This window comes from Notolepis coatsorum, assembly GCF_963971535.1.
Source record: "Notolepis coatsorum genome assembly, chromosome: 1".
Taxonomy (NCBI): domain Eukaryota; kingdom Metazoa; phylum Chordata; class Actinopteri; order Aulopiformes; family Paralepididae; genus Notolepis; species Notolepis coatsorum.
In genome coordinates this window covers 43658939-43731027 of record NC_140165.1, presented here as the reverse complement: position 1 = coordinate 43731027, position 72089 = coordinate 43658939, and positions in this window count along the sequence as shown.

Genomic DNA, 72089 nt, shown 5'->3' with positions numbered 1-72089 from the left:
GTAGCTTGTACCATGGTCTTGACCCTCTCTTAAACGTATGTGTTTTTTCTTAAAACATGAAACACGTGTGTCGCAGTGGAGGCTGCTGACCAAATTCTTAGGTGAAGCACAAATTATTATATTATATTATATATTAAATAATATTTTTAAAACATCCCCCACTGTGTGTCAGTGGTCAGTGGACACAGATTAAAACATATTAACATTAGGTGACAGCGGACCTGACCAGATGAAAACATATTAGGTGACAGCGCACCTGACCAGATGAAATCATATTAGGTGACAGCGCACCTGACCAGATCAAAACATATTAGGTGACAGCGCACCTGACCAGATCAAAACATATTAGGTGACAGCGCACCTGATCAGATCAAAACATTTTAGGTGACAGCGCACCTGACCAGATCAAAACATATTAGGTGAAGGTGACAAGGAAGCCACAGACTCATACCCCCCCGACACTCTAACAACTAACCGCCTCGGACAGTCCTTCATACCAGTGGCCATCAGGCTCCACAACAGTGGGCAGCGACTGCTGCCAGACATCGACCTAGAACTAATAGGAACCCAAGTAGGACAATAACACTACCTTATGCATACTGCACCTTATGTGGATACTGTGATACTGTGAATAATGAATAATGTATATTTCAGTTAGTTAGATAGTAAATTATATTATGTTTACACTGCTTGTGTTGTTTTCACTACCTGTACCCCCCCCCCCCCCCCCCTTCCCCCATGCTGCTATGATGCCTGAATTTCCCCAAGGGGATCAATAAAGGAATATCTTATCTTATCTTAAAAGGAAAGATGAAATTACCTACCTGGGTTCCATCCTATAGAAGCAAATCTTTCCTCTGACAAAATGGGATCCAATGTAATAAAACGAAGTCAACCAACGAACTAGATTCCTGTACCGGATCTCCTCTCTGGTAAACAAGAATACCTTGAAGACTCTAACAGGAGCACTCATTCAAGGGTACTACGACTATGCTTGCACCTCATGGTACCAAAGCACCTCAAAGGCACTAAAAACAAGATTACAAACATCACAAAACAAACTGGTCAGACTACTGCTTGACCTTACTCCTAAAACCCACCTCACCCCTGTCCACTTTGACAACCTAGGATGGCTTAGAGTAGATGACAAGAGTACAGCAACTTGCAATGGGCCTGGTCTACAAGATACACTACACCACTAAGATACCCATGTGCATGTCGAAATACTTCCCAAAGGTCAGTGAATACCACGACCACAACACCAGAGGGTGTTCCACAAATCATGTTCAACCCAGATAAAATAATTTAAAAAGTAAAAAAGAAAAAAAAAAAAAATGTATAAAAGAAAATAGTCATAACTTAGAAATGAGATTGCATAGGTCTATGAATCGATATCGTGATTCTGTTTCGATTAATTGCCCAGCCCTACAGTGTGTACAGTAAGTTAGCTTGGTGATTATCATTGTGATGTAAGCTAAGCTGGCTAGCTACTGTTAGCATACAAGCACTGTAGCCTACTTACTTTTTCATCCACAAAGTTTTTTCTGATCCAGATGCATAAGTCCACTTCTTCATGTTGCTCAGTTGCTGGTTTATACGTCGGTCCTAATGTTGGCGCAAAGTTTAATTTAGCCTGACTTGACTTGTTATAGCTGTACATCTTACTAACTACTAAACAACAACTTTCTCATAGTCTCAACTTTCACATAGTCAAAACGGGTTCAGCTGCATGTCCGGAGGATAGGTTTAGCTCGGGCCAATCTCAAGTTTCTCAAGTTTCTTTATTAGTTGTCATACAGAAGTACAGAATACTTTTATACAAAATGCTTCTTTATGTTACATTTTGTATAAAAGTATTCTGTACTTCTGTATGACAACTAATAAAGAAACTTGAGAAACTTGAGATTGGCCCGAGCTAAACTTATCCTCCGGACATGCAGCTGGCCCCGTTTTGACTTTGCAATGCAGCAATCTCTGATTGGATTTGCAAGGCTGCCAATCATATTCAACCTCTGTGTATTGGATGTCAAGGGCTGTCAATCAATCAATCCTCCATTCAATGGCAAGAGTTTAACTGCACAGACCGTGCTTAGATGAAGTTAATAGCCTATTTTGATTCGCTGTTATTTATTATTTATTTAACAATGGGTCACACCTGTGAAGTTTTCTTCACAAATAATTACTGCAGGCAATACTGCAGTGCAGGCCTGCTCAGAGCTGTAAATGTTGGCCATTTTTAAAGAAAAAAAAATTCACTGGCATTTTGTTTACAGAGGAAAACATTTATAATAAAAAAATAACAATAATAATAATTAAAAAAAAAATATATATATATATATATTTTTTTTTTTTTTTTTTTTTTTTATATATATAGGTATATGTAAATTAATAATAATTATGAATTATGAGTGAATTTGTGTTTCACGTGTTGTCATAGAGAAACCTCCACTGGTGTGTCGTGTTCGCACATGAGCCTACAGCCTTGTATAAAACCTGTTCGCAGACGAGTTATCGTCTGTGATTGGCGTGCATTGGTTTAGCTTATCCTTGTGGATATACGCTTTTCATATAGCATGCTGGTTACGCGGGTATCATCGCTGCTGGTTGTTTTTCATCGTATCCGGGGTGTGGGGTCATGAGGGGGTGAACTGATAAACCCCTCCTTCCCTCTTTGCTGATTGGTCAGGGGGTTGGGCCTTCTGTCCTTCGGGCTTCCTGTCGCACTCTTTGGTCAGCGCGTCACAGGGTAGGGAGAGGGGGGGGGGTAGGGAGTTCCCTGGTCGCACGCCTTTTTTGGCCAGGTGGGTCACGGAATTCCCCCCGCCATAGAGTACGTCACTGGGCGCGTTTCTATTTGTTGTGAGACTTCCGTGAGTTCTTTTCAGGCTCCATGTTGTGGACCTCTGTTGTTGTCAAGATGGGTTTTGCGGTGCATGTGAACTTAAACAAACGTTTTCTGCTCTGCGCTCTGTTGCATATGTCTTGAGCTTTTGGTCACGTAGCTCAATGTTATATATCTTTTAAAATTGTTACTCACGTGGGAAGTCTCTCTGGGGGTTCCCTGTCTCCTCTCTTTTATACAGAGCGGGTTATACAGGGGTGTTTTTCCCTCAGACGCGTCATATGGGACCCATATCCGTGTCTTTTGGCCGGCTTCCTACCGCTCTCCCAGGCAGCTTGGAGGGAACATTATCTGGGTTCTTGTTAGAATTACCATTGATATGTTTTGGGTCTCGACGTGTACATAGTGCTGGCCCTGGGTGCTTCTGTGTGGAATCACGCGTGGGCTTGCGCACCTTGGTTGCTCATTCATTGTAACGGCGTTTTCATGGGGCAACTGGGATGGAGTTTGTCTCTTCCGAGCGCCTGTGTACTGGGTTAGTCTCGATGAATTCTCGTTCATCTCTGGGGGGAGATAAGGGAATAGATCAGAGCATTGGCAGAGGGGTCTCACGCTTTTGGGGTCGACCACCGGGCGCGGTACTTTTATGTTCTGACCGTCTTGGTGGCGCCCTCTGTGATGTTTTAGATCGACATGTGTACCTACCCCCCTCTTAGGACTGGGGATGGTGGCGTGATTAGGACACGGGACTGGTTCTGGTCACGCCGGACCAGGTCAGTTAACCCGTTGTCCGCCGGGGCGCAGATCTGCTGTTCTGGTACCCTGTAGGACTTGTGCTTTTTCGGGGGGAAAATGCCGGGTAGGCCCGGGGGTTGATGTTATGGAGGTGTGGTTATATCACTGTGTGTTATCCTTCACTATTGCTTGGTCCGTTTTGTGTTGTACCTTGCGCTGTGCTAAAGGAGCCTGGTCCTTCTCCATTCTTTTTTTTGCCCCTCTCTTCTCCTGCTTGGCGGGGCTGGGAGGGGGCTGTCCAGGTGGGTTTCGTGCCCCTCTGGTATCCCTGTATACATCCCGGTCCACCAGGCCCAGGTCCGGACTTGTTCTCGTCGACCTGTTGGCCTGGGTTAACCCCTTCTTTAGAACTGAGACACTCGTACTGCTGTATAGCCGGTGTATACCCGCAGTTGTGTTTGAGTTTTTTCTTGGCGGGGTTATAGGAACAACCGCCTCCTGTTAGGTGGTGGTTGGTTTCCAGGTGTGTTGGTAGCGGAGTCGACTCTCGGGTTAGGCCGGGCTTGACCCCGTCTGCCTGCGAGTGTGCCCCCGCACCTTTCATGACGTCTGCCAATCGTGTCAGCCTTCTCTGCCTCGGCCCCTCTAGGGTCGATTTTTTTTTGTGGAGGCTGCGACATGGTGCACAGCATACCGTACGCCCCTTCCGCTGGGGTGCTGTTTTCAGCAGACCCCTTAGGCGCCTGTCTAGTCCGCAGTGCTCCAGGCACAGGTCGAGTTTTTTTTACCTGTTGCCTGGATTGAGGGATCGACCTCTTTGGGGGTTGTCTCACCGGCGCGCTGCCTGGTCCCCCTGGGGGGTCTAGCCTCTTGAGGGCTTCAGGCCGGCGTGCTGTAGGGGGGAAGGGCCTGCTCTTGGATGGGCCCTGTCCGATACGCTGGCGATGTGGGGGGTGGTGTCACTAGTGACCGCCTGGTGGGGTCTCGATGCTGCGGCGTCGTCCGGGGGGTCCTGTCCCTTCCTGGGGCTGGGTCCTCCTTCGCGCTCCGCTGCTATGGCCTTGCCACAGGGTTGGGTTCTTGACCTTGACCCCATGATATTAGGGATTGTAACAGTTTTTTTTCTCTTCCCATTCGTTCCCTAGTGGCACGTGGGTTGCGCGCCTGTGTAGTCATGGGTTCTTCTGTGGGAAGGTAAGTCCCACGGACTGCTCACCGTGTGTGTTGAGTTGCTAAACCCTCTTCACACAGTCGGATCCGATACCCTTCCATCCTCCACTAGGGGGGTCCGGGGGCTCGGGTCCTCCCCGGTTCTGATGGTTGTGGGGTGCCTCAGTGGGTACATTTGTCGAGCTTCCGCTCTCCTCAGCTCCTGTGTTCCACATGAGCGCAGAAAGTAAGCTAATACGAAATATAACATACGGTTATCCTATAACCATAGTTATATGAGTATAGCGAACGCTCTGCGCTGGACTCACTGAGGACCCCGTGTTCTTCGCCTTCGGTGGTGAAATACTTGGGAAGGAGCTGTTAGTATGGCCACACCCAGGGCCGCCTCAGGGGGTGTGCGAGCAGTGCGGTCGCACAGGGCCTCGCGGGAAGGGGGGCCTCGCAAAATAAAAAAATAAAAAATATTTTTTATTTATTATTTTTTTTATTTTTATTTTTATTTATTTTTTATTTTTTGTGAGGCCCCCCTTCCCGCGAGGCCCTTTTTCATCACAGACCTAAAATCTAGTTTTGCTTATATGCTTATATATTTCACATTAGACACGTTTGTAGAATGTGTCTGACTTGTTCCTGGGTCTGCAGACATCACTCACTATTGGAGCTCAGCCTCTGGGGTTCTGCAGCAGACATACTATTGGTTTCAACGAAGGGAGTGGTTTTACTTACATCATGTGTAGTACGCCGGCGTGAGTCAGCTGCGTTCGACTATTTTGCGCGTGCAGCTTTTGACTATTATGCTTAGTTATGCCAGCCAAGACGAAGAAAGAGGTTGGTCATTATCAGTCGGTCGGTCACCAAGGAACGTTGACGAAAGGCCTCTCGCTAGCGGGACAAATGGCCGGAGCCTTGTCATGGTATAGCCATGATGATGTCGGCTAGTAGCTAGCTTAGCTAAAGGCTAACTAGCGTTAGCTAACCTAGAGACAGCGCATACAGCCAAGATGAAGAGGATGGTCGTTTGGCAGATGAACTTCGTCAACTCCACGCGGTTGTCTCCATCCTCTTGGACGTTTGGTGAGTTTTTAACCTATTCTATTAACTATATTCTATTCCCGCCGTGGACATCTCTCTCTCTCTCTCTCTGGAGCTAAACTGGCCGACTAGCTGTTGTAGTACTACTAGTAGCTAACGGTGTGTGGCCTGTCAGCACCTGTATGTAGCCGCATAGCTTGCTTATGCGTTAGCTAATGGTTAGCGATAGCCTGGTTGAGCTAACTGTTAGTCAGTTAGCTGTTTAGCTATGACGTTAGCTTCTTCTTCTTTCGTGTAACGTCAGAGATCCAACTCTGTATCTTGTAGCCATGCCCTTAACTCTGGTCCCACATCAAAGAGGCTGGCTTCCGAGGGTGGTTTGTATAGGGGGCAGATGGTCAGGATGTGGTCAACAGTCTGCTCAGGGTCTCCACACTCACATGCAGCGCTGTCTGCCAGGCCCCACTTCTTTAATGATGCTTTAAAGCGACCAACCCCAGATCTTAAACGGTTCAGCAGAACCCATTGCCGGCGTGGAAGATCGTCTCCTGTGGCGCCATCTCCTGGATCCCAGATGTAGTGGTGGATACGGGTTGGCCCAGCACTCTCCCACTCTCTCTTCCAGGCTGCCGCCAGCCATCCATTTCTGGATAGGTCCTCAGTGGTGGAACGGAGCATCTCTTGTGCCACCTTGTTGCGCTCGGCTGGGAACGTTCGTTTGATGCTATCAGTTAGCCTTGAGTTAGCTGTTAGCTTGTGCTACGACCATTGACATTAGCCGTGAGAATAGCAGGGGGTTATTTTTGTCCCGCCAGCGAGAGGCCTTTCGTCAACGTGGAGACCTGTGTTGCGGCCTTTCGCCCTGCGTTCCTTGGTGCAGGTAAAAAAAAAATTTAACTTTGGTGGGGGGGGGGGGGGGGGGGGGGGGGGGGGGCCTCGTGTTTAAATCTCGCACAGATTAGCAAGATTGTGTAAATTAGGAAGTGCTGTGTTTGGGTGAAACAAATGTTTGGCAAACCATTTAGGTGGAAAAAGAGAAAAAGTTGGCATGGGGGAAGACATGCGGGGGACGGGGCGTTCATACAGTAGATACTTGCATTCTCAATGAGGGCAACGGTGTTAGGGCAACGGTGTTAGTGATGCTCCTAAGCCATTTTCAGTAGTTTATTGAAATGTATTGGTGGGAAAACCACAAAAAACGAATTGTCAATATACAACATATAAGTCTTAAAAACACATGTGGAAGAGATCTTTAATCGGAGAGAGAACGTGCCATGGGGAGTGAAAAGGCTTCACACCTCCCGATAAAGGCTTTGTGTGGTAGAACATCTATGTTTCAGTAGGGAGCAAGCCAGTTAATAAAGTCTTTTTGATTTTCCACATTGAGTAATTGGCCCGGTCCATTTTCATTTTATGTATTCCCCCAACGGGAGACAACTCTCTTCTTGTGCGAGTGCCCAAGCGGCTATGCTATTGTATTTCCTTTTCTTTCAGAGGATTTAGAGCCTGACTGTTGGCTTGTCGACAGGTAACTGCCAGAGTAGTGGTGGTGGGGGGGGGGGGGGGGGGCGGCGGGTATAACGTATTAAAACAGAGGAGGGGGGGGGCTGCGTTTTGCTGGCATGGGTTAATTCCACCCAACCCCTTGGAGGGGAAAGTAAATGACAAAGCCCTCCTGGGGGGGGGGGGGGGGGGGGGGGGTCGGCAATATAACCCCCTCTAGGAATTGGCAGGGGTCACTGAGTAGTACGCAAGTACTGTTCTTTTTATTACCACCAGCTCAAGTAACTGAAATTCACATATTGCTTTTGGTTCGTCCGGAAACTGAACACAGTGCTGTTATGACCCTTGGTCATTTATTGTTTGGTTCCAGTATTAGTAGCTCTCCTCCCCAGTGTGTGTGTGTGTCTGTGTGTGTGTGTGTTTGTGTGATGAGCTGCATGTGGCATTCACCCTGATTGGCTCAGGTGATGGGATTGCTGTTGGCTGATTGGCTAACACGGATGATTTAAACACCAGCTGATGCCAGCCTTATTTCCCCTCTCTCCCACTTTCAACAGTGGAGTCCATACTGCTGGATTGTGAAGATTTGCGTTTAGAGAGACATTGTGAGTTATTTAGAAGAAGAAGTCTACACACACATGCATTGGGCAACCCACAGGAACACACACACACATGCACTGAGTCACTGATGAAATGTTCTCTGCACTTGCCATCCCGCCGCCATCCTTCCCCCCCAAGGGCAGCCGAGAGCAGACAAGGGCTGCAGTTACACAGAAAGACCCGGGAGATACCCCACCTGGGTAACTGGCAACAGGGCAACCTGGTCCCCAAGCGGGAATCGAACCCAGGACCTTCTAGCTGTGAGGCGACCACACCACCGTGCCGCACACTAACCATCTAGTGACTAGTGCACATAGTATTGTAGTAGAGTATGGTCTGATGATGTGCTTTTGCTCAGATAACCTTTGAGTAGCTGTCTTACTATGTGTCTGTATGTTTTATTTTACTTATTATTAGTGATGTCAGGCGATTAAAAAAATGTATCTAATTAATTACAGGATGTGTTATTAATTAATCTAATTAATCGCATTTTAATCGCATAACCATTTTATGCCTGATATTCTATATTATATAATCATATTTAAAATTGCATGTGTCCGGATGGCAGAATTCAGTACTGTATCTACAAAACCTTCTGTTTAATCATCTTCCATCTATTAATTTGCTTAGATTTTTTTCAGGTCTGGTCAATTTGAGCATGGTGTTCACAGTAAAAAATGTATTGATATTCTCATTTGGTTCATTACAATTTACTCAAAATAAAATTTTCATTCAATCAATCACCACGCAGATTGATTGATTGAATGAAAATGTTATTAACAAATTGCAGAATGGGTACAATACAGTACGGCTCAATACACACAATTGTTAAGGGTATGCAGACCAGAGAATGATTTTCATCTTGTTTACATCAGGGTCCCCCATTTTCAAATCATAATGAATTGTAAGTAAGGGTGCAACTTGCTCCGTGCAATCCATTCTTTGTGGATCTAGCCCACAGTATTTCTGACACTGGGAATACATTCCCTGAGATTCATAGATGTCCCTAGAATCAGATACCAAGAACATGCAAATGGACCATATTAAAAAAAAAATCTGTAAATGTGTATTCTACATTCTTATGGAATTAATGAGGTAAAAAAAAAATTAAATGTTTTTTTATTTTAATTTTTTTTGTAATTAATTTTGAGTAAATTTTCATAACGCGATAATTTGCTGTGTAATTAATTAATCTAATTAACGCGATAAACTGACAGCCCTACTTATTATGTCATTCTTCCATTGATATAGAGAGGTGAGGAGGGCTCTAGAGGGAGGCGAGGAGGGCCGTAGAGGGAGGCGAGGAGGGCCCTAGAGAGAGGCGAGGAGGGCCGTAGAGGGAGGTGAGGAGGGAGGCGAGGAGGGCCGTAGAGAGAGGCGAGGAGGGAGGCGAGGAGGGCCGTAGAGGGAGGTGAGGAGGGAGGCGAGGAGGGCCGTAGAGGGGGGAGAGGGGGGCCGTAGAGGGAGGTGAGGAGGGAGGCGAGGAGGGCCGTAGAGGGAGGTGAGGAGGGAGGCGAGGAGGGCCGTAGAGGGGGAGAGGAGGGCCATATAGGGAGGTGAGGAGGGAGGCGAGGAGGGCCATAGAGGGGGGAGAGGGGGGCCGTAGAGGGAGGTGAGGAGGGAGGCGAGGAGGGCCGTAGAGGGAGGTGAGGAGGGAGGCGAGGAGGGCCATAGAGGGAGGCGAGGAGGGCCGTAGAGGGAGGCGAGGAGGGCCGTAGAGGGAGGCGAGGAGGGCCGTAGAGGGAGGCAAGAAGGGCTCTAGAGGGGGGAGAGGAGGGCCGTAGAGAGAAACTAGGAGGGCCCTAGAGAGAGGCGAGGGCCCTAGAGAGAGGCGAGGAGGGCCGTAGAGAGAGGCAAGGAGGGCTCTAGAGAGAGGCGAGGGCCCTAGAGAGAGGCGAGGGCCCTAGAGGGAGGTGAGGAGGGCCGTAGAGAGAGGCAAGGAGGGCTCTAGAGGGAGGCGAGGGCCCTAAAGGTAGGCGAGGGCCCTAGAGGGGGTAGAGGAGGGCCCTAGAGGGAGGCGAGGAGGGCCCTAGAGGGAGGCGAGGAGGCCCTAGAGCCTAGAGGGGGGTGAGGAGGGCCCTAGAGGGGGGAGAGGAGGGCCCTAGAGGGAGGCGAGGAGGGCCCTAGAGGGAGGTGAGGAGGGCCCTATATGGAGGCATTGGGCATTGCTCTACTCTGAAGCTGATATACTGTAATACACTGCTATTTTGAACACCATCCTTGGGACTAAGGTAAGGAGAAATCCCACACCTGCATCTTGCATGTTACAATTGAATAAATATGCTTTGACCTTTTTTGAAACATTTGATTACTTGAAATACCCCCCCCCACGCACGCACGCATGCACACACACACACACACACACACACACACACACACACACACACACACACACACACACACACACACACACACACACACACACACACACACACACACACACACACACACACACACACACACACACACACACACACACACACACACACACACACACACACACACACACACACACACAGGGCGTGAGTCATCATTGAATGGTTTGACCAGCATGAATCCGATGTGAACAAAATGTCACAGCTTCTCTCAGTCACCTTATCTCAACGCAACAACCGGACGAGAGATCTTGGAGTGTTGCCTGAGGCCCTGTTTAGACGGAAACGCTAGCAGGTGAATCCGCAAAAATATTTTTTCGGATGTGCCTTTCGTTTATACGGAAATGGCGTTTTTACAGGGAGAAACCGCAAAAAAGTGAGACCACCTTCCTGGGTGGAATCCTAGAAACGATAAACCTTTGCGCTATCATCTAAACCAGTGGTTCCCAAAGTCGGGGGTCGCGACCCAAAGGTGGGCCGCGAGCAGCCACGGATGGGCCGCGAGATGATTAAAAAAAATAAAAAAAAGTTTTTTTTATTTTTTATTTTTTTATTTTTTTTATTACATTTTTTTTTGTCAGGCCACTGAACTTAGAAGCAGGCCAGGACAGTGTTTCTAGTTGTATTCTAAAATCAGTGTTTCTAGTTGTATTCTAAAATTCTATTCTATTCTAAAATGTGACTATATGGTTTTATATTAACTTAATGAATAAACAAAAACGAAAAATCTACTTATTTCAACGAACATTTCAAACAAAATAACAGATTATGCACATAAAACGCTGAAAACAACCGAAGCAACAATAGTATTTTAATGAGGCTATTATTATCATTATTATTTTGCAACAAGTTATCCCTCTCATAAATAGCACATATAAATGAATAACTAACTTGAACTAACTTAATAGGATTGAAGTGATATTTGGCATAAAAAATCGGTCGCCTGGCAAAATGGCAAAAAAAAAAAAAAAAAAAAAAGCCAGACGATGTGCATTGGGCCGCGGCTCTCTGACGCCTTATTTTCTGGGCCCCGGCCTGAAAAGTTTGGGAACCCCTGATCTAAACTGTCAAACCGCATAAAACGATGACGAAAGGGTTCTCAAGGCGCTCGTCGCGCGTACTGCTTACATCACAGGCATGCGCCAGTAGCCTAGAAGCGTAAACAAAGCATGTCTGATTCTATCCATGGCGATCACCTGAAGGCTACATTGGCAGTACTTTTAAATACACAAGAATCTGTCCCGCGGCTATCACAACTATTAGTGACTGGACCCACTGTCTGTGAGTGACTCTGCTTTGGTCCAATCACATTCCCAACCCACAGTCTGCGAATCAGAGGCAGAGTAGGGCGGGTCTTCACAGCACGTCATGTGACATATGCGCCAATCGTGTGACAGCGGGGCTCCGTGGTCTCAAGTCGTTACAGCCTCGTCTGCACGGAGAATTCCATCCCAAAACACTAGTCTAAACGCAAAATGAAAAGTGAGACCGCAAGATGACTTTTGCGGTTTCTGTTCAGACTCTCTCCGTCTAAACGTAGCCTGAGACAGCATGTCCCACCTGCCTCAATGGAACACCTTAATGAAGACATTTCTCATGGATAACTGGCGCCACTGCATTTCCACAAGAGCTCCAGGCCCTCGCACTGAAACAATATCACACAAAAGGGAGCACTTTATTTAGTGATGGCCGTGAGTCAAATTTAATTAGATTACATGATGATATTTTTAGACACGAAGCACCTCACGGACCAGCAGTTCATATAGAAGTAGACTAAAAGAGTCAATTAGTAGAAGACTATATCAGGGTATTTGCTGTAAGTATTAAATTCATAATTATCAATTTATGGCCTATAAGCCCTAGTCATATTTTCAGCAAATTTGCCTAAAAATACATATCTAAGTAAATGGAAGATTTCTCCACTTCTACAAGGTCAATTTGCATGTTCATCTATGGATATCAGGGAATGTATTCCCAGTGATCAGAAATATTGTGTTTGTTACTATAGGCTTGAGTAAATTGTAATGAACCAAAGGAGAATATAAATTATTATTAATATTAGATTTTTTTTTTATTTGACATTGTTGTTCACTTTGACGGTGAATAACACCATGCTAACATTGACCAGACGTGAACATTTTTATAAAGGGCAGATGATTTACAGGTTTTTTTGTAGATACAGTACTGAATTTTGCCATCCGGACACATGCAATTTTAAATATGAATATAGAATATCAGGCCTATAAATTACCTTATTATGGCCATACATATATGGATCGGGCCAAATCTCCTCTTTCCAATGGCGAGTTCAATCTGGATTTAGTGCCACCAGGTGCCCGTAACAGGGGAGCAAAGACTGTGAATGAAATCTACTGTAAGTAAAGTTTTTATTGAGAAATTTTTTTCTCTAGATGTTCACAGAAAGTTAAAGAAACAAACTACGTTCTATTTATTGCAATAACGTTCAGGTTTTTCGATCTGTGATAATGTTAAAAAAAATTATTTCACACCAGACAGCTCCAAGTTTGACAGGGGCTGGCATGGGCTGGGTAGTGTAGTTCGTTTTATGAAAAAAAGTCTCCTCTGTTTTAGGACTACAGCGCTTTCATGGCGCGTTACTTCCTTGTGTCTATTTTCTTTTTTTTAACAAATGGTTTTTATTTTCCCTTTTTTAACATAAAACTAGACACACAATACATTAACAGTAGAAATCCACAATAAATCACAGGACTATGACCGACATAATAATAACAATAATGACTGTCCAGTACTTAAGTCAAAATAAATGTAGATTAAAAGATATACACATAATGAATACAATACAATACAATACATATGCTCTTGCTTGCTCTTCACTCTTTCCTTCTCCTCCCCCCCCCCCCCCCCCTCAGGACCAACTCTTGGACTATCCATCCATTATTCTGTTTAACGCCAGGGATTACAAGTTCATATGCTATCCTTTATCTTCTCCACCACATCTAACCAGATTGCTATGCTGGCTTCATTAACACCTAAAATTTGTGCGGTAGATATCTCTAGATAAATCACATCGAGATAGGTAAGAACCCTATACCTTCCGGCATATTTTATCCGGTTGAATCCAGCATGATGCTATCAGCTTTTTGGCAGCCGTGAGACCGGACAAAATTAGTCTCTTTACATGTACAGAGGTTGATAACGTTAGGTTATGACTATAACCAAGTTCTGTTAGTTAGGGGCGACGCTTGGCATCACCTTCTGCACTATCTCGCGTACGTGCACGCGTACTGAATAAATTCCACAAATGTACCTCTAATACCAGTATTAGTCTGACCACACCCCTCATCAGCTTACCTTCATAAGCAGGTGTGTGGTCACCTGCTCTCCTCCTTCCCAAGCTTTCACCACAAGGTGAGGTCAAGGGCTGCAGCGGCCGTCTGATGCCAAGCGTCGCCCCTAACTAACAGAACTTGGTTATAGTCATAACCTAACGTTCTGTATCGTTAAGGGGCTTAGCTTGGCATCACCTTCTGCACAAGGGAGGCCAAGCGGAGCCGCTGGCTGACAAATACACCCCGCTGACAGCCCCCCACAACCATCAGAACAGGGAGGGCCGAGCCCCCCCGACCCCCCCTAATGGCGGGTAGCCCCCCTATTAGGGGCTTCACGGGAAGGCGACGGACCCGACCGTGCGAAGAGGCACTCAAGCAACTCAACGCACAGGGTGAGCAGACCGTGGCTTGACCCCATGACTACACACACGCACAACCCGCATGCCACCCGGGAACGAACGGAGGAACAACCTCGTTACTGCCCCCCAGAATCACGGGGTCAAGAGCAAACCCAACCCTGTGGCAAGGCCGTAGCAGCGGAGCGCGAAGGAAGACCCAGATCCACCAAAGGACCGGGCTCCCTGGAATGGGGGCCCGGAGAAGTCCATGATGCCAGCATCAAGACCCCACCAGGGGGGCACCTAGTGACCCCGCCCCCCACATCGCCAGCGTATCCGGACAAGGGGCCCCTCAGCCGAGCGGGCCCTGTCCTCCCCAACAGCACACCGCCTGGAACACAAGCCCAGCAACAGGCAGACAGCACGGTTAACACACAAGAGGTAACCAACGGAAGCAGGCAGCGCACCGGGGAAAGACCAGGCAACAGGCTGTCAACCCAAGCCTGGAAAAACTGCGGACGAGGCAGGCGCCAGAAAGGACAGCTGAACAGCCGTCCCGGCGGAAGGGGCGTATGCTGGCGTTGTCGCATAACCAAGCTTTCAAACAGCACGTCAGAAGTGGGATCCGTAGACCACTCGACCCCTGACAGCTGCCCACAGAAAAGCCCATACGATCGGCAGACGTCATGAACGTGCAGGGGCACCCTCAACCGGAGAACCGGGAGTTGACACTGCAGCAACACACCAGAGAACCAACCACCCAGGCATCACCCCATGCAATGGTTGGTCCCATAACCCCTCAGGAAAGAACCCCGAAACACACCTGCGGCACCGCCGCAGCCCGCGTTCGGTTCCCAACAGGGCTATCCCGGGCCTACAGGTCAACGAGCATCACCCCGGACCGGGCCCGGTGATACGGGGAGCACAGGATCCCAAAGGAGGTTAACCCCACCCAACAGGCTCCTCAGCGCCAAAAACGCAAGAGAAGAGCGTAATATGGAAGACCAGCCCCAGCACCCCGCACTCGGTATTCCCAGGAGGTCACCCAACCAAGTACCAACCAAGACCAACCCGTACAGCGGCCGAGATCCGACGAGATCGGACGCGTACAGGTCGGCACGGCCGTAAGCCATTACGACAGTGCAGAATACAACGCACCCAACAAGGGTCCCATAACGCTCAACCCTGTGACACCCGGATCGACCTAGCATTTTTCCCCCTGAAAAAACCCCAAGTCCCTCAGGGTACCAGAACAGCAGATCTGCATCCCCAGCGGACAACGGGTGCACTGATCTGGACCAGCGCGACCAGAACCAGTCCCGTGCCCTAATCACGCCGACCCGCCAACCCCAGGAGAAGGGGCAGATATGCGTGTTTGATCCCGACATAAAAAAGAAGGCGCCACCCAGACGTGTCGGTATGAACCGCGTCCGGCGGCCCACCCCTAGGGCGTGAGACCCTTCCCATATGTCCAGACCCATTCCGTCATCATCCCCTGACATGAACGGGAACCCATCGACAACACACAGGATGTCGGAAGAGGAAAAAACCCCCATCCCAATTGCTCCATAAAAACGCTGTTTTACCAAAGCAAACGAGGCGCGCCAGTCAGCAACGGCCCAAAGCACATCCTGAGCCAGCACTATGTGTGCGTTCTGACATACCCACATCAACAATAGGTCGTTTAGACCACCATATTGAATCCCCAAGACGCCCAGGGAACGACAAGAGGGGCGAGATGCAATCAACTCCATGAATGAATGAATGAAAACATTTACCCAACAGACTGCAGTACAGGAATACATACAAAAAGATAAGGGGAGGCAGACCTGAGAAAGACGTTAGTCTTGTTTCCATCAGGGACCCTCATTTCATATCCATCAAGACACATTCAACTCTTTATAAAATAAAGAAAAGGCATCACCCGTATGACCCAACTGCACAGCTGGGAGTAAAAACCCTGTTTTTCACATGATTTTAATCCAGTCACTCCTTTTAATCAGAGTGTAAGACCAGACTCCCCCAGAAAACACCTTCCACATGAGACCACGGTCAAGAAAAAGATATGCAACTGTGAGACGCGTGACCAACAGACTCAAGTTGACACATAAACGGGCGCAGCAGGCTGTAAGTCCTGCGCCCAACCTCGACATCTTTAAGACACCAGCTCATGGAAGGCGTCGCCATAGCAACAACGCTACAACGGGCGGGGAAACCCACCGGATCCTGTCATAACAGGAGTCGGTAGAATACCCCCCCCCCCCCCCCCCCCCCCCCCCCCCCCCCCTGTCAAGCACTGGCTTGGCCCCGACTGGCTCAGCAGAAAAGATCAACAAATCCTCTAAACCAATCAAGTGGGAAAAAGGAGGGGTTTATTCGACACCCCCTCCGAAAACACACCTTTTATCCCTACACACAGAAAACAACCGTAGCCATCTTGAAAACCTCCGGTAGAACAAAGCATAGCATAAGCTAATACAATGCCTGCTACCCACAAAATGTAAAAAAGGGTTTACAACCAAACACAAGTCGCCTGTGCGTGAATCCCATACCCGTTGCCTATGTCATACATAGGAAGAACGCTGAACGAGAGTAATGGCTAGGCCATGAAAAATGTGCGTACGAGCATTACTGCAACTAACAACACAGCGTTGTGAAAACACATATACTTAGTTAAGCAATGGAATAACACCAGTTCTAATTGCATGTGGAGCATCAAGCTAATAGAACCGAGTGTACCGAGTGTAAGTTGCAGACCTTGCTTAAAACCCGTAACACAACACAACTCACCCCCCAACGTAACAGGGTAGATTCATATATACACAACCCCACCATATGATTTGTATGAAGAAACACACAGTTTGTTCGGCCAAACACAGTCCCCCTTATATCGGGGAACTTTTTTTATTAATTAAAAAAGTGTAAGGCACAAAATCACAGAGGGGCCGGGAAGGGTGTAGAGGAGGGGACACAAAGGGGAAAAAGTCACTCCTAACGGCGTCTGCCACCTCGCGCCGCTCGAGTCTTGCCACCCCGGGGAGCCCCGGAGGGACGATAGGTTACAGTCTGCTGGACACGACGTTCCCTACCGTCTCCTCCGGTCTGGGATGGGCCGGCGGTGGCCGAAGCGCCGTTTCGTCCCCTGGCCCTCTTGGCAGGGCCAGCAGCGGCGGTGGAGGTAGTGGTAGCGGCGACGGAGACAGCTCGACGTCGCGGAAGCCTTCTGCCCCCACCGGCAAGGACGGGAGGCGGAAAATGGGGTTGAAGGACGGATCTCTCCTCTGCCATTTCTCTGCATGTTGAGGTCATCAATTGCAGGGCCTTCCCGAACAGGCCAGCGTCGGAGAGGGCGGCCGTCAGAAGAGGGGCTCTCTTCTTCTCTGGCACACGGGCCTGCTCCAGCCAAAGGTGACGCTGGCCCAGGGTGGCCAGGGCGCGCACTTTCCCCATGGCTATGGCCAGCACCTGGGAAAGGTGCAGAACAGCTCCCGCAGCCTGGGTGATCTGATCGCATTTTACCTCGTTCAGATCCGTGCCGCCCGTCATTATCCCCGATACAAATCTAGCCAGGTGGGCGATGTTAGACGCCGCAGCCAGCGACTGTGTTCCAGCGATGAATGACTGGTCACCCCAATAAGCCAATCGCCTAGCCGACTTCCCCTGGAGGACCGGCTTGCATAGGGGTTCCCACACCATATCCGGACAGAGGAGCGCGGCCATCGGATTGTCAAGCCGAGGTACGCCCTCCCCCATACCTTTGAATAACCCCGACACCCGCGTAACTGGTACGTAGGCGGGAGTTAGTCCCATGATGTTGGACACCGCCTGACCCCGACGAACATAGGCCCCCATCGATGGGAAAAATGGGTAGACAACGTCCACCCCTCTCACTGGGGGACGCTGCCAGGGATGGCCTATGAGGTCATCAGGGACAGGTGCAGGCAATGGCAGCGGCAGCGGCACACCGTTTGCGGTGGCGGCTACCGCCATGAGCTCGGGAAACAAGGCCCGCAGTTCCCCCTGCGAACCCTCCTCCACCGACCCCGCATCCCTCGCATACAGCAGGCTGCGACTGGTCAAGGAGCCACAATCCGATGCGGCTGACAGTAGGGCATCCTGCTGATGAGGCCAAGGTGGTTCCTCGACATCCTCAAACAAGGCGCCCCATGGAGCCATTTCTCCCCCCTCCGGGGTCTCCGGAGGAGGGATACTCCCCTCCACGGGACCATCATACAAGAACCCGTCCGCCTCCTCCATGAAGTCTTCAGTTTCCATCAGAAATCCAGAGTCGGACGCGTCCTCGCTGGTCTCCAGCAATTCCCCAAACCCAGGCCATTCGCGTCTGCACGCCACCATCTTGCGACGCGAGCGAGCAGACGCAAAAAGTTTTCGTCGCAAATCCTCCGGCTCCAAGACAATCCCCCGTTCATCAACGGGCGATTCCCCAGAACCAGAGGAACCAGAGTCGAGATCAGGCCATCGCCGGAGCGACGGCACCGAACCCTCGGCTCGTCGGTGAGGAAAACTATCCACCGGCAGTCTCCCGGGCTGGGTCGGCAACCACGAGAGTGGCAACAGCCCAGCACCGAGGCGCACGACGGAGGCGGGAATGGAGAACCGGTGGTGAAGAGTAGGTCTAGCGGGTCTACTCTCCGCGGAATACATTATGACCCAAACCTTTTCTTATACAACAAGTGAGAGAAGAAAAGGTTAAGCACAATGTAAACCAGTCACAACTCTTTTCAACTAACAACACGTCAAGTGGGGTACTACCGAGGCACTTTCCTTGTGGTGAAAGCGAGAAGGAGGAGAGCAGGTGACCACACACCTGCTTATGAAGGTAAGCTGATGAGGGGTGTGGTCAGACTAATACTGGTATTAGAGGTACATTTGTGGAATTTATTCAGTACGCGTGCACGTACGCGAGATAGTGCAGAAGGTGATGCCAAGCTAAGCCCCTTAACGATACAGAACTGAGAAACATCATTCAACAACAATACAGAAGGCAGTACAGGTATGGTCAGAAATAAAAATTCTGATAATTGAGTGGTTACTTCTTCCCAGAATATCTTAACAGTGTACCAATATCACCGTTTAAACACAAGGAGCATTGAGGGTCTTGTTTAAGCCCCATTAGGTGCAAACGTCTAGGAGTTCCTCGTGTCTAATTTGTCCGGTTTCCGCCAGGATGCGCCGAGATATTTATGAATGAATATTTCACTAATACCACTTAAAATCATTGGTAAACAAACGCAGTGCTGAAAATATACACTTTGACTGCTGTTTTGATAGGGTTAGGCTACATTTGAAAAGAGAATGATACATTAATCTATTCATGACGTGAAATAAATCAGGCTTTAAAAGGTATTAAAAACTCTTAAATTAAAATTTGGGGGGGGGGGGGGGGGGGCAGCCCGGCTGTCGAGAGATGAAATAATATTATATAGATTAGATTGTAAAATGCATTTGTTTGCCAACTAATTCAGTTACAATTTTTTATTTTTTTTTCAGTGTGTTCAAACCTCTGTAACTCTATTACACTCAGAATGTTTCCTTTCAAAAGAGACCAGACTCATGCTCTAAGTGGTTCAAGAATAGTGACCAATTTACTTTGGGTATTGTGGTGGAAGAATAAGTGAGCAGATAAGTGAGCGGCAGTAAACTATTTCTGAGTCCAAAGTTGAATAAAAATTATCATAGATTTATTCCCTGAATGGCATACAAGGAAATGGTCAGTTCATAATCAGAGACAGTGTAACACAAATGTCTGACCCAGAAGTGAGAACGAGCTCTGGTCAGACATACAATTAAATACATGAAATGACGTAGAAGAAGGAAAATAACAAGATGGCTGGTTAGAATAATCAATAATACGACTATGTTATGGGTCTAGCCTCGAAGGAAAAACAACTTTGTCTAACAGTTCCCATAACCTTGGGTTATGGCTCTGAAGAAACACAATCCTGTGACCTATAGTCTGGGCCTCTATACAGACACACACAGATGTAACACAGATGTATACTGACATGATAATTTCTACGACAGTATGCTGATTGATTGATTGATTAAAAACTTTATTAACAGATTGCAGAATGGGTACAATACAGTACAGCTCAATACATACAATTGTTAAGGGGATGCAGACCAGAGAAAGACTTTCGTCTTGTTTACATCAGGGTCCCCCATTTTCAATTCATCATAACATATATGACATACACGGCATACAGATAGACAGTACTGCTACATTATATATTATTACTTGTATTATGCACATCATTGCGGGTGAGATTTTGGGCATTTTCATGTCCCTGGGATATATTTGAAAGAAAAAAAAATTCCAGATTCTTTATGCTATCATTGATTAGTATAATTAATTACTTACCTAGACTTAATTATTCAATTTAAAACATAGATTTTTTTATCTTATTTTTTGTTGTTTAATGTTGGAATTTGACCATTGTCACCTTGTCCCAATCCAGAGTTTTAACGTTTGGTCTTGTATTTCTCTAGAAAAAACTATTAAAAAACAATACTTTTAGGTATATATTACTATAACTACATTTGAATCAATGATTCTCTGCCAAATATTTAACTTAAGTACAATATGTGAAAAAAATAAATATCAAAATAGGTTTGTCCCTTAATATCTGTGTCATTACCATCACGTTGAACTATTTGCAATACAATGAAGTGTTGGCTACGCCCCTTGCTTTGGTACCCATTACAACGTGTAGTGACAGTGGAGCACATGGCTGTCAGAGTGGAAGACTGACATTTTGATCACCAGGAATGTAAGATATTTTCACATTTACTTACTCATACTACAGAATATGTTTATTGTGTGTCATTACCAAACACACTATAATTTGATAATGCTTTTGAATCTTAGTCAAACTTCTTCATATTTGTAGGTACATTGAGTACATTGCTAGCTAGCTAAGAATTGAATATAAGCAAGTTTGATGTTATGCTAGCTGTTAGCTTAAAAGTAAGAAAATGTCATTACCATCACGGTCATTACCGCCACACAATGAAGTGTGGCGGTAATGACAACGTGTGGTGGTAATGACAAAGATATCTGTTTATAGCTTTTTTTTTTGATAACATTACTTGTATGTATATGTATATGTAAATATATGTTGTGTCTCATTTATAACTGATATTTATTGTTATTTATTTATTTATTGGTTTTTGTATTTGTTTATGCTAGTGTCTTCACCATGGCACCTAAATCAACAGGCCAAAGGTCAAAATCATACAGAGACAAACTTAAAGATGATCCAGAACAATATCAAAGATACTTTCAAAAAGAAAAAGAGCGGTATAAAAAGAGAAAAGAGACAGGTAAGCTGCAATGCATATCTCAGCTGCCCAAATGCACACAAAGATATAAAAGGCATCAATTAAAGAAACAAAAGAACAAACGATAAGCAAATATGAAATATGGATGACTACCTAACAGTGAATAGGCCACCAGTGTCACCAACACAACAACCTGAGCAACACAATGCTGTACCTGTCCCTATTGCCAGATGTGAAAGTCCCAATGAGCCTACACCACAAGAAACTCCACAACAAAGAGGACGAAAAAATGTGAACAGAAACAGAAGTAAAGTCTACAGAGATCTGTGTGAAGCCAACCTGATGTTGGAGAGAGCAAAACGAAATATGGATAAATATAAAAAACGATATGAAAGACTGTCAAATAAGCTCAAACCACAAGAATCGCCACGATCAAAATCAAAACAACAAATGAAGTCAAAGAAATGTGATCTCAGGAAGACACTATATTGTTCCACAATACTCTAGTGTCAGAGCTGCGAGACACCAACACTAAAGAGAAGCAAGTAATTTCAAAGATTCTAAGGGGGGGAATTCTGAAAAAGTACAAGTTGGTGTATCTGGCTCAAAAGGAACATGGATTCTCTGCAAAGATGATGCGGAAATACAAAAGAGGAACTCGACTTCAGAAGAAACATGCAAATGCATTGCCTCTCTCTACCAGGACAAAAGTCAAAGAGTTTCTGGAACGTGATGATAACTCACGGGCAACAACAGGGAAGAGAGACACATTGACGCAGAAGAAAGTGAAAATGCAAAAGCACTTTCTGAATGAAACGTACAGTCTTTGGCGGAAATTCAAGAATGAACATCCACAGCTCAAGATTTCCTATAGTAAGTTATGGAAAACCTGCCCATTTTGGATAGTGAGACCAACCGTCCGTGATAGGGACACATGCTTGTGTAAAACACATGCAAACACTCAACTGATGGCTGACAAACTAGCAACAAACCCTTAGGGGTCACGCTGGAGCTGTGAACCCGTCGGCGGACAACAAAAGAAATTAGAATCCCTCTTAAATGCTCAAAAAGGACATCTTTTCAGAAATCGATAAAAATAGAAAAATTGCCATTTCTAGTGCTTTGACATGTAAGGTATACGTCCCCCAACTTGCTAAACCTAATACGAATTGTAAATACGTTTAATTCTTGCTAGATGGCATGATTGTAATAATCTCCATTTGCGATAAGAACTACAATCGCGTCACGAAACGCACATACATGGACGCGCGCACACACACAATAGCGGCGTGTGCGCTGTGAATAGGTGTTACACCCCCGCAGAGGCATGAGACTGGTATCAGAGCCTACCCCCCCATCCAAATTCTAAACATAATAATGTATGAATTATCTGTTGCAATAATATCCACGGGACTCGACTTTTTGCAGTCGTTTCTCCTCTCCTGCGTGAGGAGTCTGAGGACATTCGCGGACATTCTCTCAGATAAAAAAAAAAAAAGCTTACATACACATACACACACTCTCGCTCTCTCTCAATTCAAATGGGCTTTATTTAACATTAACTACTGTATGGCAGAGTGCGTCTGTGTATACGAGGTATGAATGATCACTGGCTGCTGTGTGACGAGTTTGCTCACCCGCGCTGTCGCGCTATATAAATCCAAGTCATTATTATTATTATTATTAAACACGGACCGCTTTAGTTGACAAGCTTACATACATTTCGGGTCATTTCATAATAGCAGTGTGGACCAGCTCTGTAACAAGTACAACGCATCTCGCTAGTTGACAGCTTACGCATGATGTAAAAATTGCAACGTTTCAACTAGAAAGGTAGGCTCAGTAGAGCCCAAATCTCTACCAGACGGGAGCTTTCTCTCTCTCTCTCTCTCTGTCTGAGAACCCAGGTTCTGGCTACTGTGTGACGCGTTTGGTGTTTTGGTCACCCGCGCTGTAGTAAACACGGTGCTTTAGTTGACAGCGTTCGATGCGCTTTGTGAAGGAAAGATGACGTCGCCTCTCTCTCTCTCTCTCTCTCTCTCTCTCTCTCTCTCTCTCTGTCTGTCTGTCTGTCTGTCTGTCTGTCTGTCTGTCTGTCTGTCTGTCTGTCTGTCTGTCTGTCTGTCTGTCTGTCTGTCTGTCTGTCTGTCTGTCTGTCTGTCTGTCTGTCTGTCTGTCTGTCTGTCTGTCTGTCTGTCTGTCTGTCTGTCTGTCTGTCTGTCTGTCTGTCTGTCTGTCTGTCTGTCTCTCTGTCTGTCTGTCTGTCTGTCTGTCTGTCTGTCTGTCTGTCTGTCTGTCTGTCTGTCTGTCTGTCTGTCTGTCTGTCTGTCTGTCTGTCTGTCTGTCTGAGAACCCAGGTTGCTTTCTAACCTATATATATCTCTCTCCCTCTATCTCTCCCTCTCTCTCTCCCTCTCTCTATCTATATCTCCCTATCTCCCTCTCTCTCCCTCCATCTCTCCTCTGTATCTCCCTCTCTGAGACTACTCCCGGTCTGAGACTACTTCTGTGTGTGTGTGTGTAACCAAATGCATACCTACATGTATGACCTATATCTATCTAATACTTTTGGATATGAGCATTCTTTTCAATAAGTATGGAAGCCTGAACACAGAATGACACCAGTATCACTGACTACCACGGCAAGCCTATAGAAAATTATTCTATTTAATAATAATAATAATAATAATAATAATAATTATTATTATTATAAATGTCTCTCTCTCTGTTTCTTTCTTTCTTTCTTTCTTTCTTTCTTTCTTTCTTTCTTTCTTTCTTTCTTTCTTTCTTTCTTTCTTTCTTTCTTTCTTTCTTTCTTTCTTTCTTTCTCTCTCTCTCTCTCTCTCTCTCTCTCTCTCTCTCTTTCTATTATATTACTATTATATATCTATCTAAATATCTAAACCTCTGTCTATCTAGTGTGTGTATATGCATGGCATCAAATCAAAGTGTGTGTTGCCTGTATTGATCAGTCACACTATACCCCCATTCAGCTGTAATTGTTCCCTGCTGGGCCTTTGTTTCATGGTGTGAATTAGTCATTGAAATTAACATTGACATCACATTGAATTCTGGGAAGGAGTGTAGTTCCCTTATCATTAGCTGAATTCACTGAATTCTCTTCAGAGGCTCCTGCTGCAAATTTGTAATGACTGTACCAGAATGTTTGATAGGACATTGATTGAAAACTATCGTCTCAAATTTGACAATTGATGGCTTATTTTGAAGGTATGAATCTGTAATTTTATATTATGTAACAAAAAAAAGGGGGAAATTCTCAGAAGGAGGAGCTATTTAGGTTAGACTTCTAAGGGTTAAGGGCTAGATCCACAAAGAATGGATTGCACAGTGCTAGTTGCACCCTACTTACAATTCATTATAAATAGAAAATGGGGGACCTGGTGTAAACAAGACGAAAGTCTTTCTCTGGTCTGCATCCCCTTAACAATTGTGTGTATTGAGCCTTACTGTATTGTACCCATTCTGCAATCTGTTAATAACATTTTCAATCAGTTAAGACTGAGGAGATGGTGTTTGACCCCAGAGGTGTTGGGGACCACAGGCCTGTGGTCATCCACACACAGTCCATCTCGCCGGTCTCTTCATATAAATATCTTGTGATTTTTGTCGATAACACACTAACCTGGAACACCCATGTAGATAGCCTGTGTAGCAGACTACAACAACGACTGCACTTTCTACGTCGCCTTAGAGTTCATGGTGTAGATAAAAAAAAAATTACTTTTCTACCAATCTGTATTAGAGAGTCTCATCAGATACGGTATTACAACTTGGTTTGGTAACCTGTCTGTACAATTAAAGTCCAAACTGGTCCGTCTGATGCAGACTGCATGGAAGATCATAGGGGTGAAAGGTCACTCATCCCTGCAGTCTATTTTTTAACAGGCTACTTACTCTAAGGCAAGCCAATAGAATAGTCTCGGACCCCTCCCATGTCTTACATGCCGAGTATGAGCTACTGCCCTATGGGAGAAGGTTTAGAGTTCCACGCTCTAGACTAAATAGGTTTAAAAACTCCTTTATTCCGATCTCAGTGAAACTTTTAAATAGTGCCAGATAAAGGGCAACTATCGAATAACTATAATTATCGATATTCGATAACCGATATTTGGGTTTTTTGGGTATACTATTATATTATACTAGTATATTTGTGTATACTATTCTAATGTGGTGTTGCCAGACATCCTGCTGTGCAGGTACTTTACTAGACATGTTGTGTAGGCTATTATTGTTAGGCCGATTTATTGTGTTCTTATTTTGTTATATATTAGTTCTGCCTTCTTGTCTATTCTCAGTCCTTGCCCCACAATGTTGGAATGAACTACCCACCCCAGTTAGGACAGCCGAAACCCATCCAATCTTTCGCCGTCGACTAAAGACGTACTTCTTCAATCATTATCTGAAATCTAAATCTTGTCTTCTTTTTAAGATTTTCCCATTAAAAGTTTTAAAACACATGGTGACAACCAACCCCATAGTGTGTGACAACCATCCCCATGATGGGGTTGGTTGTCACAATGTGTCAGAGTGTCTTTGATAGGTGATTAACTCTTTGTTACAATACTTTGGGAAATGAGAGGGATACACATTTCAAGCCAACATCTTAAGCTTCAATTTAATGTAGGAATGACTATTGAAAGATGTAAAGATGTTTTGATTATGAGCAATTCACACTAGAGTAAAAGGTGTGACAACGTCCCCCGTTCTCCCCTAATATGGTATAGAATGGAAATTGTGCTGGTCCCAGAGCCCCAACTGATTACTAAAAGACATATGATGCTCAATGCCTCTGTCTGGAAACAAGTATGCTCCCTCATGGAGAAGAAGATGTAGGCATGTTAAAAGAACAAACCTCTTACTGTTAAAGTATGTTGTTTGAAACCATAAAGGTTGTTAGTGTTTTTTTTAGATGTTTTCTTAGATGTTCCTATCCTGTTGTAACAGTTGTTGATAATACCTATGATTCTGATGTTGTGTTACTGTATCCATGAATGAATTCAATAAATCTATCTAAATGTCATTCCCATCACATTTCGTCTTTACCACAACAGTACGTCATTACCAACACATGACATATTTCTTAACAAATTTGTAACAAATAGTTTAAATCTGACATTTTCCTACATGTTTTCCTATATTACAAGCCCTCCCTTAACATTTTATGTATGAAAAACAAGAGTCATTACCTGTAGTAATTGTATCTTTCTTGACAGGATCTAGCAATATATTTAAAAGGCTGCATATCTAAAGATCTAAAGCATGTTTAAATTCAAGTAAAATATTTCAAACCACTAATACATCAGAAGTAAGGTATAATGTTACATAAATGCCTTAAAAGCACAAATGTTTTACTTTTTTCTTTACATTTTAAAGAGTTATTTGGTAACGTGATGGTAATGACAATGTTCTCTGACATTCTAGGAAAAGTGTTAAATATATTAAATTCCATAAAGTGATGTTTACAACAATGTTCATATTATGATTCCTGACAAAATGACTATAAAGCTTAATTGATCATTTAAGGTTTTATGCAATTTTATTTTTGATAAATAGATTTTCCCAAAAGTGCCCAAAATCAAATAAACGCCCATATACATTTGATGTAGAAACTGTACATTGGACTGTACATTGGAGGAGGTTGGGTAGGCGGGGTGGGGTTGGGTGGCTGGGTAGGGGGGGGGGGGGGACTGTACGTTGGAGGTGGTTGCAATCAACAGGCGTTTTATGCTAAATGTGCCGGGTGGATAAGAGGTTAAAAAGGTCTTAAAAAGTCTTAAATTGAACTTGTTGAAACCTGCTGTATATGTATTCAATATATAGAGTGTAAGTAGAAGCAGTTAGTCAACTTCCTCTCTGGGCAGAGATGTATGACATACATACAGTACATCCGATAGAAGGGAACCGATAGCGGAACGAGACGGTCACAGCTAACAGTTCCATTGCTGATCAGCACTCAAGGGGATGGATGTCTCTCGGCCAATTAGACTCAAGAATTTATGACCAAAGCCCGCCGACTCTGATCTGGCCACTCTGTTTATGCTGATGTGTCTTATCATTTGCAATAGCAGAGTCTACTGTCCTGGGCAACATTGAGTGAGTCTGTGAGAAAACTACCATCACTGCAGCCTCGCACACGCACGCACGCACGCACACACACACACACACACACACACACACACACACACACACACACACACACACACACACACACACACACACACACACACACACACACACACACACACACACACACACACACACACACACACACACACACACACACACACACACACACACACACACACACACACACACACACACACACAGACACACACCACAACAAAGCAAGACTCCTGATCAATTAAGATCAGGTCCAATAGGTTAGAAGGGAGAGTTTGCCCTTTTTCGTCGCCGCAGACAGACAATGTGGACGAAAAGGGCGAGGGCGAGGACGCGGGGCGAGGCGCGGATACATTACGGCACCGGGGGAACACTTAATCACGCTGTTCATAATAGGAACCTCGTTTGCTCACCCCAGGCGATCGCTAGGCTAGCCTTGCCTTCAGAACAATAGTACCCCCCCCCCCCCTCCCTTTGAAGGTGACATTTGGAGGGAAAAAGGCGACCGCAATGCCACCGCGGACTTTGATGAATTATTTTTCATCAGCACCGGGCTCGCTCTGCACCTGTGTACGGGTGTAATGAAACGGGAGGTCGGAGGGTGGTGTTGTGGGGTGCGGGGGGAGGGGGTGTGTGCCCGGTATCGCGTGACCCCCATAGAAGCTGTGTTCATCCTTTCAGGTCCACACAAATGAGATGCTACTGAGTCAGCAGGGCGGACGACTGGAAAGAAAACAGTGGAACGCGTGAAAAGAAAGAAAATGAACTAGAATAATAAGACGGGAAAAACCCAATTATCCACAGAGCCTACATAATAAAGATAAAATACATATATATATATATATATATATATATATATATATATATATATACTAGGGCTGTCAGTTTATCGCGTTAATTAGATTAATTAATTACACAGCAAATTATCGCGTTATGAAAATTGACGCAAAATTAATTACAGCCGACCTATATTTACTTTAGACAAGTGGCAAATCGGTGCGCTTTTATTTTGAAATCCACGCTTGAGTTGGGCGTATTAAACTTGGCCCATTGAATGACCCGTAGCCTACTTGATCGTCACTTCACACATGCGTCGTCTATCAAACAAAACAAACACACAAAGGAATTAGCTCAGCTGGAACAAGATGTCAGCATCACCCGAGGCGATACTCCTGGGACCTATGAACGGCAAGTTCAATTTCAAAAAGAATATAGATGGGACAGTAAACAAGACCATTGTAATATGTAGCTTATGTCAAAAAGAATTTGCGTATCACCGAAGCTGCTCTAGTCTAACGTATCACATGAACGCTAAACATGTCCAGGCAAGTTGTTCGAGCAGCTCCAGTGTAGCTAACGTTAGCTCCAGAGCAACTCGCACGCTTCGTCAAACCACTCTTGGAGAATTACCGTTAGGCAAACGGTTGAGTAAATCCACCACAGACAAACTAACCAACAGCGTCGCGAAGTGGATAGCAAAATATTGTAGGCCAATAGCTATAGTGGAAGATAAGGGTTTAGCGGAGTCATTTCGAATAGCGTCGTCTGACCCAAATTACAAGCTACCCTCGAGAGCTACAGTGATGAAAAGGATCCACAACATGTATGACACAGAGAGGGAGGCGAGGGAAGAAGTGTTGGCACGGGCTGGCCCAATGGCCCTAACGGGTGATCACTGGACGTCGGTGGGCAATCATAATTATTTGGGTGTCACAGTGCACTTGATCGATACTGAGTGGAAACTGCAATCATTTGCATTAACGGTGACCAAAACTGTGGGCCGCCATTTCGCCGATGCGTGTGCTGAACAGTTCAACACCGTAATAGAGGAGTGGAATATAAAAGATAAAGTCACATCTATTGGGACTGATTCCGCCCGTAATATGATAGCAGCAGCGCGCTATATGCCGTTCCAGCACATGCCATGTGCTGCACACGTGCTGCAAAGAACCATCACAGTCTCCCTTGAGGACAGAAGCCTTGACACCACCCTGGCAAAGTGCCGCAAGATTGTAGGCCACTTCAAGCACAGCCCTGCCAGTACAGAAGAACTGCAGCAGCAGCAGACTGCCCTCGGACAAGCAAAAGAGCCCATGATACAAGATGTATCCACAAGGTGAGACTGTTTAACTACCTGTTGTATGCTAGGGTAAATTTAGTGTGTGTGTGTGTTTATTTCTTTGTATTCTGTACAATTGCATCATGCTGCATTAACAACCCCCAGTGGGACTAATAGTTATTTTATTGAATTGGAAGGTGGAATTCGACACTGGCCATGATCTCACGGTACCTGAGGAACCAGGAGGCTGTGACTGCCACTTTGGCCCAACAGAACCACACAAGCTGTCCATGCTGACCCCCACAGAGTGTGACAAACTGAAGAAGCTGGAGCTTGTACTTGAGCCCTGCAGGTAAGTGTCTCTCCCTCTCTCTCTCCCCCCATACACCCCCCTCCTCTCTCTCTCTCCCCATACACACACCTCACACCCCACTCTCTCTCTCCCATACACACACCTCACCCCCCAATCTCCCCCATACACACACCTATCTCTCTCCCATACACACACCTCACCCCCCCCTCTCTCCCCCATACACACACCTATCTCTCCCATACACACACCTCACCCCCCCTCTCTCCCCCATACACACACCTATCTCTCTCCCATACACACACCTCACCCCCCCCCTCTCTCCCCCATACACACACCTATCTCTCCCATACACACACCTCACCCCCCCCTCTCTCCCCCATACACACACATATCTCTCTCCCATACACACACCTCACCCCCCCCCTCTCTCCCCCATACACACACCTCACCCCTCTCTCTCCCATACACACACCTCACCCCCCCCCCTCTCTCCCCCATACACACACCTATCTCTCTCCCATACACACACCTCACCCCCCCTCTCTCCCCCATACACACACCTATCTCCCTCTCATACACACACCTTCACCTCTTTCTCTCTCGCTCTCTTGTTTCACTGCAGGTATGTGACTGAGCTCCTTGGAGGGGAAACCTACGTCTCATGCTCTGTGGTGCTCCCCGCACTCTGCCACCTAAACCGCATCATGGACCTCAACGAGGAGGATCCGGGCTACATGGTAAAGTTCAAGGCCAGCTTCACGAAGGACCTGGACGCACGCAAAGCGACCCTCAACAACAGATGGCTGAAGCTGGCTACAGCCCTCGACCCGCGATTCAAGGACTTGAAGAGCGTACCAAAGGACGAGAGGGATGAGGTGTGTGTGTGAATGAGAAGACCAGTGTTAAGTCCTTAGGCTGTCATGAAAAGTCCTATGCAACTAATTAATTGTCCCTCTTATTAGGTGTGGACCTGGCTTAAAGAGATGCTGCCAGGACCAGAAGCAGACAAAGCTGCTCCACAAGCCACAGAGGACGAGCCACCAGCGAAGAGGACCCTCCTCCTGCTGTCTTCAGACTCTGATTCAGATGAAGTCAGGGTACTGTCAGGACAATTAGACCTCTACAAAGCTGAGCCCAGCATCGGAATGAATGACTGTCCACTGGAGTGGTGGGCAGCTCACGCAAAAGCCTATGGACAGCTGTCTCCTCTTGCTCGCAAATATCTGGCTACTCCTGCTACCTCTGTGCCATGTGAGAGGCTATTTTCACTTGCAGGTCACATAGTCCAAAAGAAGAGGGCAGCCTTACTCTCAGACAATGTAAACAAGCTTGTTTGTCTTAGCAATTGGCTCAAGGAATAGATTTGTCATGCATACAGTAGACCCTGCACTAGACCCTGCACTAGACCCTGCAGTCATGCCCCAGACCCTGTAGTAGACCCTGTAGTCATGCCCCCAGAAACTGTAGTAGACCCTGTAGTCATGCCCCCAGACACTGTAGTAGACCCTGTAGTCATGCCCCCAGACACTGTAGTAGACCCTGTAGTCATGCCCCCAGACACTGTAGTAGACCATGCCCCCAGACACTGTACTAGACCCTGTAGTCATGCCCCCAGACACTGTACTAGACCCTGTAGTCATGCCCCCAGACCCTGTAGTCATGCCCCCAGACACTGTAGTAGACCATGCCCCCAGACACTGTACTAGACCCTGTAGTCATGCCCCCAGACACTGTAGTAGACCCTGTAGTCATGCCCCCAGACACTGTAGTAGACCATGCCCCCAGACACTGTACTAGACCCTGTAGTCATGCCCCCAGACCCTGTAGTCATGCCCCCAGACACTGTAGTAGACCATGCCCCCAGACACTGTACTAGACCCTGTAGTCATGCCCCCAGACACTGTAGTAGACACTGTAGTCATGCCCCCAGACACTGTAGTAGACCCTGTAGTCATGCCCCCAGACACTGTACTAGACCCTGTAGTCATGCCCCCAGACACTGTAGTAGACACTGTACTAGACCCTGTAGTCATGCCCCCAGACACTGTAGTAGACACTGTACTAGACCCTGTAGTCATGCCCCCAGACACTGTAGTAGACACTGTACTAGACCCTGTAGTCATGCCCCCAGACACTGTAGTAGACACTGTACTAGACCCTGTAGTCATGCCCCTAGACCCTGTAGTCATGCCCCCAGACACTGTACTAGACCCTGTAGTCATGCCCCCAGACACTGTACTAGACCCTGTAGTCATGCCCCCAGACACTGTAGTAGACCCTGTAGTCATGCCCCCAGACACTGTAGTAGACACTGTACTAGACCCTGTAGTCAGTATATTAATATTTGAATAGTCATATTTGGCACTATATCGTCGAGTTGGACGTAGTCTATTAAGCTAATAATAGTCTGTTAATATATAGTGCTTCGTGCGGTGAGAATACTACCGTAGTCAGTACCCCATCGTTTCGGGCAGAGAACTGGCTGCTTATCCAGGGTGGTTGACCCCACGTGAAGCTGCACCCGAGGAGCCCCAGAGCCGACGAGCGAGTGGACCTGTATACCGGATTATTCTGCCCCCAGACACTGTAGTAGACACTGTACTAGACCCTGTAGTCATGCCCCCAGACACTGTAGTAGACACTGTACTAGACCCTGTAGTCATGCCCCCAGACACTAGCTTGCTGTGGGCTGTTTTGATTTTTGAGGATACTGTAGCTTAGTGTAAACTGTTATTGGCTGTATCAGCAACAAATGTTACCTTATTGAGAGGTATGTTTTCATTCATTTTATTTTATTCAATTCAATAAAATTGATTTCTAAAGCATTCTTCACTTGCAGGTCACATAGTCCAAAAGAAGAGGGCAGCCTTACACACAGACAATGTAAACAAGCTGAAGCTTGTTTGTCTTAGCAATTGGCTCAAGGAATAGATGTCATGCATACAGTAGACCCTGTAGTAAACCCTGCACTAGACCCTGATTTTTGAGGATACTGTAGCTTAGTGTAAACTGTTATTGGCTGTATCGGCAACAAATGTTACCTTATTGAGAGGTATGTTTTCATTCATTTTATTTATTTATTTATTCAATTTAATAGAATTGATTTCTAAAGCATTCTTCACTTGCAGGTCACATAGTCCAAAAGAAGAGGGCAGCCTTACACTCAGACAATGTAAACAAGCTGAGGAATAGATGTCATGCATACAGTAGACCCTGTAGTAGACCCTGCACTAGATCCTGCAGTAGACCCTGCAGTAGACCCTGATTTGAGGATACTGTAGCTTAGTGTAAACTGTTAGCTGTATCAGCAACAAATGTTACCTTATTGAGAGGTATGTTTTCATTTTATTTATTTTATTTATTTAATAAAATTGATTTCTAAAGCATTCTTCTTGGTGTATTTAATTGATCAGTCACCTGCTACAATAATGTAATGTCCTTGAATTTTAAATATTTATATGAATATGAAATATAAATATGCGATTAAAATGCGATTAATTAGATTAATTAATTACAAAACCTGTAATTAATTAGATTAAAAATGTTAATCGCCTGACAGCACTAATATATACAGTATACACCCTTTTGGAATGAACAACCTTTTCAATTCCTCTATTGCTTCGGCTTTGAGACGTAGTTATTCCACACCTGAAGTGTGAAAGGAAGCCAACGAGGCGTTCACGGTTTGTAGAGAGCTGTCAATGTACAAAGTCATTTACCCGTCACACTACCCCCTGTTGAGTCGTTTGCTGCGGGCGTTTTCTTTCCCTCTCTCCCGGCACTTTTATTCACAGACTTTCTGTTCGTCAAGTTCTTTTTTTTTTTAGATGACAAGCCGGCGAGCATCAAAAAGCGACGCAGAGCGCGCGGTGGGAGGGACACCGCCGCGAGTGACTCGAGACGCACCGACACCGGATTCACCCTCATGAAGGTGATTTCTGCTGCACGAAAACGAGCACTTTATCCACACGTCAGTCATGAGATGAAACGGCAGGAGGAGATGACCGCCTGTGGGTAAAAACACCCCTTGCAGTGGCGGCTGGTCAATAGGGGGCGCTAGGCCGCCGCCCTCCCTGGTTAAAAGAAGAAGAAGAAAGGAAAGTATTTACGCCCCCCGGCCCCTAGCGGCCTACTGTAGCCCCCTCCAACCCCTTTTCATGGGCACTCGATCTCAGCTCCACGGTCCGTGCGCAACTGACAGGGCAAATACATACGTATGTGTAAATAAATACGTACGTACAACATAACACAATCAAATACTATATCCGAGAGTGCTTGGTCTAGTGCCCGAAGTAGTCACTCTATTCTTGGCTGAGAGTGGCACGTGACATCGCCTCGAGGAAATACGCTCTGGTAGTAGTTGTCTGGTTGTCTGCTAGTAGTTAGCTGGTTCGGTAAGAACAACAACAACAAGCTATATGGCTGGATGCAGTCTGGGCAGTGGACATGGACAGTCTGGACATATACAGGACCGAGGCGCGCTTCAACTAAACTGAGTGAGTCACGTTTTTTTCTCTCTCTCTCTCTCTCTCTCTCTCTCTCTCTCTCTCTCTCTCTCTCTCTCTCTCTCTCTCTCTCTCTCTCTCTCTCTCTCTCTCTCTCTCTCCCTGTTAGAGCGATGCTGTGTTGTTGTTGAACTAACTAATTAATTTCACCGCAGGGGGGCCATAATCACCCGGACAATGAATGGTAACTTTTTAAAATGACAAGATATACATATATTTATTGGATGGATCAGAGAGAGAGAGAGAGAGAGAGAGAGAGAGAGAGAGAGAGAGAGAGAGAGAGAGAGAGAGAGAGAGAGAGAGAGAGAGAGAGAGAGAGAGAGAGAGAGAGAGAGAGAGAGAGAGAGAGAGAGAGAGAGAGAGAGAGAGAGAGATAGAGAGAGAGAGAGAGAGAGAGAGAGAGAGAGAGAGAGAGAGAGAGAGAGAGATGGAGGAGAGAAAGAGACAAGTGGAGGAAGAGAAACAAAAGGTGGAAGAGAGAGAGAGAGAGAGAGAGAGAGAGAGAGAGAGAGAGAGAGAGAGAGAGAGAGAGAGAGAGAGAGAGAGAGAGAGAGAGAGAGAGAGAGAGAGAGAGAGAGAGAGAGAGAGAGAAAGAGAGCTGTGCGTGTTTGTGTAGGGCTTTTGGAAACGTGGTTGCATTTGACTGACTGTGATCATATATTGATTGATGGCAATGGTGATAATATTTGCCAATGCGTGCCTTGTACATGTTTGCAAAATGTTTGGTATAGCGCCCCTCCTGGAGAAGAATTCACCAGCCGCCAGTCCCCTTGACTGTCGCACGCGAACACTGCACACACACACACACACACACACACACACACACACACACACACACACACACACACACACGTACCTCCACATAGATGTCCGTCTCACGCAGTGAGTTTTATCCCGCCCTGCACCATCCTGGCAGCCTTGACATTGAATAAGGAGCAGCTCCGTACGTGCCTGACAGTTGATGGTGTTTCCAAACAGCACGAGAGGATCACTTACCGACTCTTTGTTTTAGTTAGATGAGATATATATATATATATATATAATAGACATATTCTATTTTCTTTTTTGTTTTACGCGATCTGTACTTACAGCACAGTACGGGGTGTAATTGCTGTTTATTGTGGAAGTTATTGGCGAGGCGAGAGCCCTGGAGGATAGGAGAGCCCTGGAGGATAGGAGAGCCCTGGAGGGAGGAGAGCCCTGGAGGGAGGAGAGGAGAGCCCTGGAGGGAGGAGAGCCCTGGAGGGAGGAGAGCCCTAGAGGGAGGAGAGGAGAGCCCTGGAGGGAGGAGAGCCCTGGAGGGAGGAGAGGAGAGCCCTGGAGCGAGGAGAGCCCTGGAGGGAGGAGAGGAGAGCCCTGGAGCGATGAGAGGAGAGCCCTGGAGGGAGGAGAGGAGAGAGCCCTGGAGGGAGGAGAGGAGAGCCCTGGAGCGATGAGAGGAGAGCCCTGGAGGGAGGAGAGGAGAGACCCCTGGAGGGAGGAGAGCCCTGGAGGGAGGATAGCCCTGGAGTGATGAGATGAGAGGGCCCTGGAGCGAGGAGAGCCGTGGAGAGAGGAGAGGAGAGCCCTGGAGAGAGGAGAGCCCTGGAGGGAGGAGAGAAGAGGGCCCTGGATAGAGGAGAGGAGAGGGCCCTGGAGAGAGGAGATGGTCCTGGAGAGAGGAGACCTCTGACCTGCCTGCTTACTCAATTCATGCAGTAATTATTTCACTCCCTTACTTGCTTTTTGGAGCGGAGACCTGTGATGTTATAATTTCTGTCAGGAGACAATTATAATGTTCAGCTGAAATTATTGAGAGAGAGAGAGCGAGAGTCGTGCTCTCGAGGTACTGGCGAGATATTAGCAGCCGGAGGGTGTGCTCAATTAGAGAGTATTTTAACAGGCTGCCTGACAGGAGTCTCCTGCTACAAATTCTGTTTCCAACGTACACACTCACAGAAGACAGTTTGGCCGAGGGATTTCTGTCTTTTCCCTTCGTCCTTTCATGGAATGGAAGCCGTTTACAGCAGCACTTTTTTTTCACCATCCTCTCTCAATCCAACACAACCCACGAACAGTCTCCCTTCCGCTTAGGAATATATTACGATATTCTTAGAATATTCTCCCCTCCTCAGAAATAGCACAGAGATAGCTCTGAGTCACATTTCTGAAGTGCTGGGACCACTGCGGTGCTCTCCCCTCGATCGCTCCACAGGCATGTTGTGATAAAAACATAACGCATACATATACATATATATATATATAGCTCATGGACAGTGTGGTGCCCAGGAAGAAGGTCTTCTGGGTTTCCCGTAGCAACCGGGGAGGAGGGTGCCGTGTGACGTGCCATACAAGGGAGTGAAGCTCATGTCAGTTTACGGTGTGACGATTGTCTTACGTACAATCCCCCTAACAAGTCCTATAAATAACATATTCCCTGGTTATTCCTCTGAAATATGCATGGGCCGCGTGCTTAAAACAACCGACGGGATATTAATTATGGATAATGGCCCCCTCCTTATTCTGTCCAGTGGCTCCTGAATAGTTGGCAGCAGTCTGTAAAAGGGGTTGAATTTTAGTTTTTCTTGTTGTTGTTGTTTTTTTGGAGGTGAACCAAGGATACATCACATGGGTCAGGTGTAGGGATGTCCGATATTATTGGACTACTGATATTGGCATTAACATGTAATATCGGAAATGATTGGTTAAAAAAAAAAAGATAAAAAATTATAAAAAATTTGATTTATTTACCCAGGCAAGCAAGTAAGAACAAATTCTTATTTTATTTATTGTGAAAAGTATGCATAATGTTGTGTTAATTCCACGACAAGAGATATGTAATGTTAATTACCAGAAAAAAAATGTTGGGGGGGAAACCCTGCATATATCGGTATCGGTTGATATCGGTATCGGAAATTAAGAGTTGGACAATATCGGTATATTGGATATCGGTAAAAAAGCCAATATCGAACATCTCTAGTCAGGTGACAAGGTTATGAGGCGAAAGTGGCGGAAAGTTTTCTCCTTTATTACTGTAACTGAGGGGTACAATTCCCTGACTGTATTGATAAGTATGGTATCATTAAACCACTACCGCTTTATGTACTTTAATTACTGGCCATACAGTACATGATATATAAATATGATGAACACTTCCCACAAGAAATCGGTTCCACACAAAGTAATAATTAAGTATTTATTGCAGCAAAAGGTACATAATATACTTCTCTATTATACTTTGGATGCGCTTATAAGGCAAAGGAATGTGCGTAGGCAAATCAATAATGAATGTCCATTCTCTGGTTACGCAGGAGGTAATTATACAACCTGAATCTTAGGGAATTATATCTATGGTACACTAGTAATATATAGCGGGAGATACTGGAAGGGTCCCCCCGGTTGTAAGCCAGCAGGGGTAGAGGATCTGTCGGTAGTAGAGAGTCTGGTCAACGATGACTAAGGAGACTCCAAGTACAGGAGACGGTGCAATAGTCTCTTGATCCACAGACGAATACAGCTGTTCTCCGTAGACTGTAGCTCCACAGTGAAGAAAGCTAGCCGGCCTCAGGCTCTCTGAGGCGCAGACTCGACTTGGCTCCTCACAGGGTAAATCCCACACGTGTAGGCGTCGGCGATTCTCCGCTCCATAAATCACAGGACCAAAACAAATATGTGACTCGACGTGACCAAACCCGATTTGATCCGGTGAGAAACAAGTGCCAGAAAAGGAACAATTGTCTTGCTCTTCAGAAAATCGAAAAAAATCTAAATCTGTTTTTTTTACATCTTTGAAATGTCAATAATGTGTTCTCTTATTTGCTCTTATTTTCAAACTTAAATACAACTTGTAAATGAGGTAATTATTGTTATATAGTTCGACAGTATTGTCTCTCAATACTGTGGAAAAACTACAGGTGAGGGGATTTACGTGTGGGTCTGTCAGCTTAACAGGTACTTAAGAGGTGTTGAAACACACACAGCCAAACGCTCTCCTTTCTTAGCAGGGAGAAGAACAATGTTTATACACTTTATCTTAATGTTATAAGTTATAGCAACGCAACAAACGCAGTGTCCTGTCCATATAAAAAAGATTAAAAAAAAACGCGAGTCCGCGGGTGTATTGTCATTAAATTAAACAACATTAAAACACATTTAGAATGTCACGAATTTGATGAGCGAACGAATTTACTTCGAGTGAATTTATTGCAACCTAATGGTATAAGAAGTAAATTCATTCAATAGGGAAACTCAAAGAAAATAACAAACAAGTTATTATTATTATAGGACGCGTTGGTTGTTGTTGTAGACGAACGCGCGCTGGCAATTCATTTGATGACAAGACAAACGTCTTTCTGGGTCTGCATCCCCTTAACAATTGTGTGTATTGAGCTGTACTGTATTATTGCAACTTGGCTTGAATTCGCAGCAATAAGGCAGATAAACAAAATTGTATTAACGCGCCTCGTTAAATCCTCCGCCGTTTCCTCTCTCTCAGTGCTCCACTGTCCGGCTGGCTGCTCTGCCTGTCTGTCTGGCTACTCTGATCCAATCACATTCAGCGTTTCTCCCCCCCACCCACAGTCTGCGAATCAGAGCAGAGTAGGGCGGGTTTTCACGGAATGGAAAGTCTCTTTGCTTGTGAAGAGTGGCAGAAACCTTTCACTACCACACTACAGAAGGTTAACCCTTTCACTGCCACACTACAGAAGGTTAACTTGATTGATTGATTGAAAACTTTATTAACAGATTGCAGAATGGGTACAATACAGTACAGCTCAATACACACAATTGTTAAGGGGATGCAGACCAGAGAAAGACTTTCATCTTGTTTACATCAGGATCCCCCATTTTCAATTCATCATAGAAAATAATGTTATGAATGCCCGAAAACATTTGTGATGTCACAGTATGATGTCATAATCAAACATTCTAGAACATTTGTGTATCTATTCAACAATTCTCTCACAGCTACAGAAGGTTAACCCTTTCACTGCCACACTACAGAAGGTTAACCTTTAAATCTAAACATCTAAATGCTTATTGATGTAGCCTTTCCTTCAGCCAATACCTTGACCCCCAACATTACATGGCTTATGTGAGGCTTCCAACAAACCTTTCACTACCACACTACAGAAGGTTAACCCTTTCACTGCCACACTACAGAAGGTTAACTTGATTGATTGATTGAAAACTTTATTAACAGATTGCAGAATGGATACAATACAGTACAGCTCAATACACACAATTGTTAAGGGGATGCAGACCAGAGAAAGACTTTCATCTTGTTTACATCAGGATCCCCCATTTTCAATTCATCATAGAAAATAATGTTATGAATGCCCGAAAACATTTGTGATGTCACAGTATGATGTCATAATCAAACATTCTAGAACATTTGTGTATCTATTCAACAATTATCTCACAGCTACAGAAGGTTAACCCTTTCACTGCCACACTACAGAAGGTTAACCTTTAAATCTAAACATCTAAATGCTTATTGATGTAGCCTTTCCTTCAGCCAATACCTTGACCCCCAACATTACATGGCTTATGTGAGGCTTCCAACAAACCTTTCACTACCACACTACAGACGGTTAACCCTTTCACTACCACACTATAGAAGGTTAACCTTTCCTTATAATACATTTACATTTAGTAATTTAGCTTTTAGACTTACAAGGCAAATACTTCAACTGCCACAACAACTTGCCACAAGACAGAGTCATTGCCATAACAAAAGAGCCTGATGCAAGGTGTTAATGTCCCCAGAGAGAGGGGGGCCATGGAATACAATGCATTCTGGGTAGGGTTGTAGTTGATTAAATCACAGGTGTGAACCTCTCCACAAGTTCGAAGACCATTCATCTCTGAATGCGTTTACTGATATCTCCATGATTCATAGGATGTAGCTTGAAAAATATCCCACCAAAATGTTCAAGTGATGGCTTATTTTTAAGGTATGAATCTGTACTTTCACAATATGTAAAAAAAAAAAAAATGAAGATCCCTCAACATGACCCTGAAGTCCATACCTGGTCACATATAATCCAGCCGCAAAGGGCTATGTAGTCGTCGGGTAGATTAATCCAGTGTACATGTCCACACGGTTCTCGTCTAGGTCTCCTCGGGTGAAAGCGCCATGAAAGCAGCCCAGCCTGGATAAGCACTCTAGCTGATACGAGGAAGCGTTGGTGATGCTGGTCACTGTAGAACTTTAGCCGCACGATACACTATACACAAATAGACTATTACTGACTTAATAGAAATATGTCGCACTCGACGGTATAGCGCCAAACTCTGACAATTCAGTTATTAATTCGCACACGGTCTCAATGCTCTATTTGGGGCCAAACAGGCCATACTTCACCACACGTTGTATCGTGGGTGAGGCTTCAACTTATTGGGTAACTCTACTTCTGTATTCACCTGCGCCATATTTATATGCACGGCGAACAATCTAGTGCCAACCTCATTTCTGTCTCGTATCCCTGGGCAAGGCCGGGCATGTACAGACATGTCTTGTCGGTGGCCTTGAACCTGACTCTGGACGCATGGCTCTGGCGCCTGTGGACCGCTGTCCAATAGGAGAATGAAATATTATGGTCTGGTCTAGGCTAAAGGGATATTCCGTGTATATGTACAAGGAATATACAAGGGATATCAAACAATATACAAATACTATGCAATATATATCAATCAATAAATATATATATTCGGTTTAATCTGATCCTTTGTAACAGCCGCCTCCTAATTAGTCCCACCTAATTAGCTAAGCAGAGACAGATTAACCGCACTGTCCACTACTCAATGTCTGTTGTGAGGGGTCGGGCAGTTCACAAAGTCATAGGGTCATGGTCGTCATCGATAGTATCGGGGAGCCTTGGCAGTTCTATTAGCCTCGCCACGGGTCGGGTGTAGATCCGTCCTTGGACGAGCACTTCGGCTGCTCGGACCTTTCCGTCGGCACCGGTGATCACTTTGCTTACGCGGCCAGCCGGCCACATAGCTCGGGGTAGTGACTGGTCGATAATCATGACGACTGTTCCTTCTGTCAAATTGTCTCTCTCTTTCACCCATTTCTGGCGGGTCTGTAGAGACGGTAGATAGTGGAGTAGGAAGCTGTTCCAAAACTTGTCAGCCAATACTTGACTGTACCTCCACATTCTTCGGCCGTTCGCTTCTTCAGGCCTGTACATTGTCTGTGGTAGCGCGGGGTCCAGCCGCCCCATCAAGAGTGTGTTGGGGGTGACTGGGTCGACATCTGCTACATCACTTGAGACGTAACCGAGGGGCTTTGAGTTCAATACTCCCTCGATCTCCGTGAGGACTGTCATTAGGACTTCTTCCGCCACGGTCTGGGCCCCAAGCACGGCGTACAGGGCTGTCTTTATTGAACGTACTTCTTGTTCCCAAGTTCCACCGAAGTGAGGTGCGTTCGGGGCATTAAACTGGAAGTCAATCTGGGATGGAGCGAGGTGGGTCTTAAGTTCTGGGCCCATAGCTTGGAAGCTCTCTCTCAGCTCTCTTTCTCCGCCTTTGAAGTTTGTCCCGTGATCAGACAATAATATAGACGGTTTGTCTTTCCGCGATGTGAATCTTCGGAAGGCCATAAGGAATGAGTGTGCTCATGGTTGGAAGGAGTTCTATATGCATCGCTCGGGTGGTCATGCATTTGAATACAATACCCCACCGCTTCTCGGTTCCTCTTCCTTTCTTTATATACAGCGGGCCGAAACAGTCCATACCGGTGGAGTGAAAAGGCTTGTCGCCGAGTCGGAGGCGACAGGGAGGTAGGTCAGCCATCCGGGGTATACTGGGCTGCGCTCGCCACTTACAACAGTCTAGACAGGTTCGCTGGAAGCGCCGCACTGCTTCTCTCCCTTGCAGTATCCAATAACGACGTCTGATCTCCGCGAAGACTCTCTCTGCCCCGGCGTGATGCACATCCTCGTCGTATTTCTTTATGATCAGCTCTGTGACCTTGTGTCGGCTGTTTAAGACTATCGGGTACTTGATGTCATCCGGTAAGTCTGGAGCTCTCTGCAGACGACCACCCACTCTGATGAGACCATGGGCGTCGCTCTCGGGGGCTAGGTGGAGCAGTCTGCTGTCTGATGGGACGGGCTTTGCTCCCTGTAGACAGTCTAGCTCATCGGGGAACGAGTCTCTCTGGGCTCGTTGTAGTAGAAGAAGTTCTGCTTCTTCGTAGTCAGCTGCTGTAATGTCAGTAGTGAGCTGAACCTCTGGGTGGTGCCACAGGAATGTCTTTAGCTGCGCACTCTCTAGGGTGAGGCAATCGTCTATGTCGGGGTCTGTGGAGACGAGTGTGTTCAATCCACAGAACATAGATTTCTTGTTTTCGGCCTCCTCTTTACTCGCTTCCCGTGGGGTGGGTGTAGGCCACTCTTCTTCCGGGAGCTTGAGGAACTCTGGCCCGTCACTGTATAGGTTGTGACGGGTGAGGTCATCCAGGGACATTCCCCGGGTGATGACGTCAGCTGGGTTGTGTTTTGTGTCCACATACCTCCAGCTTGCTACTTCTGTTAAATCTTGAATCTCTGTGACTCTGACTCCCACGAAGACCTTGTATCTGCACGAATCAGACCGGATCCATGTGAGTACTGTCGTGGAGTCTGACCACAAGATTGTTCTTTGCACCGGAATGGTGAGTTCACGTTGGATTAACGTGGCGAGTTGCGCTCCTGCTAGGGCTGCGCAGAGCTCTAGACGCGGGATAGATTGTTGCTTTCGTGGGGCTATTCTTGAGCGAGCCAGGATGAAAGCAGTATGTATTTCTCCTCCCTCCTCTCGGGCACGCAAGTAGGCCACGAACCATAGGCTACTTCGGAGGCGTCGCTGAAGACGTGCAGGTCCATCTGGCACGTCTCCGGCCTCACTGTGGGTGGGAAGTAGCTGCGGCGTATGTTGACACCTGGGAGTGAGCTGAGTTCCGTCTCCCACTCTCTCCATGTGGATGCAAGGTGTTCGGGTATGGGGTCGTCCCAGCCCTGGTCCTTGTCCCATAACGCTCTTACAATCATCTTTGCCCTGGTGGTGTAAGGTAGAATACATCCCAACGGGTCATATTGTCTGGCGAGTGTTCTGTATACACTCCGTCTGGTGGTCGGTAGTGCAGTCGACCTTCCCTGCTCCTTGGTCAGGGGTGTGTGTTTATAATGGAGCGAGTCTGTTTTGAAGCGCCAGACTAGTCCTAATGTCATTTCTTGGGCTTCTCCTGGGATGGTCGCCATCCAGGTCTCGCTGCTTGCTGCCTTGTCCTCGGGGGAGAGGCTGCGCAATACTTGCGGGTCGCTGCTGGCCCACTGCCTGAGATCAAAGCCGCCTTTGATCAGGGAGGCGCGGAGCTTGAGTAGAAGGGCCTCGGCTTCTTCTGGCGTCGAGACGCTTTGCAGACAGTTGTCCACGTAGAAACTATTTCCTACACTTTGTCGGACCTCTTCATCAGCTGCTGGGTCCTCTGCGACGTGCCTTTGCAGTGTAAACGTAGCACAGCATGGGCTGCATGTGGTTCCGAAAGGGAGGACTTCCCATTGATAGATGGCTGGTCGCTCATCCCCTATCCTCTCTCTCCATAGGAACCGCAGCAGGGGCTTGTCCTCCTCCACTAGTCTCACCTGCAGGAACATCCCTTTGATGTCGCTGCTGATGGCCACCTTGTCTTGGTGGAAACGTAGTAACACGCCTAGTAGAGAGGGGCCGAGTGTTGGGCCGGGCAAGAGCTCTTTATTCAGATTTTGTGATCCGATCTGGTAGTTGCAGTTGAACACAATACGATCCTTGCCGTTGTGGTGGACTTTGTGGTGCGGCACGTACCATGATTCGGTCGTCTGATCGGCCTCTTTAATGTCAATTTTCTTTATGTGTCCCGCTGTGATTAGCTTGTTAATCTCAGCGCGGTACACCGTCTCTTGAGCGGGGTCTCTGGCTAGGCGCCGCTCTGTGTTCAATAGATACCGCTCCGTCGCTTCTTTTGGGGCGTGGAAGGTAGGCATACCCTCTCGCCTCAGGAGTGGAGTTGCGTATCTCATCACTCCGTTGACTTTGACTCTCTTTGTCCCCAGCTCGAGGAGGGATATAGCGTAAATGTCTTCCTTGGAACGAATGTCTTTCTTTTCGTTCTTAAAGGGCATTGTCTCTAGTGTCCATAGCCTCTCGACATGCTGTAGGAGGGTGGTGTCTTCTTCTGTCACTCTGGAGTGGAGGCAGTTAGTGGCTGCTGTTCGGTTAAGAGACTTAGCGAGGGGGCCTTGTAATGTCCATCCTAGGCGGGTCTCGACTGCTGCAGGACAGCCTCTGGGCCCTGTGTGGACCCGGTCTATCGGGACGATGAGGTCTGCATGGTCGGAGCCTATCAGCAGGGTCGGGGTGGCACCGTCTATGAGCGGTATAGGTAGTTGACGCAGGTGCACATATTTATCCATCAGCTTGGCGATGGGGTAGGTGTACTGCGACAGGCCTATTTCTTGGCTGGTGAAAGCGTTAGTAATCCTATACCGTCTCTCTGGCTGCCCGCTTGCTGCGATAGTGAAGGAGACATTCTCGCCCTTTATCGTCTTTAGATCTCTTCTTATTGTCCGAATCGTCATCTGGTTTTCGCTCCCCCGCAGCCCCAGCTGGGCCGCAGCGGACGCGAGGAGAAGGGTCTTCTCTGACCCGTCGTCAAGGACGGCGTAAGTGTCCATGACCTTATCTTGGTAACTCAGTGTTACGCGGACCACCTTTAAGAGCACCCGGGCGCCCCCGCTGCTGGCGGGGTCAATGTACATAACACTTGCCTTTGTGCTGCTTGAGGGTGCAGGCTTTCTTCTGTTACTGTCGTGTAGGACATCTAGGTGGGCTCCGTCACACCGATTACACCTTTTCTTTAAGCGGCAATCGGCTGCCATGTGACTGGACTTTATCCATTGACTCACCTCGTCGGCGGTTGTGGTGGACTTTGTGGTGCGGCACGTACCATGATTCGGTCGTCTGATCGGCCTCTTTAATGTCAATTTTCTTTATGTGTCCCGCTGTGATTAGCTTGTTAATCTCAGCGCGGTACACCGTCTCTTGAGCGGGGTCTCTGGCTAGGCGCCGCTCTGTGTTCAATAGATACCGCTCCGTCGCTTCTTTTGGGGCGTGGAAGGTAGGCATACCCTCTCGCCTCAGGAGTGGAGTTGCGTATCTCATCACTCCGTTGACTTTGACTCTCTTTGTCCCCAGCTCGAGGAGGGATATAGCGTAAATGTCTTCCTTGGAACGAATGTCTTTCTTTTCGTTCTTAAAGGGCATTGTCTCTAGTGTCCATAGCCTCTCGACATGCTGTAGGAGGGTGGTGTCTTCTTCTGTCACTCTGGAGTGGAGGCAGTTAGTGGCTGCTGTTCGGTTAAGAGACTTAGCGAGGGGGCCTTGTAATGTCCATCCTAGGCGGGTCTCGACTGCTGCAGGACAGCCTCTGGGCCCTGTGTGGACCCGGTCTATCGGGACGATGAGGTCTGCATGGTCGGAGCCTATCAGCAGGGTCGGGGTGGCACCGTCTATGAGCGGTATAGGTAGTTGACGCAGGTGCACATATTTATCCATCAGCTTGGCGATGGGGTAGGTGTACTGCGACAGGCCTATTTCTTGGCTGGTGAAAGCGTTAGTAATCCTATACCGTCTCTCTGGCTGCCCGCTTGCTGCGATAGTGAAGGAGACATTCTCGCCCTTTATCGTCTTTAGATCTCTTCTTATTGTCCGAATCGTCATCTGGTTTTCGCTCCCCCGCAGCCCCAGCTGGGCCGCAGCGGACGCGAGGAGAAGGGTCTTCTCTGACCCGTCGTCAAGGACGGCGTAAGTGTCCATGACCTTATCTTGGTAACTCAGTGTTACGCGGACCACCTTTAAGAGCACCCGGGCGCCCCCGCTGCTGGCGGGGTCAATGTACATAACACTTGCCTTTGTGCTGCTTGAGGGTGCAGGCTTTCTTCTGTTACTGTCGTGTAGGACATCTAGGTGGGCTCCGTCACACCGATTACACCTTTTCTTTAAGCGGCAATCGGCTGCCATGTGACTGCGCGCACATCGGTAACAGCGTCGGTTGGACTTTATCCATTGACTCACCTCGTCGGCGGTCATCTTCTTGAACGTGTCACATTGTGACAACCAGTGTTCCTTTTCGCAGTACGGGCACACCATCTTCCACTTCTCTTTCATCGAGGGGGTACTGTGGTTCTTGCTGCTCGGTACTGATTCTGATTGGTGCATGACGGTCACCAATCTTCGGCCATCGTTTGCTCTCCTAGGTCCCTCTCTGGAGCTTGGGGTGCTCCGCATGAACGTATCCAACCGTAGGCTGTTGACTTCTCTCGCCAGGAAGTCGGCTAGGTCTAGGAGGGATGGCTCGGGACCGTTAGGATCACGGTGGTCTCTTTGCCGCCTGAAGCGCTCTTGTCGGGCGGGCGGAAGCTTCTCTAAAATCCTCTCGACATTAGAGTTTGCGTACAGTTCGTGCATACCCTTTTCTCTTTGCGCCCCCAGCATCCCTACCAGGGATTGTACCTTGATAGACAGGTCATCTAGTGAGCGATTGTCTGTGGCTGGGGGTAGGCGGTCAATATGCCTTATCTCTTGTATTACGTAGTCCCATATGCGTCCATATCTTTGGTCGAGTGCTGCTAGAGCCGCTGTGTATGGGGTAGTAGAGGTGGCATAGGCCAGCGCTATATTGTGCGCTCGGGGCACCTTGAGGTGCTTCAGTAGGATAGCATACTTGTACGGTTCATCAGCTACATCGGACATCATTGTCTCTAAGCACATTCGTAGCTCCGTGTACTGTGCTCTGTTCTCGTGGGTGAAGTCCGGAAACGTCGGTGTGCCAATGTATGATGCCATGGATGGCTGGCACATCGGTGAGCGTTGGAAGAGAGGCCTCCTAGGCGAGTCTCCTCTTACGCCTCTTGGTGGGCTGGTACCTGCTGGGTACCATGGCCCGCGTATCCAGGTGCTGTTCCTCGGGGCTGGTCGTGCGTCAAGCTCACCCGTGAATTGAGTCGGGGGTCTGTAGCGCAGAGCTGCGGGGGTAGAGCCTGGGCTGTACTGGACCTCCTGGTCCTGTGGAGTACTGTGCTGCTGTCGGGCTTGACTCTCCTCCTCTCCCTCTTCTTCTTCCTCTGGCAGGTCCTCTAGATCCTGTAGTCGTCTATTTAGCCTCTCCGCGGTGTAGACCGTTTCTTCCTTGTAGCTGGGTCTCACTTGGACCGGTCGGGGAAGGGGTTCGGAGGGGGGTATAGGCTCTCTCTGGTGGTCGGGCTCAGGGTCGCTTGATCGGGTAGGGGAGGGTGCCCTTGACCCTTGTCTTGACGAGGCCCTGGAACCCCGTGCGGAGGGAGGGGGTGTTGCCCTGGTGATCAGCTGCTCCATTATCTGCGCTTGTAATCGGTCGCGCTCGGCTTCGCGCTTGGTGAGAGCGAGGTCGCGCTCTGCTTCTCTTTGGGCACCGGCAGCGGCGCGCTGGGCTTCGGCCCGGTCCCTTACCATATTCTCTTCCGTCTGAAGGCGTCTAATCTCTAGACGTATACGATCTTCGTCGCTCCGTTGCTGCGCCTGAAGGCATTCTCTTTCCATGGAAGAATGTTCGCGCTCACTAAGCGTCTGTGCTTGGAGTCGATCACGCTCTGTTGAGGCTGCTAGGCTGGCGAGGAATGCCTGTGCCAGCATCTTGTCCGCCTCGCTGGGGGAAGACGCTGGTTGAGGTGATCCGCTCCTGGCAGTACTCGTTGGAGATCTGTTCTCCTGTGGTGAGTCCTGGAGATCCATCTCCGGGGTGCTCTCCTCTTGTAGCGGGTAGAGTTCCATCCCTGGAGAGCTGTCTTTATCCTGGAGCTCTCCGGGGACTACTTCTTCGGTCTTGGCGGGGGGTAAAGTCATGTCGGGTCCCCCCTGGTCCCTACCGTGAGCTTGGTCAGTTACGTTAGAACCCACTAGGGCCTCTATTGGCGGGGTAGCCTGGTCGATAGGGTCGGACATAATTTTACTATCTACTTTTTCCGCGTTTACCGTCTGTAGAAAGCTAGGTAGTATATTGGCAACGTAATCCTCTAAGAACTGAGGTGTCTGCCGTCTACGCTGCGGGCGATCTACTTTAGGAGAACCGTTTTGTGGAGTGTTCATCATAGGCCATGTCAATATTAATACCACTATATTAATATTACACTAGTTACCCTCCGGCTCGAAGGACCAATTGTAACTGAGGGGTACAATTCCCTGACTGTATTGATAAGTATGGTATCATTAAACCACTACCGCTTTATGTACTTTAATTACTGGCCATACAGTACATGATATATAAATATGATGAACACTTCCCACAAGAAATCGGTTCCACACAAAGTAATAATTAAGTATTTATTGCAGCAAAAGGTACATAATATACTTCTCTATTATACTTTGGATGCGCTTATAAGGCAAAGGAATGTGCGTAGGCAAATCAATAATGAATGTCCATTCTCTGGTTACGCAGGAGGTAATTATACAACCTGAATCTTAGGGAATTATATCTATGGTACACTAGTAATATATAGCGGGAGATACTGGAAGGGTCCCCCCGGTTGTAAGCCAGCAGGGGTAGAGGATCTGTCGGTAGTAGAGAGTCTGGTCAACGATGACTAAGGAGACTCCAAGTACAGGAGACGGTGCAATAGTCTCTTGATCCACAGACGAATACAGCTGTTCTCCGTAGACTGTAGCTCCACAGTGAAGAAAGCTAGCCGGCCTCAGGCTCTCTGAGGCGCAGACTCGACTTGGCTCCTCACAGGGTAAATCCCACACGTGTAGGCGTCGGCGATTCTCCGCTCCATAAATCACAGGACCAAAACAAATATAATCCAGCCGCAAAGGGCTATGTAGTCGTCGGGTAGATTAATCCAGTGTACATGTCCACACGGTTCTCGTCTAGGTCTCCTCGGGTGAAAGCGCCATGAAAGCAGCCCAGCCTGGATAAGCACTCTAGCTGATACGAGGAAGCGTTGGTGATGCTGGTCACTGTAGAACTTTAGCCGCACGATACACTATACACAAATAGACTATTACTGACTTAATAGAAATATGTCGCACTCGACGGTATAGCGCCAAACTCTGACAATTCAGTTATTAATTCGCACGCGGTCTCAATGCTCTATTTGGGGCCAAACAGGCCATACTTCACCACACGTTGTATCGTGGGTGAGGCTTCAACTTATTGGGTAACTCTACTTCTGTATTCACCTGCGCCATATTTATATGCACGGCGAACAATCTAGTGCCAACCTCATTTCTGTCTCGTATCCCTGGGCAAGGCCGGGCATGTACAGACATGTCTTGTCGGTGGCCTTGAACCTGACTCTGGAGGCATGGCTCTGGCGCCTGTGGACCGCTGTCCAATAGGAGAATGAAATATTATGGTCTGGTCTAGGCTAAAGGGATATTCCGTGTATATGTACAAGGAATATACAAGGGATATCAAACGATATACAAATACTATGCAATATATATCAATCAATAAATATATATATTCGGTTTAATCTGATCCTTTGTAACAATTACAGTAAGGATTCCTACTACAAAAAAAACCGCCAAGCCTCCACCCCTTCTAGATTAGGAGTTCTGCAAACTTTCAAACTTCAGCACCAATATCTAAATGAAATTGTCAGTGTCTGGGGTCTGGCCTGTGGACTCATTAATGTATATTACCTCCCATTCTGAGCCCCTGATCCATACGTTTATAAAACGCCCTGAGGGGGGAGTGCTCTTACAGACTGTACGGAGCTGCTCCTTATTCAATGTCAAGGCTGCCAGGATGGTGCAGGGCGGGATAAAACTCACTGCGTGAGACGGACATCTATGTGGAGGTACGTGTGTGTGTGTGTGTGTGTGTGTGTGTGTGTGTGTGTGTGTGTGTGTGCGTGCGTGCGTGCGTGCGTGCGTGCGTGCGTGCGTGCGTGCGTGCGTGCGTGCGTGCGTGCGTGTTGGGAGTGGGGGTGGGTGGGGTCGACTGAGTCACGGGCAGGTGGTGGTGTAACGTAAGCTGAGGAGGTGGTTGGTGATGGTGTGAATGTCAGTGGTCATTGATACAGTAGGTGGGCTTTCTCTGAGAAAGAGACAAGAGGCCAGGATACCTCTCACGCATGTGTGTACCCCTAGAGACTCCAGCAGTGGTTCTCAACATGAGGTCCGGGGACCCCCCCATCGGTGCTTCAGGAAGTTCCCGGGGGTCCCCAGGAATAGGAGCAACAATTTCATTGTTTTTGATTCTCTAGGATTTAGCATAATGTACCAGAATGTACATCGGATTCGGGACATAATGATATCTAACAAACAAAAGCTTCTCAGGTGAGGGATCCCTGAGACAAAGTCATATGAGGGACCTAATGTGTATCAATGTGGGGGTTCTTGACATGAAAACAGTTGAGGACCACTGTACTAGATTCAAGATTCAAGAGATTTTTTTATCACATACATACCAGGGCATACAGGGAAATGCGCTTCGATTGTCCAAGAATACAATAGTAAATAAAATAAGTAGAAGATGATAAAGTAGACATAAAATAAAATGATAAAATATACAGTACATGAATGCTGAGATAATTGCAATACAATGTTGAGCTACAACTTAAAGGCACTGGGTCCTAGTACACTACTATACAATACAGTTTAACTTCTATGTCCCTATGCTATACTTGCTATTACTAACTATACTATGCAATAATCACAACAAGTTATTTTCTTAAAGTGTCCTTCCTCCGTCCTTTGTGACCAAGACTACATGACTTGGGGAGGAGATTGCAGGGGTGGCGGGGTTTGAGAAGGTAGAAATGTCCTCAGTGCCAGGGAGGAAGTGTGGGGGAAACACAAAGGGCACCATCGGCAGGCAGATCATCTGCAGTCTGGTATTTATACACGCTCAACCTGTCAGTGAGCAAGTGAGCTTAACAAGAAAGGTTGGAGGGCAGGATGGATGGATGGATTAAAGGGAGGAAGGACAGACATAAAGGAAGGGAGGGACGGCGGAAGGACACAGGCATAGAAGGAAGAGGGAGGGAGGAATAAAAGGAGGGAAGGCAAAAAGGGAGGCAAGCAAGGAAGGAAGGACATAGGGAAGGAAGGGAGGTGTGAAGGGGGAGGAAGGAAGGACAAGAAAGGAGGAAGAAAGAAAAAAGGAATTAGGGAAGGGAGGGAGGGAGGGAGGGAGGAAGAAAAGAAGGAAGGGAGGAGTGAATGGGGGAGGAAGGAAGGAAAGGAAGGAGGAAGGAAGAAAATAAGGAGGGAGGCAAGCAAGAAAGGACATAGGGAAGGAAGAAAGGACGGGACGGATGAAGGGGGAGGAAGGAAGGACAGGAATGAGGAAGAAAAAAGGAATTAGGGAAGGGAGGGAGGAAAATAAGGAGGGAGGCTAGCAAGGAAGGAAGGAAGGACATAGGGAAGGAAGAAAGGAAGGGAGGAAGGAAGACAATAAGGAATTAGGGAAGGGAGGGAGGGAGGAAGAAAATAAGGAAGGGAGGTGGTAGGGAGGGAGGGAGGAAGAAAACAATGAAGGACAAACAGAAAGGACATATGCATGGGGCCTGCAGCCATGCTGGCCAGATCAGTCTCCCGTAAAATCGTGTATTTACACAAACTCAGCCGAGCCATCACCAAATGACACTTAGGAATAGCTTGACCCGAAAGCCATGTTTACACAGAGGCCTGTAAAGCAGTGCCAGGGGACGACTGTACTTGGTCATGTTTCTAACTCGCACCCCATTAAACAGCGGCTTGGAACTCCATGGCTGAACGCTTCGTTTGCCCCGTTGCTGGACACACGTTTAAATTTTTTTTTGTCAAGGAAAGAGGTGTGAATATACACACGTGTGTTGGAGATAACGCAGGCTACGTCGTCCCTGAACACGCCATGGCTTTAAATCAGGGCCTGTGTTTGAAGCAGAGCCTTCATGCCAAAATAAAATAGTTACATTATCAAAATGTTTTTATTAGTTGCCTCAGATCCTGTAGAAAACATTGACATATCATAAAATGAAAATTATATACTGTATACTGTTACATTTGTTCCTAATGTGTGCTCAGTGCTCAGTATATTGCGGTATGTGATGATGACACAACACACAAGAGTAATAATTATTTGTTTGTAGGTCGGAAATGATGGAATAGATTTACCAACTAAAAAGGTGTTTAACCTGCTCATACCTTATTAAAAGTGTGGGGCAGGAGCAGCACGGAAAACTTAGTTCTGCACTGTATCGTGCTTCCATTCAAACAGACGGCAACACACGTGACGTCAAGTCTCACTCGTGTGAGACTTACTCTCTAGATACTCTTCAATACCTATCCAGGGTACTCCTGGGTCCTAGTGCCCCCCCATGTTACACTATATGTCATGCACATGTATTTTCAGGGCCGCCTCAGGGGGTGTGCGAGCAGTGCGGTCGCACAGGGCCTCGCGGGAAGGGGGGCCTCGCAAAAAAAAATAAAAAATAAAAATTATTTATAATTTTTTTTATTTTAATTTTTAATTTTTAATTTTTTTTTGCGAGGCCCCCCTTCCCGCGAGGCCCTTTTTCATCACAGACCTAAAATCTAGTTTTGCTTATATGCTTATATATTTCACATTAGACACGTTTGTAGAATGTCTCTGACTTGTTCCTGGGTCTGCAGACATACTCACTATTGGAACTCAGCCTCTGGGGTTCTGCAGCAGACATACTATTGGTTTCAACGAAGGGAGTGGCTTTACTTACATCATGTGTAGTACGCCGGCGTGAGTCAGCTGCGTTCGACTATTTCGCGCGTGCAGCTTTTGACTATTATGCTTAGTTATGCCAGCCAAGACGAAGAAAGAGGTCGGTCACCAAGGAACGTTGACGAAAGGCCTCTCGCTAGCGGGACAAATGGCCGGAGCCTTGTCATGGTATAGCCATGATGATGTTGGCTAGTAGCTAGCTTAGCTAAAGGCTAACTAGCGTTAGCTAACCTAGAGACAGCACATACAGCCACGATGAAGAGGATGATCGTTTGGCAGATGAACTTCGTCAACTCCACGCGGTTGTCTCCATCCTCTTGGACGTTTGGTGAGTTTTTAACCTATTCTATTAACTCTATTCTATTCCCGCCGTGGACATCTCTCTCTCTCTCTCTCTGGAGCTAAACTGGCCGACTAGCTGTTGTAGTACTACTAGTAGCTAACGGTGTGTGACCTGGTGTCAGCACCTGTATGTAGCCGCATAGCTTGCTTCTGCGTTAGCTAATGGTTAGCGATAGCCTGGTTGAGCTAACTGTTAGCCAGTTAGCTGTTTAGCTACGACGTTAGCTGCCGGCTGCGCTCGGCTGGGAACGTTCGTTTGATGCTATCAGTTAGCCTTGAGTTAGCTGTTAGCTTGTGCTACGACCATTGACATTAGCCGTGAGAATAGCAGGGGGTTATTTTTGTCCCGCCAGCGAGAGGCCTTTCGTCAACGTGGAGACCTGTGTTGCGGCCTTTCGCCCTGCGTTCCTTGGTGCAGGTAAGATTAATGAAAATCATAACATTACCCCACTCTTCCTTCCTTCCCCTCCCGAATGTTTTGTTAATAACAATGTTTTTTTCCAGGCAAAACATATGTTACTTCACAACATTTGGAGATACGACATGTGCTGTGTGTGAATTCATTGTCTTGGTCGTTTGTGTAGCTTGGGTAGCGTTGGGCCGTTGGCCAAAGCTGTGTGTGGCCTGGTGTCAGTAGCCTACCTGGCTAGCCTTTAGCTGTCGGCCATTGGCTCCTTGCTGCTTTGTTTTCTCTGGTATAGACCCTCTTCTCTTTGGATTTAAGTGTTGATCTTTGTCCTTTTGGATCTATGTATATTCATGTTGCCTTTGTGAAGTTATCTTTTCCTTCTGTTTTGTTCTTTCATTAAAAGTTGAATATCCTTTAGGGGGTCATCTTTGCTTATCTCTCTCATACATGCTCTCTCTCTAACACACATGCTCTCTCTCTCTCTCTCTCTCTTTCTAACACACACAGTCTGCCTATGGCGGCCTTTCTCGATGGCTAGGCTGTGCTCGCTGAGTCTGTACCTAGTCAAGGATCTTCAGTCACAGTGCTCAGGTATTCTGCCACTGTGTACTCTCTGTTTAGGGCCAAATAGCATTTCAATTTCTTTCCAATGTGTCTCTCTCTCTGTACACTGTATATTGACTGTAGAACGGGAGCTCTCTCTCGCTCTCTCTCTTGCTATATGTTGACTGTATCATGCCCAGCCTCGGGCAGCGCTATTTTTTACGAATATGTTGACTGTATGAAAAAAATAAAAAAAAATAAAAAAAAATATTATATTATATAATTTTTTATTTTTATTTTTTTTGTCTTTACGTTTAAATCTCGCACAGGGCCTCGCATTTCTCCCAGGCGGCCCTGTTTATTTTATATGTTAACATTTTGAGTGCCACGCCGGGTTTTCCTTTTTACCCCCTGAATGCCACCATCGGCGCCAATGTTAACGTTAATATCGCCTAATCTATGTTTTAAATTATGGCTATGTGTCTAATCTGCCCATCGCATTAGCAAAGACTATTTTCCAGTCAGTGCTGTCAAGGCAGATTGTTTTTTTATCGCGTCATTTCCGTTTCAGAGCATTTAGAAAAGCACCCGTTTCAGATAAAAAACAGCCCATTCTGGACCATTCTATGAAAATCGTCTTTTACTGGAATATTCCACAACGTTGATATTCGTCTGCCTTTTTATGAATCGTTTTCAAATAAACGCTAGATGATCAATATTAAACGTGCAGGCAAGCACATTCGGGCCGCGCACGAATAATCGCCGCGTTGATTTCCTCTCGGACTTTTACAGTGAAACCGAAAGAGTCCATTTCACAAAACAGCCTATAACTTCATCAAAATGAGTCTGATTATCCTAACACTGATAACATAGAGTCCTTACCTGACATCAGATGGTATCCAACTGGTATATTCCAATTCCTGATCACCATTCGAAAAAATCGATAAGTGTATAGATCCAACGCGATACAGTAGAACTCCATGAACAGCGGGGCTCAGAGGATCCAGAATGAACTCTGGTAACACCGGCTGGATCAGTGGACTGGAAAATGTGGAGTACCGGATTTTTTTCCCCATCCATTTTCATTGAGTCCATTCCAAAATCCCTTATGTCATCTGAAAGACGATAGGGGGCGCTTTTTTCCACATATAATCTCCGGCGGTGCTCGTGTATACTCGGGTAGGCTCGCGTGATGCAATATGTTTCAGATCGCTAAAAAAAAATAAAAAATAAAAATCAGAGAAATCTCGTGAGTGGCTTTCAACCACATAAAAATAAACCCGAGATATCTCGTGTGTGGCAGTTAAAGTGTTAATAAAATTGCATTTATCTTTAGTCCTAATTCTGTCACTGTTTGATGTCACAAAGAAGGGTGTATCTGAAAGCTGTCTACAACATTTGTAACATGTGATGAAAAAGTTAACAAATAATTAACTGTATTAGACATTTGTTAATGATGAATATGCTTCACTTCAGATTAGGGCACACAGTAGCATCTGCAAATGATTTATAGATGTTTTATGAATGTCTTAACAAATAATTTGTTGAACATGAAAAATAAATGGAGATGCAGTATAGTCGTTTTTTCAGATCCATTTTTCAAAGCCTCTACAAATGTCTTACTACACATTAAACAACATTATTTAATGATGAACAAATCAAGTACAAACAATGTTGATAATGAGTTATAAATAATGTAGAACTCATCTGTAAATGTTATACAAATATAGTTATAAATGATTTAATAATCATTTATGAATGTATATAAATGGTTTGTTCATGATTAGTTCATTATCCACTAATGCGTTATAAATACTTTGTAAATGTTATACAAATATAGTTATAAATGATTTAACAATAATTTATGAATGTATATAAATGGTTTGTTCATGATTAGTTCATTATCTACAAATACATTATAAATGTATTATAACAGGGTGTTATTATAAAGTGCTACCAAAAATGTATCTAATTAATTACAGGATTTGTAATTGATTAATCGAATTAATCACATTTTAATCGCATAACCATTTTAGGCCTGATATTCTATATTCTGTTTAATCATCATTTAGCATGGTGTTATTCACAGTAAAAAAAAAATAATAATAATGTATTGATATTCTCATTTGGTTCATTACAATTTACTCAAGCCTAGTAACAGACACAGTATTTCTGACACTGGGAATACATTCCCTGAGATCCATAGATGTCCCTAGAATCAGATACCAAGAACATGCAAATGGACCATTTAAAAAAAAATTGTAAATGTTTATTCTACGTTCTTATGGAATGAATAAGATTAAATAAAAAATCTTTTTGTTTTTTATTTTTTTAAATTTTTTTGAGTAAATTTTCATAACGCGATAATTTGCTGTGTAATTCATTAATCTAATTAACGCGCTAAACTGACCGCCTTAGTATGGATGGATGATGGAAGGAAGGATGGATGGATAGACTGAAGGAGGTAAGGATGGAAGGAAGGACATATGGATGAGGTCACCAGGGGGCTAATGGTTAAATAACTGGACTCTTGAAGGACTCAACCAGAAGGTTGCTGGTTTGAGTCTTTTTACGGTTTTTGTCTAGGTGGAGGGAGTGAACAGGACAAATACTGTTGAGCAAGGCAATTATAGCCCACAACTACCCCAATGAAGACTGTGGTTGCGCTGCGTGTTGCTCCCTGTGTGTGTGTGTGTGTGTGTGTGTGTGTGTGTGTGTGTGTGTGTGTGTGTGTGTGTGTGTGTGTGTGTGTGTGTGTGTGTGTGTGTGTGTGTGTGTGTGTGTGTGTGTGTGTGTGTGTGTGTGTGTGTGTGTGTGTGTGTGTGTGTGTGTGTGTGTGTGTGTGTGTGTGTGTGTCTGTGTGTGAGTGTGTGCCCTGGGCCTGGTCATTATTGTAAATTAGAATTTTTTATGTCTTAAATAAGACATAAAAAAATACCACAGCAGGAACTTCACTTAAAGGAACACGCCAACTTTGGGGCACATTCGCTTATTTGCCATCTACCCTGGAGTTAGACAAGCAGATACATACCCTTTTCTTCTCTGTGCATGCATTAGGCATCGGGAACACCCACACCGTTAGCCTAGCTTATCATCATTTACTGGAAGTAGGTTCCTCCATGTAGCCTAGTTCCCAACAGTCACAAAATACACAAAAAATAGAACTCCAAAACGTTCCTGTAAACATGTTGTGACCTGTGTATTTACTACGTGGAGAAATACACATTTTAAATTAGACATTTTCGATTTCTAAGCAGAAATACGCAGAACTATTTTTTGCCGAACCACTGCTGCCTGGGCGCAGTGATTTCATGCATTACCCCTTGTAACTTCCATCAATAAAACCAATGTGACTAGTAGCTAACAACAGGACACACTTTCATTGAGTGAAGTGGATATCATCAGATAGACTAGCTAATAGTATCTAGATAAATCACAACTTACATTTACATTTACATTAACTTAACTTTACTGTAAAAATAATACAGTATTGACTTTGAAATGTAATGGAGTAAAAAGTACAACGTTTCCTAAAATGAAAATACTCAAGTAAAGTAAATGTACCTGAAAATTCTACTTAAGTACAGTACTTGAGTATAAATACTCAATTTACTTTTCACTGCTGCATATAATTCACTGCAGGTAATCCACGCTGAAAATTATGACTGGAACGTAACTGTTTTTAAAACATTTCATTAGTTGGGTTAGGAGTAGGAACAGGTACAGATTCACTTATAAAGTACACTGTTGAAGGCCAATGGCTAAAACATCTCTACATGTTTGTAGGAGCCACATTCTTAATTTCAGAATATGGTGAACGTTTTATCTTTATTTAGAGGAGGTTGGGTAGGTGGGGGGGAAAAGCATGTCGAATTAATGAGTTAATGGAATGTGTTTTTCATGATTACGGTGAGCCTTGGTTATGAATGTAGAAAAACAAAGCGCGTTCTAGATGGATAACGTCTGTCTTGCTTTGACACAGACAATTTAAACAGACAGACACATATCCCTATTATAGCTTAGAGCTGTAGTACATTGCACTATTATTCTGTTTACATAGCCCACTGCACCTCACTGCATATCCTGTGTATATAGCCCACAGCTTGTGTAGATTGTTCTTACCATTGCACATTGTTTGCGCTTTACAGTATATTGCTCTATATTATACTGTGTTTCATTGCAACTAATTGTTAATACAATTTTCAATCAATCAATCAATCAATCAATCGGTTTCAGAGCGGCCGCTGGCTGTCTTGGCAGGAGCTGTTCACTCCTGACTGGCGCTGAAATGAAACACAGACACGTTAGAATCTGTTGCACGCAGAACCTTTATTTCAGCTGGGACTGTACGTGTTTATTTGACGTTACTGTATGATATAAGTGTGTATTAAAAGACTGAGCTGTTAATGCGTATTAAGGTTTGTGTCCCCGGGCAAGCTATATTCACATATTCACGTAACTCGCATATATCCTCAATATCCACAACACCAGAGAGCATCAGGTGCATGATGAAATACTCGAGTGACTGGGGAACATAGGACCTTTATTTCAGCATTTGGCAAGCCTTTATTTCAGCGTGGAACATAGGACCCGGGGAACATAGGACCTTTATTTCAGCGGGGAACATAGAACCCTTTTTTTGTTCGGGAGCGTTCAGGAGCGGGCGGGACCAGGGAACATAGAACCTTTATTTTCGGAGTGGGGAACATAGGACCCTTTCTTTAAAAAATAAAATAAAAGCGAGGAACATAGAACCCGGGGAACATAGGACCCGGGGAACATAGGGATGACCCCATCATTTCTGCTCTGTCACGAAAAAATGGCTCCTGCCAACACTAGGTGGTGTTGTCTGACTTCCTTGTCTGGTTTCCTGCGCACCTACAGGAAGATGTAAATGTATTTGAACTCTTGCACTGTTTGTATTTCATGCTTTTTGTATAGACTACAGATGGAAATTAGCTTCTGCTAAACCTGGTGCAAACATGTTTTCATGTGACAATGATTAATGTAAATGCACATTGTCCATAAATAAAAAATAAATAAAAATATCTGGCCTGTCGGATGAGCTACATCATTACCAGGCTGAACAGAGGAGGCATCTGGAGCTAATGCAAAAACCCACCAAGCCCAAGACACCAGCGGCGATTTCAAGCCACATATATTTTAATCTCTCTATCTCTTCAGGTATATTTCCTCTAGATTGGAAATCTGCACAAGTGATTCCTTTACATAAGGTAGGTGATAGGGATGATTAGATAATTACCGTCCTATCTCCAGGTTACCTTGCCCAGCTAAAGTCCCAGAAACACTATTGAATAAACATCTTAAGTTTTTTATTTCAATTAACTCAGTACTTAGTTTTTATTGGCATTCTGATGCTTGGTAAGCCACACATCACTTGGTCGTGTCGTGATTGTTTTTTAAACTTTATTGTAGTTATATAACTTTGTGTGTATACTGTATTTTGTATTTATTTTAGTATTTCTGTGTTTGTATTGTACAGCACTTTGGTACAACTTCGGTTGATTTTAAATGTGCTATATAAATAAAGTTGATCTTGACCTTTACCTTAGTTCTCAGCAATCTGGTTTTATAGCCAAACCCAGTACTACATCAGCCATCACTCTGGTTACAAATTATATTATATCAACATTAGATAAGAATAAAGATTGTGCTACCCTCTTTGTTGATTTATCAAAAGCCTTTGATACAGTTGATCACTACTTGCTTCTAAAATAATTATCTAACAATGGGTTGGATGATAATGCCTGTGTCTGGTTTCAGGATTATCTATTTTCTAGGCGGCAGTGTGTGAAGTTAGGTTAAACCCAATCTGATTTTTTTTTTCATAACTAAAGGTGCCACCAGGTTCAGTTTTGGGTCCTGTCCTTTTTACAATTTACATGAATGGAATGTAAAAAAAATTATGTCATGCCCATTTGTATGCTGATGACACAATTGTGTACTGTATTGTTGACTTTGTACAGTTGGCCATTGAGAAATTGCAACTTTACTTTTATGCTCTTCAGGATGCCCTTGCTAATCTTAAATGCTTAAATTCTTAATGCTAGTAAGACAAAATGTATGTTGTTTTCAAGAGCCAGAAATATTAACTTTGATAATGTGTGGATATCTACTGTCAGTGGCTCTTGTATAGAGAGAGTCACTGAGTATAAATATATTGGCCTGTGGCTGGATGAGAAATGTACATTTAAGTTCCATGTGTATAATCTTGCCTCTAAACTGCAACATAAAATTGGTTTCCAGTACAGAAACAGATCCAATTGTCCTCTATTTAGTACAAAAATAATTGTTGAATCAGTCTTCTTATCAGTTTTGGATTATGGTGATGTAATTTATAGGCATGCTGCGACATCAACTCTTAAACCTCTGGATTCTGCATATCACTCAGCTCTTGGGTTTATTACTGATGACAGATATGATACTCACCATTGTGTCCTGTATGATAGGGTGGGTTGGCCTTCTTTTGCAGAAAGGTGCAACAAATATGTATTTATTTTTAAAGCCTGTATTGGTAAACAACTGGTTTATATCTCTTCACTGTTAGATTGGAATATTGGAACCTATTCAACGTGATCAAATGGTTCTTATGGTCCCTCAAGTTTGTTCTGATCTAGGGTAGTCAGCTTTTTCCTTTGATGCCTCTAACTCTTTGAATGTCCTCCAACTCTCTCTGAAGTTGGAGGTTCTCCCTTCCCTTGGAATGTTTAAATGTATGCTTGCAGATCATTGTGTGACTACCTGTAACTGTCTTAGCAGATTTTTTAAATAATTTTAAAAGGTTTTTACTTTTACTCTGTTGTGTTTAATTTTTTGTGAATATTGCTTTTATTGTGAACTGTTTACATTTGTACAATCGTCGTTTCTGTAAGTGAGGGAAACCTCAGAAGCTTACGACTTTAAATAAAGAAAATCGTCATGCAAGCTCAACAACAGACAAACCATCAAATGTTCATGCAACTGATGGGCATGGTCATCTGTGCTTTGTGTCCGCAACCATATTCCTACAATCCATTCCACAATCCTACACTCATTCCACCGCCAATGATCCCAGCTCTTAACTCAATGGACACAAAACACAAAACATAACAATACATGAGATACATATGACAATCACAATTCACTTAATTAACAATGATAATCTAAAATCAGTAAAACATTGTAGACATCTTTACAAACATTAGAATATTTTCAGAAAAGGTTATTACATTCATGAGTAAATATTTTATTATTACATTCCTACAATAGCTATTTCCACTCCCAAACGTGAACATATTTAAGTAGTGCATTCTTAGGTGGTACTTGAAAGACACTTTGCTATTCAATTTACTTATGTTCAGTGGGCAGTTATTCCAATGATTGATGGCATGATAAACAACGTCCTCTTTAAAGCATTTGATTTTTGACGTGGTAACAAATCTGTCCATCATTGGCTGACCTAGTAAAATAAGAATGAACCTGACTGCATCTGATAATTTGTTTGTATAAGAAAACAGGTTGAGATGAAAAGACAGTGTTCCTGAAAAATTTAACTGTGTTGAAAACCAGCCTATTCTCTACCGTTAACCATGAGAGTTGACGGTACATACTGATAGTGTTTGTTCTCATAAGTAAGACTAACCTTGCAGCTCTGTTCTGGGCAGTTTGCAATTTCTTTAGTTGACCTTTGGATGCAGAGGACCAAAATCCAGGTGACATAAAATGTTTGATTTCACCACCTGTCCCACAATGTACATGAAAAAGAAATTCCCTCACCATGGAGATACCACTCCCCATCTTCTTCACTATGGTATCAATGTGTTTTGCCCATGACAGCTGGCTATCAATTATTATGCCCAGTAATTTTACTTTATTTAGATGTGCCCCGCCAGTTACAGCTGTTCTTGCAGGAGATGGGCTCGGAGCATGGATACGTGCCGTACCATACAGAAGTAAGGTGGCTGATTAGGAGCACAAAGTCTTCAAACGATTTTATGAGCTTAGGGAAGAAATTGTTCTTTTTGTGCAAAGTAAAGGAAAACCCTTGTCTGAACTGTCAGATCCAAACTGGCTGTGCGACTTTGCTATGTTGTGTGACATAACCGAGCAGCTCGCCCAATTGAACCAGAATCTGCAGGGACGCAAACAAGTCATCACGCAGATGTCCGACATGATCACAGCTTTCCAACGAAAACTTGACCTATGGATGTCCCGGGTGAAACAGGACAATGGTGCCCACTTTCCTGTTCTATTGAAGTAATCCACTGTGTCAGGTGGAGCTCTGATGTTGATATGGGTTCCATCAATAGCACCAGCTACTTGGGGAAAATATCCATTTATTGTGAATACCTTGTGCTATTAATCTGAACTCGGCATCGGAGGTTTGTGTTTTTTACATACTGTGGCTGCATTATAACTTTTATGGCAGTGACAACTTGTTGAGTTATAACTTTGGCTGTTTTTTGCTAATGTATCTATAAATCTACCATATTTATCAATCTATCTATTCCTCTATAACATCATCAACTCCTCTCTGTCATCTGGAAGAGTTCCCTCCTGTTTCAAAACCGCCTCCATCACTCCCATCCTAAAGAAGCCTGGTTTGGACCCTGAGGTGCTGGACAACTACAGGCCAATCTCCAACCTTCCTTTCCTAAGTAAAACCTTAGAAAGGGCAGTCGCCGCCCAGCTTCATCAACATCTGTCCAACCATGAGCTCTACGAACCCCTTCAGTCAGCCTACCGAGCACATCACAGCACAGAGACCGCCCTCATCAAGATCACTAATGACCACCTCCTTGCTGCAGACTCCGGACACATCAGCCTCCTCATCCTTCTCGACCTCTCCGCGGCGTTCGACACAATATCCCACTCAGTCCTCCTCAAATGCCTCTCCGACAACCTAGGCATCACCGGTACAGCTCTGTCATGGTTTCATTCATATCTCACAAATAGATCTCAGTTTGTCAGCGTCAGCGGCTCATCCTCCCCCCCGCCCCAGTCAACCACGGTGTCTCCCAGGGCTCCGTGCTGGGTCCCCTACTATTCACCATCTACATGCTCCCCCTCGGTCAGATTATACTTCACCACGGACTCAACTTTCATTGTTATGCTGATGATTCTCAGCTCTATATCAGCACCTCACCATCCTCCCAGCTCCCCCCACAGTCTGTAGTCAACTGCCTCCACGCCATAAAAACCTGGATGTCAAGCAAATTTCTGAAACTCAACAGCAAAAAGACAGAGCTCATGGTTGTGGCCCCCAAGGCACTGCTCGGGAAGGTTGGAGATCTCTTCCACGTTGACGGCTGTTCCATCTCCCCGTCTCTCGAAGTCTGTAACCTGGGCGTCACCTTTGACTCCACACTTTCATTTCACTCCCACATCAAATCCGTCACCAAGTCTGCCTTCTACCACCTCAAAAACATCTCCCGTCTCCGACCCTCACTCTCAGACTCTGTGGCTGAGACCCTGATCCACTCATTCATCACCTCCCGGTTGGACTACTGTAATGGAGTCCTGTTCGGGGTACCCAGCAAAGCCCTGGACAGGCTCCAGTATGTTCAGAACTCAGCTGCCAGGGTTCTCACTCACACCAAGCCCTGGCAGCACATCACCCCCACCCTCATCCACCTCCACTGGCTTCCAGTCAAGTTCCGCATCAGCTTCAAGCTCCTGCTCCTCACCTACAAATCACTCCATGCCCTCGCCCCCCGATACCTGTCTGATCTCCTCCACCAGTACACTCCATCCCGGAACCTACGATCCTCTGATCTGGGTCTCCTCTCCATCCCTCGCACCAGGTTACTGACTTTTGGGGACAGAGCCTTCAGCGTGGCGTCCCCTACCCTCTGGAACTCTCTCCCCCCCGAAATCCGCAACGCCCCAACCCTGGACACCTTCAAATCTGCTCTAAAAACACACCTCTTCACCAAGGCTTTTCCCCATCAGTTAGTTTAGATTAGATTAGGTCCATTATCCCTTACCTTCCCTCATCCCCCCCCCCCCTATTTTCCTTGCCCTATTTTTTGTCCTGATTGTGAAGCGACCTTGGGTTCTATGAAAGGCGCTACATAAATTTGATCTATTATTATTATTATTATTATTATTATTATTATTATTATTATTATTATTATTATTATTATTATTATTATTATTATTATTATTATTATTATTATTATTATTATTATTATTATTATAAAAAAAAATTGCCTACGATGTATGGTTATTTACTTTGTTAAAGCTGGCAATTATATTTGTGCTCAAACAGGGAATGTCATCAAATTCCACCTTCCACAGGACCTGTTTGTCAGGAGACGAGAGTATGTGTTCTAAAACTGTTGAACTCGGCTGTCCCTTAGATCCCTTAATTAACCATGATGCTTTTTGATGAGCTCGTTTTGAGCTAGAGAACTTCAAAAGCTTGGAGCTGTTTCTGTTAACAATGCATGCTGAACTACTTTACCCAAGGGCCATTGTAATACACATAACCCCTCCCCCACCTAACAACTTCCAGGTGAGCAAGTATGTGGCTTTGTTATTTTGATGTGATGAATGTGTGCAAGGTGGTCTGCCATATGCCGACCCACAAACCTCTAATTAGCGACACTGCAGTAGTGACTCCCAGTCCTCTGTGATGTAGGAGCAAGTGATGGTAACATAGCTTTCGGTCGTCAGGGCAGTCCAGCTGTCTCATCAATACAACCTTGCGACCTACAGTAGCTCTCTCCACAAGTGTCTATCTATCCTCTGTTACGCGTGAGCAGCACAACTGGTCTGACGGTGAACTGGAGTAGATAGAGAAATGATAGGAAATATAGAAATAGATGTATTCTTTAGAGAAAACTAATTTAAATAATATATGCCTTATTCTATGCGCACTGCCAGTCAGCCTTTATGCAACGGAGAGATACACTTTCAATTTTGACGGAGAAAAGATAAACTCCCGATTCAGATACAATTTAACACAAACGGTTCCAAAGATATTTAATGTTTCTCTGCATATTTTCACACCACCAACAAAGTACTGGGTCCATGTGACGAGACTGCCCGTCTCCGTCATCGAAACTTGAGACCGAAAGTACTTAACTTTTTTCACACGTGTGGGAAATAATACAGCCGGACTATCTAACAATAATTAACATATTTACAAGTTGGATTAAGTTTTGCAAATAAGGAGACAGATAGAGAAGATTTCAAAGCACTCAAAATTGCCAAAATCGAAATGTTTGAATTACGCAACATTTAGAAGTGCCGAGTCACATATAGACACATGCTGTGAGAGCTGTGTGTGTGTGTGTGTGTGGGTCATGAGCAGATAACGGACTCTTAAAAGTTATCCGTGAAACGGACAACCACTAGACTGCTTATGCAGATATTTTAGGAGAGGGGAACAATTTAACAACAGAAAACAACCTTTACAGGTGGAAATCTCAAAGTGAGTAATTAAGAAAATAAATCAAGCCCCAAAAAACAGGACTACTCTCAATAAAGAGGTATAGTATAAAAGTAAATAAGCCACAATAAAGGAGTTTATATTGGAAAAAGTAAAACAATAAATCTCCATTAAGGGAGTTTATGTGTAGAATCACGTGAGTAGCCTAAAATAAGAATGACTACCGTAAAGCTCAATTCTGAATAAGAGATCAGACTACACTTCAATATAATGAGCGTGACCAAAAGGACAGCCAACACTAGGAAATGAAAAAGCAGTTGACACTGCGATCTCCAAACTTAAATAGACTCCACATGGCCATAGGCACAGCTGCACTGCATCAGGTGCAATCAAGCCCACACACCTGCCGACCCATGAGGCAATTAACCACAGGGAACAGGGATTGACAGCTATCCCTCACAGAGAGGTGAAATAAAGCAAAAATAGACAGCTGTCCCTCACAGAAAGGTGAAATAAGGCAAAAACCATGACACATGCAATACACACACTGACATGCCCACATACACACAGAACGATGCACACAAACACCCACGTTCAGATAATACCTATAATTGGACTCATGTGCACGCACACACACACACATGCAGAGTTACCTACATGTAGCATCCTGAATATTCGACTATTATTCATAAGTGCTGACTTAACCTTTTATCTCCCCTTTGTGCACAAAGACATGTTAACCAGTTTCCCTTGATATTCTCCTGAACAATGACGCGAGTTTCTCCTTCTCTCACCGGCTGGAATATGGATTATAAACACTAACTGAATCATATTCAATTCACCCAGTTCTTCCTGTGGGACTAGTTGGCGGTGCCAGGAGGGAGGCGTCGAGGAGTAGCAAGTCACCTGAACGGAAGTGGAGAAGAACACTCTCTTCGGCGTTGAACGTGAACCCGAGAGGACGTATCGTTGAGGAGCCCCGTCGTGGAGCACACGGGTGAATGTAATTGGACTCAAGTATATTTCGGGTTATGATAGAAATATAAGCGTTAGTAGCGTGTTGAACATCCGAACGGAACAACCCTAGTGATACAGCGGGTTATCCTAGAAGTAAGCGGTATATTGAAGTGGCTAATGCTAACTGTATCCCCTCCAGCGAGGTACCCCCGGCAAGCGTTGCCTGAAGAGAGCTGGTGGTTAGAGGCACCGTGCGTTGCTGCATGTTCGATTAGCAGGAGGGCCTTCTCAGACCCACAGAGTAGCTTCAGTTAAGGAAGCCACCAGATTAGCATGCGCGCCAACCCAGCTCACCTACCAGCAGCTTGTCAGCACCGGCAGCTCAGCAGACCAGCAGCAGGCTTCGGTTCGACGGAGCAGAGGACGCCGCCTCTCCAGCAAAGGTCGCCACCACCCAGCACGCGCCTCCAGCCTGCTACTGCCCCCCTGCCTACCACAGCTTGCTAGCTCCTGGGACGAGAGCGTTCGACGCCATCTTACCACCCGGACGAGTGGTGGTGAGGGCGAGGCCACCATCTTGGCTAAGTACAGTGGCACTTCGGTGACCAAGACCATCTCGTACATTACACAGTGTGTCGCGGCCTACGGGCGAAGATAATGGTTGCTAACCACAGTGCATAGGGGTACCCCACAAACATTTCATGCCGGCATTAGTTAGGACTTTTGTTTGGTAAAGTGGGCCCACATTTTTCATTTCATTTGAGTGTAATAACGTGTATGTTCATTCATAATAATTTCCCATCCAGTTAACCCTTCTCTTCTTGGGGGTAACGTAACGCTGCCATATATGTAAAGCCTTAGAGGGGTATTATTATTGGTACTAGCCCAGACGTGGGTAATGAGTCAGTTATCTTTGAGTCTGCAATATCTGAGTCTATATTATTTGGGTGTAATAATAATAATAATAATGACTTGGATTTATATAGCGCTCTTCATGAGACCCAGAGCGCTTCACAGAGTCCATTATTTGTTCATACACAGTCATACCGGTGGTGGTAAGCTACAATTGCAGCCAGAGCTGCCCTGAGGCAGACTCACGGAAGCGTGGCGAATAATCAACGCCTACGGCCCCTCCGACCACCACCAACATTCATTCACATGCATACACATTCATACGAGGCAAGTACAATATCAGTTGTCTGCAAGGTATTGAGTTACGACTCGAATAATAGGAGAACTACATTTAATTTGACTCATTGCTATTTGATATTTGTAACTGACCAGTCCTTAAATAACACTAAAAGCTGTGGATGGGCATCTTGTGTGTGTGTCAATTCCTGAGCCTTAACACTAACCCTTTTGGTGCGGGTAACGTTAATGCAATTAACCCTTTCGTACCTACCTTCCCCTTCCAGTCATTAAGGTCTCTAGTGGTCATTGATGGAGGGAACTGCTTGGGGGGGAATGAACATTGTTATTCATCTACCAGTCACCAGGTGTGGGAGGGCTAACGGAGGTATTGGGGGAAGTGAGAGTGTGTTGGGGAAATACTGCTAACCGCCCTGGAGAGTCGACCAGACCAGAGCACCGAACCCAGGTTGGTAAATCCCGGGCCCCATCCACTCCTACTGCCGGCCTCCAGGTTGATGCTCCAGGCCCAAAGACGAGGGGGGCAGTCAGACTGAGCTCTGCTGCGTCCTACTACCTTGTGACTGCCAGCAACCGTTCCCACAAAGCAGGGATAATCCACCCTGCTACATACAGGACGGTCACACGCAAGTACATGCACAAATACACAGATGAGACGCACACACACACACTCAGATGACACACAGATATCCACACAGGCAATAAACATACCGACATGCCCACACACACACACACACACACACACACACACACACACACACACACACACACACACACACACACACACACACACACACACACACACACACACACACACACACACACACACACACACACACACACACACACACACACACACACACAGCTCCCATCTCTTCCCGTTCCATTTCCGGTGGTTTGATCAGTCAGCGTGCGCCTGCTGGGGGGCCATGAAGGAGGGAGGGGTACGTAATGAATAACTGGCACCGTGACAAACACTGTGTGATGTGATCAGGCAGCGTGTCTCCCTGCATGCCGGCGGCGGCGGCCACGTGCGCACAGGGACCCCGGGTGGGGCTGTCACAGCCACCGCTGCTTCCCCATCTCATTATGCGTAAATACTATCGAAATCCTCCAAACAGCCCTGGGGGGGGGGGGGGGGGGGGGGGTGGTCAGCCTCGGTGCGCCACCACCACCACTACCGTACGTCTGGCAAAACGATGAGCCAAGTGGGTGACTTATAAAGGGGACGACTGGTCGGAATGATGGGAGTTTAGCCCGGTTTCCCCGGGGGGCCAAATAAACGGGAACGATTCGCAAGACGGAGAGTCTCATTATTTTATATGAAGAGAGAGGACGGTTAAATAGAGTTCTGCAGGCTAATGTTGACTTGAATGCATCGGGGGAAGTGTCAGCCCAAGGTTGTCCAGGCGGCAGGTGTGTGTGTGTGACAACACCCCCCCCCCCCCCCCCCCCGTCCATTCTTCCATTTGGCCTTTAATAAACTATAAAATGATGAGGTAGATTGGTGTGGTGGGACGCAAACTGGTATTTGCACGTCAGAGACCAGTGTGTGCCCACGTCACGGAGGGAGCAAAAATAGATTTTAATCCCAACCTGGAACAGAGGGTCAGGCTACAATTGTTATCTGATCAATCCATCATTCCATGCCCGAGCCTTCCATGTACAGTAACAGGTGCAATTGTCACATTCACAACCATGCTGACTTTGGAAACCAACCAATACCTCAAACCCTGGCCAGACACGACAATGTTACTTTCCCCCCAGTGCCTAAATAACATTTCACACTGCAAACACATATTTTCCATAATATGTAGTCCTGGTGAGCAAAGGGTTCTTGGGTCAAGTTTCAAGTTTCTTTAATAGTTGTCATACAGAAGTACAGAATACTTTTATATAAAATGCTTCTTACTGTTACGCTCCAGAGACTGTGCAAGACAAGATAAGTATGAAATAAAATAACATAGTATAGCATGTAAATTAGAAGTAAAAAAATTAGGTCACAGTGTTCAGTATAGACATATGTACAATGTTCGATGCAGAATAGACGTAACTGAGTTACCATATAATATACAATACTGTGTAGTGTACTAATATACAATACTATATAGTGCAAGGCAGAAATAGGATGAGGTGCAATTTATGTACAATTAAGAAGCGACCATGGGCTGTCTTGCAGCCACAGGACCGCCAGAACGGAGGAAAAGACTGTCACAACTGCAAACAGGCAGGCTACACAGTATATGAATATACTGACGGACAATCTATATACTGAAAAGACACTTTTTATGCCACTGTGTGAATTAATATGAAATGCTGATGTGAATGTCTCTTTCCTCTGAACTTGTTAAAAAAAAAGAGACAAAATAAAAAGTTTGTCGCCACAGTCTAGGTAATTGATGGGAGACCCTGGTATTGTGATGTTTCTTTAAAGCTATGTTTCAAGTTCAAGTTTCTTTAATAGTTGTCATACAGAAGTACAGAATACTTTTATACAAAATGCTTCTTACTGTTACGCTCCAGAGACTGTGCTAGACAAGATAAGTATGAAATCAAATATTATAGCATGTAAAATAGAAGTAAAAATAGAGGTCACAGTGTTCAGTATAGACATATGTACAATGTTCGATGCAGAATAGAAGTAACTGAGTTACCATACAATATACAATATACTATGCAATGTACTAATATACAATACTATATAGTGCAAAGCAGAAATGGGATGAGGTACAATTTAGGTACAATTTACAGTAAGGTGTACGAGTTGTAGTGCAAATCCTTTACCAATAAATATAAAATGTGTTTAGGTGATCTAAAGTGTGGAGAGTGTGTGCTGCAGTGTGTTGTTTGTTTAAAGTGAGTGTGTGCGTGTGGGTGTGTGTGCTGTGTGCATTTGATGGTTGTTGCATAGTGTTTATTGTTCGTTGAGCAGCCTGATGGCCTGGGGATAGAAGCTTCTTCTGAGTCTTTCTGTGCTCGCCTTAAGACTCCGGTATCGCTTGCCTGACCGCAGCAGTTCAAAGAGGCAGTTGTTCGGGTGGCTGGAGTCCTTGATGATTCTCTTAGCCTTACCCCTGCACCGCTTGTTGTAAATGTTCTGGAGGGTGGGAAGCCCCCCTCCAATTGTGCGTTCAGCTGAACGTGTCACTCTTTGTTGTCTGCTACGGTCTTGTGCAGTGCTATTCCCAAACCAGGAGGTGATGTTGCCAGTCAGGATGCTCTCTATTGTACATGAGTAGAAGTTCTTAAGGATCTTCTGACTGACTTGGAACTTCCTTAGGCGCCTGAGGAAGTAGAAAAGCTCTGTCGTGCCTTCTTCACAACACTGTCAATGTGTGTGGTCCATGTCAAGTCCTCGGATATGTGGGCTCCGAGGTACTTGAAACTGTTCACTCTCTCAACCGGTGCCCCGTCGATGCTGAGGGGGCTGTAGTCCTTGACCCCTGACCTCCTGAAGTCCACAATCATCTCTTTTGTTTTGCTGACGTTCAGGGAGAGGCAGTTCTCCTGACACCACTGTGACAGATTCTCTACCTCTTCCAGGTAGGCCCTCTCGTCGTTGGCAGAGATCAGGCCCACCACTACTGTGTCATCAGCAAATTTGATGATTGTGTTGTTGTTCCGCTGTGCCACGCAGTCATGTGTGTACAGGGAGTAGAGGAGGGGGCTCAGAACACAGCCCTGGGGGGCCCCTAAGTTGAGCGTGATGGATGAGGGGGTGCAGTTGCCTGCTCTTACCACCTGGGGTCTGCCCGTCAGGAAGTCCAAGACCCACTGGCAGAGGTCATAGTTCAAGCCCAGGTCCCTCAGCTTGGCTATGAGTTTGGAGGGGACTATGGTATTGAATGCTGAGCTGTAGTCGATGAACAGCATTCTCACATAGTTCCCCTGCCTCTTGTCCAGGTGTGATGCTGCTGTGTGCAGCACATGGGCTATGGCGTCCTCCGTGGACCTGTTAGGGCGGTATGCAAATTGCAGGGGGTCCAGGTTGATGGGGAGGGAGGAACAGATGTAGCCCATCACTAGCTTCTCAAAGCACTTCATGGCTATGGAGGTGAGAGCTACAGGGCGGTAGTCGTTGAGGCAAGCGAGTCCTATCCTGTACCTAGTGTGATCTGTGCTGTCCCTAGTGTGACTTGTCCTGTCCTGTCCCTAGTGTGACTTGTTCTGTCCCTAGTGTGACTTGTCCTGTCCCTAGTGTGACTTGTCCTGTCCTGTCCTTAGTGTGACTTGTCCTGTCCTGTACCTAGTTTGACTTGTCCTGTAGTGTGACTTGTCCTGTACCTAGTGTGACTTGTCCTATTCTGTACCTAGTGTGACTTGTCATGTACCTAGTGT